Here is a 58,875-nt window from a genome sequence, read left to right as displayed (position 1 = left end):
TCTCAAATGTGGTCAAAGTGTTGAAGACAAAAAGAACAAGTGTCTACAAATTGATTCTCATCAAAAGAAAATATTTAAAAACAAAGAGGAACATGATGACTCAGGGCGGCGCCCCCCTCGCCTGTGACGCTCCCATATTTTTTGCTGTTGATTTTAGCCGTTGCATAAGAAGATAGCTGGAGGTCGACTGTGTGGATTCAGGGCGTGCCGACTGATATTAGTTTAAATACACATGTGATTAGATGGTCCAGCTGCTGCTCTGTGTCTTTGTGTACACAAAGAGGAATCAAATCCCAATCAAATCTATGACAAGTGTATTTAACGGTCAAAGGAATAAAAACAACACTTAGTTTATTTTTCTAACTTGTTTATCTTTTTTTTATATATATATATCTTCTATACATCCCAGAGTGGTAATAACACATACATCCATACATGCTGCTATCATTTACTATAAAACTGTTAGATCTGTACCGTCCTACTTTTTTGGTATCCTTCTGTCAGGGTGCCAAGGTTACCAATCCAAACCTTAAATGCTCCCTTTTGTTTACTCTGTCCCTGTTCTTCTTCTTCGTTTAATTTAAGAAATAACTACACTGAATTAGGTAGCTGTGATGTCACACTTTTTCGTAGCTGACGCGGCTAAGAGAAGGTCTTTGTCTTGGTTGCTCACTCTGGTTGATCAGTTTTACATAGACCTCAAAATTATGACTGGCCAGAAAAATTGAAACACACAGCCAAGTGCGCACACAAACAAATTGTCTTTCCTGTTTAACTGTGCGAACTTCCCAAAAGGAGGAAACGAGCAGGCAACAGTCCAGTCCCTGTCAAGTTTGGAAACAAGCTTTTTGTTGTTGGTGGAGCCGAAAGAACAATACAATAAACTAAAATAGGACAATCAATAAGACTGTTTTATTAAAGCTATTTCACACCTGAGACTGTGATGCCATACTGAATGTCATGGGAACATTGTGAGCTTTCATAAAACAGTCTGAAAATCAGCCTTTACAATCCAACTTGTGCCTGCGCCCAAACCCCAGCTGTGCTGATATCCAGTAGCCTCCAACCGTATTCCCTCTTGTTCTGGTTTGCTTAAACATTTAGAATTTCCTGGAATTCCCTATTGCTCTTAAAAACATTCCTCTGCACAAATTATGAATACGCTCTGATTTTTAAATGGCGTCTCGTGACAGTTGATTGTTTTCACAGGCTCTTCACGCCGGGGTTAAATGTCACAGATGTTGTACTCTTCAACTGGTGTGAGGTGATGTGGTCAGGAAAGACGGGACACGATTCCAATCATTTTTTCCCCCTCTTCACGCTCTGTTAAAATCCTATCAGAGCTGTGTTGTCGATCCCCACTCCTGCCTCCCGAGAGATTTGGAAGCTTTAACAGATTCTTTAGGCTGAGGTCACAGCTCTCTTTGATGGGATGTAGTTCCCAGGACGGGAATTGGAAGTTAGTGATCCCGTAAGGCTCTGGATAGCGGCCACGTTGGACCTGGAAGTCTTCAGGGATGAAGAAAGAATCTGAGTGGTGAGTATGACATGTCACTTGAACTGGCTGTCGGTCAGAAATATGTTGAACTTATTAGTGGAGAGAAAGGAGGTTGAAGCTGAGCATTATTCCTAATTTAATGAATTAGACTGACACTGATATGCAGGTAAAGATCAATATTATTGAAGAGCATTTGATTCAATTTCAGGATCAGTCTCTCATCGGTGAGCTAGAGCTCTCTCAGGACGGATACTTGTTTTTACACATAAATAAATCAAAGGGTTAATACTCTGATTTTATGATTTTGCAGCGGTGTTTTTTACACTTACTCCATCAAGCAGTATACATATTGGATTTGTACTATTTAGGACTGATCAATAGTATATATTTAGCAACCATTTAAAGAGGCCTTGTTCAGAGAAAAAAAAGATTTTACTGATTGAAGTTCACAGTCTGCATTTGAAGTGTGTTATGTTTGAATAGTATCTAAATGCACAATTCTCAAAGTCTACCCTAAAATGTGGACATAAAAGAAAAACAACTATCATGATCTAATTTTTGTTTGTTTGTCTTCAAAACAACAAAAAAGCCACAAAAAAAACAGTTTGCACACAAAACATCAAATTGTACTTGTTCCTTCTTTTTTTTTTAAATCCGATTAGCCATGACCTAAGTAACATCTATGCTTCCTGTTGCCCACTAATACTCACATTTAAGAGGCTGAAACCCCTCATTTATGACATTTCTGTCACACTCCAAACACAAAAAAAATCCGTCAAAATATTTGATGATTATTTTTCAGTTCACCCCCCTAAATATACACCTGCTTATTCTCCTTTCCTTGACAACACACTGCATAGTTTTCGATCCATGCTCAACATCATGCATATACTGTACTTTATATCATGCTGTTAAACTATTAATTACTATTAAATGTGCACTATGTAAATATGGTTGTGACATTTGAAAGTTGGAAAAGTGAAACAAATCTGTTTGTTTTTTAAATGTAAATCCACAAACTTTATTCAAAGGGGGGAAAAAATGGAACTTTGTTTGGAGCTAAAAAGGAACAAGAAGAGTTATGATTTCACTGTTGTGGGCCCCTCACCAGAACTTTTCTCGTAACGTAACAGTTTCCCATGGACCTAAATTTCCTATCAGGGCAGTTTGTGTATAAACTTATGAACGTACCACAGAATCTGTACACTTCTCCAACCTGCACATTTCTCTACCAAAACTCCATCGTGTACATTCAACCGTTTGAATATTGCAAAAATAATGACACAAGGTTCCACATTTATATGGATTTCCACCAACTTTAATTTTCTTAGTTTTCTCATGAATTTGGTACAACAATAATCACAGAAGTGCACAGATGGTTTCATTAATGTAACACCAGTTGTTGCTACAGCAAAGAAAAATACACTGTATTGCATAATGCCATGTCAATCATTATAGCAGAAATCTTCCAGAAGAAAAAAGGAAATCTTTAATAAAAGTTTATACTGTAGCCATAGTTGTAATTCACCTGTTTAACTGCACTATATATTCTGATTACATAGGAGGAATGTAGAATAAGTTGTTGGATTCATACTTAACAAGTAATGGCCGGAAAAGATTACATGAACACTTTCATGTCAACACAATACTCAGAGATATCTCACGCTCATCCTCAAGTCTCTGTATTGTGAAAACCCCAAAGTTTAGCTGCCTCTTATTTTGAAATGCAAGGAATGGCATGGTCCTAGCTTTGATGTCAGAGCTGCTCTGTCAACCAGTATGACCTAATTAGTTACAAATGTTTCTTTGTACCAACAACAAACGAAGAAATAAAAGAGAACACTATAAACATATGCATCTTGTACCAATTGAAAATGGCTCCACACGCTTTGGACTTTCTCACAGAGAAGATATTAGAATAAATTAACATCATGCTTCACATTTTAAGATGAATTCTTTACAGTAGATGTGCGGTTGTCAAAATGCTACAAAAGAAACATTGCGGACAATCTAGCAGTGGCTTTAGAATTCAAAAAGTGCAAGAAAAAAAGGCTCATCTACAACATCATGTTGTTTTGTATTGTTTTTAAAGTTGTGATTGTGAGATATTTTACAGATGTGTTTTTTGTGGTTAGTGATTGTGGAGGAGTAACACATTGAAAACAGTTATGGTGAGCAGTCCAATAGATAACCACAACTTTAAAGGATAAGTTTTCCCTCTTTAGACGCTTGTCCTTTAGTCTCGTGTCTTTGCAGTGTAATCAATAGTTCCTATTTGTCCACAGAAACTGTCCTTACAGTGAAAAATGCTTTGCGAGAAAATGCAAACCGTTAAATGCATTTCTCCAGTGTGTTTGCAGTCTCGTCTGTAAAGGTCACATGCAAAGCTGCGTCCTTGTTGCACACTGGAAGCTCTTTAAGTGTCCTTCCTGGTTTTGTTTCCCCCTTTTCACTCTGCTGCAAAAGCCCCATCTGAGGTTCTTCAACCTTCTGGGTGCCCTGTAATGTCTGTGCGTCTCTTTCGCTCGCTTGAAAGGACCCCAGACCCGCGGAGGTGTTTCCTTCGGACGGGTACAGGAGAGTCTGTGATGTGTTCACTATTTCCTGCATTTCACGTGAAACCAAGGATGGAGAATCCCTGGAGACGATTGAGGAGGTACAGCGGAACTGCCCTCCATTCCTCCGACCCCGTCCTCCCATTTTGCAGAACAGACACTTGATTTTTTCCATCAGCGTGAGGAAAACTGTCTTTCTGAGCAGGATGTAGATCCAAGGGTCCAAGATGGGGTTGACAGAGGCCATGCGGATAGCCAGCAGGTCTTTATTCAACCCGAATGGCTCTTCTTTCTGGTCTCTGTACAACTGATTCACAAAGATCCTCAACTGTAAGATAAAAACAGACACATTTAGGAACAATGATGCCCAGGTAGCTCGGCTGTCACATCGAGGAGCATGGAACAACATTTTCAAATGTAGAGACAATTCCAGAAAGTGTTTTTTTTTTTACAAGCACAAACATGTCTACATTCATTTTACAAGGGAAGGATAATGTTTATTATCCAGTCTTAAAAAGGGGCTTGGCTCTATGTAACTCCTGTGCAACCACAGCCGTGTAGAAATGGCTAAAAGCCAGAAAAAAACAGTCCTGTTTTTCATCGTCATTCATCATAAGAGAGCCTTTGGCCATTGGGCTTCCCCATAGTCTAATCAACAGCCTCTTCACAAAGCCAGTCACAAATAGAGTTTGACATTTGTCATCTAAAGACGTGGTTCAGCAAGAGTTTAACATTTTTAAAATCAGTCTTAAAATAATGCATTTTGTATATGAGCAATTGTCCTCGTGCTGTCCGTTTCTGTGTGGGGATCAATTCTACAGCTCTTGCAAAAATGAAGTCCAAACATTAACTGAAGTTATTGGGAAAGGATTTGCACAAAATAGGCAAAAATATTTGAAACTATGGTAGCTAAAGCCTCATATTGACTTCAGCTGAACTTAATTTTTACGCAGATTGAAGACTCAGGATTTTATTTCCATGCACCCACAGTTAAAGATTTCCATGCAAGAATCATTTGATTCCCTGTCGGCTCATTGCAAGAAAACAGTAGGGTTCACATGGGCAACTCATTTAAGAGTTATCCTTTTTTGGTCACAGAGTTTCACAATATACAGAAAAGTCTGCATGACACATGGGCAAATCTCACGGTCTCTGTTTTCACAGGTTGAACTTAAACTGAGAGAAATATGATCAACTTTCAGGGACATTTAAAAAAAACAGGTGTGTAAACAGATTTATTCTCACAACACATATGCTTACTCTGATTGTATGCAAATTATGTACAGGGAGTGTTCACCATCTAGCATGTGCCCAAGAGAAATGCGTCATCTGACCACAAACCCTAGAAACTGGAACACAAAGTTCAAGTGACATGTTTTTTTTTCTGCCCCCCCTGCACATTTGTTTTTGTAATTAGGAGAATTTTGATTTGTTGTGACATTGATGCACAATCTCACTATGGTTTTATTTGATTCATTTTGTTTACTTAAAAAACGCGCTATTCTTTCGTATTAACAACTTGTACGCGTGAACATTACCGGCTTAAAACTTGACTCAATGTATTTTCCAATACTCACCACTAAAGGTATGGAGCAGATGAGAACCACGGCGGAGGTAGCAATAAGCAGGATGACCATCTGGATCTCTGCAGCAGCTAAACGTCCAAAGCTCCGCCTGCGCCTGAGCTCCGATATGCGCCTTTGGTCTGTGCCCAAAGACGTGCGCCGGAGGAAGCGCTTGTGCATCAGGATCAGAGCCCCGCACACCATTACATTGCATATGACTGTAGCAAGTACAATGACTGAATTCACACCTGCATACATCAGATTAAAAGTCTCCACTGTTGTGTTATTGTTCTTCCAGTCTATGAAGCACCAGGTCCCAGGGTTCTGCGTCTTCACCTGTCCTATCCCCATGCTGGGCATCGCGCAGAACACCATGTTGGATATGTAAATGCCCAAAAGAGTAAGTGCAGCGAGTTTTTGGTTGACGTACTCGTTGTAGAAATACGCATGATTAATCGCCAAAAATCTCTCCACCGACATCGCAAATACAATGTTGAGCTGGACCAAGAAGAAGAAGAGCAGGATGAAACCGGAGTACTGGCACAGCGGATCCCCGCCTGGCCACGCGCCCTTCATGTAGGTGGCGATGGTGACGGGGCTGGCCAGCAGGGTTCCTAGAAGGTCTGTCACCGCCAGGCCACACACAAGCGTGTAAAATGTAGTCTCCTTTTGTTCCTTCCGTGAGATCCGTAGAACAACAATAGCAATTACATTCCCCACCACCCCGAAAATGAACATGATCGCCGGGATGGTGGGTGGCTTACCCCCTGTGGACGCCGTGTTGTTCATATCTGCAGGAAATTCTGTTTATTTTTTATTTTTTTTATTAATTCACACCAAGAATAGGTTCCTCTTTCACTTCCGAAGTTGTGTCAGTTTCCATTAATGTGCGTTCTCTGGACTCTCCAACAACAATCCAATCCATAGTTTCCAAAAATGTCCCTTTTACGCACAGAAATGTATCATCACAATCCGCCTAATTCTTGATTAAGACACAAAAAAATCCACGAAGTGAATAGGTTAAATGTGGTAGTATCAATCTACAAGCGATGCCCCGAGACTGGCAGCCTTGACTTCACCTTGTTGTCATTTTCTCAACTGACAGGGAAGTTACTTCGTGGGGCCACTGAAGGCAACTCCTCCTCTGCGCCTCATTTAAATACTGAGCTGTCTGGCTGACACACAGTGCAGCAAAATATATGCAGCGGGAAAAGAGTTGTTTACAACTCCGGCTACGTAAATCTATAACCACAAGCGTCACCTCTCACTGACATCAGCAAAACGCAAGCCTGTATGTTGGTTGAAACCAGATCAGTGCAGGTCACTTTGACACATGTTGGCGTAAACCTGCAGGTCGCATCTAAGAAGTGTTCGGAAACATGTTGGCTCTGTGCATTAACAAAACAAATAATTACAAAATATTGATGTAAAAACGGATTACTAACATAGAAGATCCAGCCTGTGATTATTGCCTTTGAACCTTAGTTCAGTAACACTGTATTATCTTCAGTCTTACTTTTGCAACTATCGGCTTTGATAACCAAGAAATTCTTTTTTAACTACTCAACTATTTTCCCCACAGGGAAGATGTGCAATAATCAGCTTGTGTTCACCAAAACAGCTGCAGCTGATAAGGTTTGCAAGTTTAACCATTCTAATGTTGGTGGTCTTGTCATTAAATAAAGTGTGAGTTATGCATTCTGTTGTGGTAGTCTGTAAACAAAATGTCTCAAAGAGGGATGTAAGAGTGCGTGTGTAGAGGAAAAAACGTAGCATCCTGTGTGGTTTGACTGAAATTGTGTCAGTACCTCTGCTAGATTACAGAGGTACCACTTCCTGTGACCTCAGTGGGGTTTTTTCTTCTCTAGAACAAGGAGGAAGAAAAAGTCGACCATGTGTCATTACGTGATTCTGTGTGCACTTTTCTCATATATATACATACATATATGTATATGTATATATATATATATATATATATACACACACACATACACTCAACAAAAATATAAACGCAACACTTTTGTTTTTGCTCCCATTTGTCATGAGATGGACTCAAAGATCTAAAATTCATTCCAGATACACAATATTACCATTTCTCTCAAACATTGTTCACAAATCTGTCTAAATGTGTGATAGTGAGCACTTTTGCTTTGCTGAGATAATCCATCCCACCTCACAGGTGTGCCACATCAAGATGCTCATCAGACACCATGATTAGTGCACAGGTGTACCTTATACTGCCCACAATAAAAGGCCACTCTGAAATGTGCAGTTTTGTCTCACAGCAAAATGCCACAGATGGCGCAAGCATTGAGGGAGCGTGCAATTGGCATGCTGACAGCAGGAATGTCAACCAGATCTGTTGCTCGGGCATTGAATGTTCATTTCTCCACCATAAGCCGTCTCCAAAGGCGTTTCAGAGAATATGGCTGTACATCCAACCGGCCTCACAACCGCAGACCACGTGTAACCACACCAGCCCAGGACCTCCACATCCAGCAGGTTCACCTCCAAGATCGTCTGAGACCAGCTACTCAGACAGCTGCTGAAACAATTGGTTTGCATAACCAAAGAATTTCTGCACAAACTGTCAGAAACCGTCTCAGGGAAGCTCAACTGCATGCTCGTCGTCCTCATCGGGGTCTTAACCTGACTCCAGATCGTCGCCGTAACAGACTTGAGTGGGCAAATGCTCACATTCGATGGCGTCTGGCACGTTGGAGAGGTGTTCTCTTCACGGATGAATCTCGGTTTACATTGTTCAGGGCAGATAGCAGACAGCGTGTGTGGCGTCGTGTGGGTGAGCGCTTTGCTGATGTCAATGTTGTGGATCGAGTGGCCCATGGTGGTGGTGGGGTTATGGTATGGGCAGGCATCTGTTATGGACGAAGAACACAGGTGCATTTTATTGATGGCATTTTGAATGCACAGAGATACCGTGATGAGATCCTGAGGCCCATTGTTGTGCCATACATCCATGAACATCACCTCATGTTTCAGCAAGATAATGCACGGCCCCATGTTGCAAGGATCTGTACACAATTCTTGGAAGCTGAAAATGTCCCAGTTCTTGCATGGCCAGCATACTCACCGGACATGTCACCCATTGAGCATGTTTGGGATGTGCTTGACCGGCGTATACGACAGCGCGTACCAGTTCCCACTAATATCCAGCAACTTCGCACAGCCATTGAAGAGGAGTGGACCAACATTCCACAGGCCACAATTGACAATCTGATAAACTCTATGCGAAGAAGATGTGTTGCACTGCATGAGGCAAATGGTGGTCACACCAGATACTGACTGGTTCTGAGTCCCCAGACCCTCAATAAAGCAAAAACTGCACATTTCAGGGTGGCCTTTTATTGTGGACAGTCTAAGGTACACCTATGCACTAATCATGGTGTCTGATGAGCATCTTGATGTGGCACACCTGTGAGGTGGGATGGATTGTCTCAGCAAAGCAAAAGTGCTCACTATCACACATTTAGACAGATTTATGAACAATGTTTGAGAGAAATGGTAATATTGTGTATCTGGAATGAATTTTAGATCTTTGAGTCCATCTCATGACAAATGGGAGCAAAAACAAAAGTGTTGCGTTTATATTTTTGTTGAGTATATATACATATATACGTATATATACATATATACATATATATATATACATATATACATATATGAACATTCTTGAAAATACTTCATATTATTCATATTATAATTTATCATTATAGGAATTTAACAAATATCATTGAAGAAACAAAATGAAATAAACTCTGCACTGTACCTGTTGATGAGTGTAATCTAATCTATTTGTTGTTGCTTTTGTTAGCTCGTTTTGTGTATTCTTTGTCTTTCAATAAAGCTTAATTAGGATAAAGTTAGTTTTTACTCCAACACTTGTTTACAATCTTTTACAATCAGGGACTAATTCAAAATAAATCATGCTCTCATTGTCATTTGCTTTGTTTGCATGTATATTTTATTTTCTAATTTTGAAATCAGAGGAGAAAAGAAAAGACTAAGAAAAAAACATTGATGTTGGTTCTTTGCTTGGCTGGCAAGTTGGAGGGAAAAAGTAAAGTCCATTAAAGACAAATCTAAAGCAACTCTGGGAATAAAAAAAGTTCTGTTCTGTTAACAAGTAAAAAAAGAAATGTTTAACTTTAATGGATTTTAGTGCCAAATCTCCTCAGGCAGCGTTTCCTTGTAGAGTTGCACTGACACAACACGTGGTTATTATTCTAGATACATTTGACCAAATCTGAAACTACACTTCAGGTTTTCAAGCACATTAATTACAAGATGAATTGTCTGTCAAACCTGTTTATTTAAAAGTTCCTCTGCCTTATTCCCATAATATACTTACTTGGACTCATGTCTATACATGGTTATGACTATTTATACAGTGCTTTTATCATGTTTGTCTTTGTACACAGGGCTATTTTTAATAGGGCTCCACTACTGCTTGTTAATAGCAATACTTTAGATTGTACTTTTTTCCCCTCAGGGCAGAAGCTGCCTTACTTCCATAACAAAATGGCTAACCAGTCAGGGCAGTGTTTACACTTGATGTGGCTTTGGCACATTGATAAAGTCCCAGCACACCCAACATTCAACTGTTGAAGCAGGATGGCTGGCAGCAGCAAGAAGAATTGTAAACACCCAAGGGTGCAAACAGAACAATAATCTCAGCTCAGGGTTATGTCTGCTGTGGCTCTTTCACTAATTACTCAAATGTTTTAGGTGAGGTCAAATCTTTTCAAACTAGAGGCAAAGAGTTGAAAGTCACGCTGGAATAAACCTTAAAAAAAACAACCAACCACAACTACAGTACTTGCTGATGTTCAGTCAGTACTCATGGTGTACTAGCATGCAGGCTTTTGACGTGGCCCGCTTCTAAGAAGCTTGTGGATGGATGCGTCAATATACAAATGCACAAGAACTCAAATAAAATACTTTATTTTTATAGCACTTTTTCAAAACAGCGTTTACAGGATAAAACAGCAGAGTCATGAGAGACGAAATCAGTAAAAACAGTAAGCGTAAAACAGTAATAAAAAATAATAAAAATGTTGTGTTACTGTAAAAAATCCTTTTTGTTAGAGCTCCCTGAACTACACAAGAACAAAAATGAGCTGATACATTTGAAGATATGAATACGCTTTTGCTAATCTTCTGGCATAAAAATAAATAAATAAATAACTCAATGTTAATGTAAATCTCTACTCAGTTTAATCTCAGATCATTCTATATCAACAAATGACAGAGACACGTTGAGGTCATATTTTATCAACATAAATGTGAACTGTCATGCCATTTCCCAGTGAGAGAAGTGGTTGCAATGTTGTCTGAAAAACATATATACCACTGACTCTTATGTAACTCATCTTTGTGGTCCATTTCCAAAAATGAGACATCATCATAAAGAGACGTCATCTCACTATAACACTGCTGGTGTATTTCTGTTTCCCTGATGCAAATTAGGTCTTCCAGAAATAATTATAGATCCCCATTTATTGAGATTACAGCTGGTCATATTTTATATTAGGACAGTCCTACTTAAACAGCATCATTGTGATTTTCTTACATATACAAAAACACACATAGGGCCAATTTGAAATGTCTAAAATTGACTTTTCATAAAATCATTTTCAGTTCTAAGAAATATAGTCAAGTTTGATCTCACCATCTGATATTAGAGCCAGTATTCCTTTATATTTCACTTTTACTGATGGAGAAAATGTTGATTTAAAAGTGAAAAATTTGAAAACATAAGATGTTTGTCCCAGCCTGGGAAAACCAGAGAAATATCTCTGTTCCCTAGAGAAGGCTAAGCACCGAACACACACACACACACACACCCCCAGGCAACCTCCCAAATCTCAACTCAGGTCCACTTTGGGGACAGGGTCATGTCTGTGTCAGCACATCTGAACTAATGAAAACACCAGAGAGGCATTTATTGTATGATGATCAGTTTAATAAATTTTGTTTACGAATGTGCCAGTGATCCTGACATTCTCATCCCTCTTCTACAAGTGCAGATCTGTATTTTGTTGTTTATTTTACTGTTGCGGTTTATGACTATGCATGTTTCGCTCTCACAGTGATGTGTGCCAACAGTTTGAAGGCCTTATTAAAGCTTAAAGATCCTCTTTGTTTCGAAAAAAGAAAAAGAGATCACAGAAAGACAAGTCCTGATCTGTCTGTACTCATCTGTCAGCTCTCGAGATTCTTTAATCAAATTCAATAATATTGATGAGTCTAAAAAAAGGAAGCCACTACTACAAGCTACTAAATTTGTGAGTTTTTTTTTTTTTTTTCAAGGAAAGTCCAAATGGTCCCACACAAACTTCCCATGTCATTAGTTAGGAGTAAACCCCCACGGGGAGTCCAGTCACTCCCTGAATTCTGCGAAGCCGCTTAGATTAAAGGTGAATGTTTTTGGATGAGGATGTATTCTGGATTCGACCCCGACAGACATTCTCAAATTTAAATCAGCAGTGGGATACACTGTTGTTAAAGAAACTGTAAGACAAGCTACAAACACTGATGGGAAGCGTATGCTTGTCAGCTGCAGCCAGTTCCTCTCAAAGAGAAAGCTGATAGCAATTCCAAAAAAACTTCAGATTAGCATCAATGATGTTTGAAGAATCCCTACATTGCTTTGCTCAATATATATATATATATATATATATATATATATATATATATATATATATATATACATACACATACACATACATACAACACGATTAATTTCCCAAATATCAAGACATCTCCTTCTGTGGGCAATCATAAGTAAACAAAACATAAGAGTTGTAATAAAGACTTCCTTTTCATGAGAGAAGTTATAATTGTTAGGTGTACTAGAACATTAAACTTTGATATTTTATTTTTAATTTTTCTTCATAACTCATCTGTTTTTAATGATGTTTACACATATATTTGCATAACTAGAAGCCTGATCTGACTGGCAGGTGGGTATATTGTACCCTAACACATCAAGTAGACGGCAAAGAACTATTGGGGACGAAGGCCGACTGTGCACGTCGCCTTTTGTCTTGGCCAAACATTTCTTGACAGTGGGTCCAATTATATTATAATAGTATAAAACTTCCCCTCGTTTACACTAACAGGTATAAATGAAACGAGTTACTCCCACTCCTGAACAGACAACGTTTCTGAGTTATGAGTCATTCCCCAACAGCACTGACTCTGAACATGGAACATACAGCTTGTTCTGGATCAAGACAGATCTTGGCACCACATGCTTCAAACAGGGATCACAGTGTTTTATCTTTGCTGGCTGCAGTATGGAACAGTGTGTGTGTGTGTGTGTGTGTTAAAAAAAAGGACACAGCAGAGTCAAACTGTGATACATCTAACCCCTTCCCCTCTTTTTTGGGACAAATGAACTCCTTCCTCATTTCCTGTATGAAAAGGAAATTGTGACAAGCGTTGAGCTTTCTCTTTTCCTCTCTTTGAACTTTTCTACTTCTGTTTGCTTTTAGACATTGTTTTTAATCCCTACCAGAGTTTCCACTCTCAATCACTACATTCATAAAGAACCTCAGACACTTATGGCTGTAATTATGTTCATCAGCTTCTCACTCAGGTGCGGCTTTAACATAAGCTTTGGAGGAACAAGTCTCAACAGTTACAAACTATTTCTCTCTGGCAGAGAAAACGCCAGTACTTATTGTCCAACATTTTTCACTGTAGCTGCGTTATGTGTAAACTGGGTGAGAGACAGAGACGCTAAGATGCATAGTATAATTATCAAAATTAAGATGATGCATGTCAAAACACATTCATGCATCTTTCATCCCATACACAAACATGACTTTTGCTTATATGCGTCTGTGAAGTACTTCACCTAGGTTAACCCAGAATGCAACATGTTTCAGCAGACACCAACTGTGTGAACAGGTGACCTCATCTGACCTCGCTGTTTACAGTGCAAAAGCTGAGGCATCGTTTTGCATGGAGCGCTAACTGTCAGCAGAAATTAAGAAGATGTGCTATAATCGAATGTAAACGTTAGTTTCATTATGTTCAGTATTTGTTTAGATCACTTTATTATGTATCAAATATTAGGCAGGTTAATTTCCCTCCGTGGTATTTAAATTATAATTTATTTCATTTATTTATTTTTTAAATGGGGCAGCAGTAGCTCAGTCTGTAGGGGCTTGGGTTGGGAAGTCCCAGCACAGACCAAGTCCAGAAATTGGCCTGGGAGCTGTGGAGGTGCCAGTGTACTTTCTGGGCACTGTCAAGGAGCCAAGGAGCCCAGGAGCCCTGGAGCCCAGGAGCCCAGGAGCCCTGCATCTTCACTGGGATTAATTAAACGTTACTCCCTTTCTTTATGAAAACATAAATATTAACCTTTGTGTTTCTGTGTTGTGTGGTCATTCCTCTTGTCGGTCTGAGTAGACAAACCACACAGTTTTAAACTGCAATGCATGATGGTATATACTGCTTGGTAAGTGCCCATTTTTTGTAAACTGCTTTTCACAATACATTTTAGATAGATAGATACTTTATTGATCCCGAGGGAAATTCAAGATGAAATAAGCGAGTGGGATAAAATAAGTGGACTATTTAGGATATGAAAATGCTCACCCAGATTTAGCAAGCCAATACAAATGTTGTTTTCTCTTTAAGATGAACTTTATCGGATGCAGTGTGTGATTCTAACACAGCATAATGTTTTATTGTTTTGGGACAATTTTGCATTTGTACAGTTCTTTATGTTTGGCTGTAATATGATGAGTTTTTACACAAGTGTAAGAAATCTATATTTCATAATTAATCACTGGTTGCATTTTCTACACAGTGTAATTGTTAGGTTGTTTTATATATTGGATATCAAATTTAAAATCAGCTGAACATGCTAACCCTAACCCTATTTTAGGGTGCACTGCACCTTTTAAATAGAGCCACAGGGTTGTTGATGTATTCTTTTTTAAATATCAGAATTTAATGAGACAATCATTAGTCCTCAGCAAAAGCTGCTGGCATCTGTTATGATACCACAATGCCACACCTGTCCTCTTCTGCATTCCTCAACATTAAATGTGCTCTGATGATGGCGGTTGTCCTACAAAACTCTGCTCGGCATGCCAGTTAGGCTGTTCAGCAACGTGCATGTGGGTAAGTGCATTCATGTCTGCACACCTTTGTTTATTTCCAGTTATAAAGTGATTTATCTCGCTGTCCCTGCCTCTCTCTCTTTCACTCACTCAAACACTCAGTAACTACTGTTTTCGCACTGGTGCTTTCCACCATTTAACCCCTCAGGCATCCTGCAGGTTTTCAAAACAAAATGTTGTAACCGCTGCTACCTACAAGGACACAGAAGAACCTTTGTTTAAACAAACTGGCACTCATTCTGAGCTGCATGCCTTGAAAAATAATCACTTTAATTTTAACTTTCTCACTCAGTTGTCTTTTCACACATTCATCAACCATCAAATAAAAAAATCTCTTACTGTCCAACAAGCTGCAAAGAGCAAGAACATCAATCAAAGCCGTTTTATTTGGCTGTCTCTCTGTTTTGTTGGAGGGGTTTTTGTGGTTTCTGTAAATTGAGCTTGGACTGCGGTTGACATCTCCAGTAAGTAGATGTACCAAAGACCAAGTTAATGTTGAATTATCCCCTTAACAAAACAAATACATATTTATATGTAATTTGCAGAGTTTGAGCGGTGAATAAATATAAGCAATAATTTCAAAGACAGGGCCTGGCTTATGTTTGAAATGTTGGAAAATTTGAAGTGATATGATTTTATTTCCGCAATGAAAAACCTTGATATTTTAACTGTGTATTTCAAAACTGGGGCCTGGTGATGTCATCAGAGTAATCAATGCAAAAGCATTCAATGGCACTTACATCTGTTCAAAAATGACTCTGTATTAGCACCAAGTTGGTATGTTTGTTTCTGATCCATCCACTTTTGTATGTGCATACATTCTACTTGTGTATAATGACAATCCAAATAAAAACACTGTAAATAAAAAAACAACATTTGTCTCAACCACAAACAAACTTTTCTCCATTTTTTCGTCAAATCAGCTGGTTGCCATGTACTTTATTATTGGTACAATTAAATTGTGCCATTAGAGATTAGACACTTGCACAGCAACTGTACTGTTACTGTAAATGAATATAAAATAATGAAGTTTTACGTTTAAAAATGAAAACCCCTGAAATTTTTCAATCAAAAAATTACTCAGATAAAAGATGGTATTTATTAAAGCTGAGCATTTTTAGTATCCATAAAAACAAGGGAGATTGGCCACATGGGAATTCAATGTTATTACCTTTTTGAGGAACAGCTTTCACGTCTTCTTTGACACCACCTTCCCCTGGCTGCTCTTCCTTCCCCTCTCTGGATTAATACCAACGAGGGTACGAATGTAATAACAGAGCAAGTCTATAAGATATTAGGTGTGGTAAGTAAATATCAGATATCAGGATGATAGGATCAAAGGATGATAGTGGCAAAAATGATGATATGGTGGATTAGTTTTACTATCATTACTATAACAAGTAAAAACATTTTAAATGAATTTTTTAGTAATTATTTCTCTTCCTTTTGCTTACCCCGATTTTTTCGTGTGACCTCTGCTGAACCTGCCTAACTCCCACACTGACGATGGAGAGCCAGCAGGGAGGTCACCGCGACCTCTGCCTAAACCCTCCTGCCTCGCACAAATACACTGTAAAAAGAGATACACGTTAACTGCTCAATAAAATTGAGTATTTTAGTGTCGCTCTGTCAAACAACAAAAAACGACATATTCATAATCAATCAGAAATAAACAATACTCAAATGCAATGCTTATAATAAACCAATTCTCGTGTAACTTAATGTCGCAAAGTCAGACAATTGAAACACAAGGAGAGAGAAATGAGAGACGGAATACTGACCTGCATGAAGTTCCATTCAGAATCAGGGGGTTTCTTCAGTAGCATGGAGACATGTTGACTGCAGGAAACTTCTTCTGGACGATAACATCTGTCTTCTTGGAAAACCTTTGAATCAAATCAACAAGATATGTTAGTTCAGAAAGAACAGCCAAAGTGGTCTAATGACACTTTGAGAGGACAAGGATGACACTTGTTGAGCGTTTGTAAAACTCCAACAGCAGTCTGGCAGAACATAGTTAAAATTTAAATAAAGTATATTTGTATACATTCTCCTGTGCCACTATTGCGATACTGTTAGTAATGCAGGCATGTTAGAGGGAAATTGTAATTTTTTTAATAAAAAAAAAATATATATCATTTTTTAAGTGTACACAGACAATTTTTTTTCCTGTGACCTCTCCAGACCCCGCGTCACGCCTCCTGGGGGGCGGGCGAGGGTGACTTCCTCTCTTCCTACCCTATACAAATATTCAGTAATTTGTTTTTACTCATTTCTTTTCAAGAGTTCAAGAGTAGATATTAAGTACCTGTTCTTGTGCAAAGCCTCTCTGAATCAGCTCTACTTGACTATCTGTTGAGAAACAAAAGAAAAACAAGATTCAGTTTTCATTACATTTATAACCATATATTTTTATGCTAATTCATATATTGAGGCTTTAATCCTATTAATGTTTATACAGATTGATGACAATTGCTGAAATATATCAGTAACAAAAGGTAATCTCTCTTTAACTGGGAGATTAGCTTAATATTGGACATTTATGTTACAACATCCAAAAGCAGCACAACAGTCTAGCATTTTCCACTTCTTCAAAATAACACATCACACCCCCATTTTAGTTAAATATGATATTTGGTACTATTAAATTGTACCATAATACTATTGTGCAGAGCAACACAGGAGAGAGCAGAAGAGCAGCACAAGATTCAACAACACAAGATAGAGCAGCACAGAGAAGGACACAAGCTACAGTTCTTTGAATGCAAATAAGGAGCCAAAGTGAATTTAAAAAAATGATTTACATGATTTGATTTACAAATGATTACAGATTTAGGAGCTAGGTTGTCCTTAGATGGCATCAAATTAAAACTCACTTAAAATAAATGAAACATTGTCCAAAAATGTCTTTGCTAAAAGCAGCTATTGCACAAAGCGTCAACAACACAGGAGAGAGGAGCACAGGGAAGAATACAAAATACAATTCTTTGAATGCAAATAAGGAGCCAAAGTGAATTTAAAAAATGATTTACAAATGATTACAGATTTATTTAGAGGCTTGGTTGTTCTTCGACTGCATCCAATTAAAACCTGATTAATATAAATAAAACAACCTTTGTCCTAAAATGTCTTTGCTAAAAGCAGCTAGTGTGCAGAGCACAAGCTTCAACAACACAAGATTCAAAAACACACTTTTTTTTTTATCTTAACAACCCAAACATCCCTCCACTTCTACCAAACATGGCACCTTCCACTTGGCACACCCCCATATAAACCTAAAGCTTGGTTCAGCTCTCTTTGACACTTCCTGGTTGAGAAAGAGGTGTGCACTCATGTCTGTGGAGCAACAGGTGACTAAGATATATTTGAAGTGTAACAATGAATAAACATTTTTAATGTAATGTGTTGTTCTATGTTTTGGTTGAAAATACAGTGTTTGAATTATTTTTTTCAATTAGCCAATCTAACAATAACACGTCTCTCAAATTTTCAAAAACTCCAATGAGCTGAAAGACACTTAAAGTATGTGGAAGGCGGAGATCATTATGTAAGGGTTCATTACCACAATCAATGTTTTTGAAATAACAGAAAGCCTCTGATTGGTTGACAGACCAAAACATGATGGTAGTGTTCTGTTTGTTTGTTTTTTGACAATTGAGTGAACAGAAATAACACTGTTTCAGTCAAATTGATGCATAAAAGCCACAGATTAGCTTCATGTTTGGGAGGATTGGATCAGGACAGTCTCTGAACAAACACCAACCTTCTCAGTGAGACAGAAATGCCCCTGGATGTTGCCTAAAACTTATAGAGTTTATCACTGGAAAGTTGCATTTCTAAAGAAGCAAGTGGATTTTACTTTAAGTAGCTACATCCTGTTCTATTTGTAGACCTGATGTTGTAAAGATGACATTTCCATACAGATATACATCAGCGTCGGCCTCTGAGGGTTTATAATCCTGTCAGCCTTTTATTTTGCAAATTATTCAAATGAACTACAAAAGTAATAATTCTACAAAAGCTAACTTTTCAATGTCCACCTGAAAACAAGAACCAAATCCAAGTTGTATTAAATCAAAACATAATGTGAAATCAATTTGTTTCAACACCACCTTCCTTGTCAAAAATTTAACTAAAGGTAACAATTGCAATTGTTAGTGTTTTTATGACAGGATGTGTCTGTATAGTGAGTTTTGCCCTGCCTGGCCACACAAAATATTTTGTTGGAACAAAAAAAAACAAAGTTTGCTGCTTTGAACTTCCACCTGACCTAAAATCCCGATGTTCAGTTATGGTTCATGTCCATGGGTCAAAAAATATGGTCCTCTAGGCGGACATTCATCGATGACAACCCATAAAACTAAAGGAAAAGGATACTGGTTGGGGAAAAAATAAAGAGAACAGTACCAAGCGTTCATGATTTTCCTATTGTATCAGCTGAAATGACCCAATTTATAGAGCCCAGAGGTTAGATATCAAAAGCAGATTAAGCATAACTGATAAGAAATTAAGTTGAATCATCCACTCATGAACCTTTAACTGGATCATTTAGTGATGCTCTTACTAAAATGTATTTTAATTATATCAATATATTCATTGTAATATATATATATATATAAACTGAAAAAAATACTAAAAGCAAAGCAGGTATGCTACTGTCACTGCACAGCCTGTTCAATCTGTAACCATGATATATGAAAATCACTGTTTATTTTTGTCTGAATTTAAAATGTGTTTTGTTTTGACAGCAATCACTGCTCAAGCACATTTAACGTACTGCACAGTGAATGAACTAGATTATACCTTTGTCTTTCGAGAGCTGAAACAGTAACTTATAATGCCAATATAGCTTGTGATTTAAAAAAAAAAAAAAGAAATGTCACAGTACGGGCAGAAAAGGACCCATGTGCAGAAAAAACTAAAGATTTATTTAACAAAATGCTAAACCAAAACTTACTTAAATAATAAATCCAGAAATCCAAAAACCAAGTAAAGAAAAACAAACTAAATCCAGGGAGCAGAGGGAACAAAGGACAGGCGCAGACAAAGACAAAGACAGAGACTAAATAGACATGGGGTAATTGGACACAGGTGAGACTAATCAGGGTAATCAACAAGGCTGGAAACACAAGGAACACAGAACACTGAGGACAAGTACAAAGTAAAACCACACACTGAAAACACAACCTATACAAGATATTACAAAAATAAAACAGGAAACACTAAAGACTAGACTTAAAACATTAAACTAGGACCCTTAAAATACAACACAGGACAGGCAACATAGGGTTTACGCTAAAGACTAAAATAAACACAAGACTAGGGAACATTAAAACACACAATGGAAACAATCAACACTAGGAAACATAAATACAGAACACTAAGGAAAGACTGAAAACTAAAACAAAACAGAACACAAGCCATGACATGAAATTGACTAAGTAGAGTCTTTTTTGTGAACAAACTAAGATAAAAAAATATGTTTGCACACTTTCCTGTTTCAGGCCTTTATGCTCAGATAAAATGTGTCCACATATGTTCCAAAACTACTCCAATATCTGTCATTGATTTAATATGATCACTTTTCTTTCATTTGTAAACTGTGTTCCTCATAAGAGTCACATTCTGAAACATTTCATCATTTCTTTCAGTAGTTGATGTTTCTTTATGTGATGAAAACACAGCTTCACTCTCTGGTTGAATAGTCATCAGAGACATTATATTTCAAAGTTTAAAAGTTTAAGTTTAAGCTTTACCAGGAATGTACACACACAGACACACACACACACACACACACACACACACACACACACACACACACACACACACACACACACACACACACACACACACACACACACACACACACAATAAAATAAGTAAAACAAGGCTTTCATGTCATTTTTATTCTTGGCACTGTGTCACCACAAGAGGGAGCCACAGCCTTACTGAGAGAGAGTCTCTCCTGCCAGATAGAGCAACTTTCCTGGTAAATCAGAGCTAATGTTTTGTAGTGAGTCAATTAAATGAGAATCAGCTCAGGTTTTATTGAAATATTAAACAAATGCTTTTCATAAATATCCTGAACACAAAAGGGTTTTCAATACACAAGCCATAATTCTTTTCAAAGTTAAGCGAACAAAATAGGCTACAAAAGATCCTAAATTAAGAGCCATTTGGGAGTCCAAAGAGCCGGCTCTTCATTGGGAGCTGAGCCAAAAAATTCCTGGTCTCTTCTCCTACATTAAAAACAAATGATGTTGTGAAACATGAATCGATATATTTCTGCTGCATCATCCTACAATTCCACATTAATTTTTTATCATTCTGCACCACCGCTCAGATTTTTCTTCTTATCTCAAACCTCGGGCAGCTGGATATTGCTTTGCTCTTTAAATCAGAGCTGTTTCCTTCTAGGGTTGTTACTAAAATGCTGTTTTACCGCTCCATAACCAATCATACCTTTCCTTCACTCTGTCTCTGCAGGAGATCACTTAGCTAAGTGCACATCTTTTTGAAACTGCAGACGCACCACCATCTAAATCTGAGGTGTGGACAGAAAATGAAAAGAGGTGGGAAGATACCAGGCAAGACAAAAACTGTGTGCAAATATTACAAGAAGGCAGGGAACTACAGAACTAGCACAACCAACATGATGTAGCATTTAATAAACACCACCATGAGAAGCTCCAATCACCGCCCCTTGTAAACAGAAATAAAAACATTAAAAGGCCAAACCACACTGACAAGCAGGTTAGCAGCACCTATAGGAATATTTTTCAGTCGTCATTTGTTTATAGTCTCATTTTGTCAAATAAATCGTGTGAGAATATTATCATGAACCCAGTATCATGAATCATATTGGGACTTGAGTAACTCATTACATGCCTACCAGTGACTTGAGTAACTTATTACATGCCTACCAGAGCCATGATGATATTTTCTCTTGGAACATGGATAAATGAAAGAAACATTTATGAAATCCATCCATAGCCTATTTATTTTTATTTCAGTCTGTAGCATTGCAAATAATCTTCAGTAAGCCTGCTGGTTGGTTTGTCCAAAAACAAGTCAGCAATGTTACATGACCATCAGTCATTTGTAACAGACTCAGTCACATACACCACTACCAAGAAACAGGTCAGACATTATTCATTTTTTACATGGCATGATCAAACCAATTATATGCATGAACACAAGAGATTAAGACTGGCGATTCTAAATAGTGTAAGTTTACTGTAAAGAGTGACGTAACTGAGCATGTAACTCTGAGCTTTGATTGATTGAACTCTGCCTCACTTTCCCTTGTGACGCTCCGTTTCTGTCTCGATCAGTCAATTGCAAGTTCAGTAACACACACACACACACACACACACACACACACACACACACACACACACACACACACACACACACACACACACACACACACACACACACACACACACACACACACACACACACACACACACACAAACTCAGTGAGATGACACATTGGTGTTGTCAGCTCAGCAGGGTGCGGGCTGGCCCAGAGAAACACCACAGAGATGCAGGCAGAACACGGGACTCCTCAGTGAAGAGGACAGTCTGTGCACCTGAGCCCTCTTCCTATTTTGTTCTTGTGTTTGACCTAAATGTAATGATGAATACAGAAAATAGTGCAGAGAAGCAGTATTCTTCATGTCTTGTGATGTGTCTTTCTTATGTTAAAATATCTAAACTCTGGCACTGGTATTTGGTCATTTTTCTTAGGGCTTATACTAGGGCACATACTAATCAATACATATTTGAGTAGAAGTAGTGATGTATCATGTTCTATAGTTGTTTTTATTGATAATAAATCTTTTACTTGGATGTGAACCTTATCTTATATTTATCTGGCAATAGTTGTCATAAATGCTGTAAAGATCCTTCAATTCTTGTCATTTCTATAAATTCATATTTAGGATTAAAATCTTCAATTCAAAACCTACTTTTATAGCGGTAATGCTTTCTAAATAACCATTGCTTGGTTATCTATTTCACGGTGAATTGTTTTAATTATCAAACCCTTGGCAGTGGCATCTGTTTGCTGAGTTGTTGCTCAGTATTGGTATTATGGAAGTGGGCACTCATGTTGTGTTCAAGGACAAATAAATGAATGATGTTCCTTACGGTTGTTTTCCTCTGTTGTCAAAGCTCAATAGTGATGTATAGAAATAAAAAAAATTAAAAAGTGTGCTTGCAATAAATGAAAGCCTAAAGTTGTACTTAAAATAGATGTTCATTTTTTTTCTCATGTGCCATTGTGAACATTATGTGCCAGCCCTGCACTGCACAGGAGGATTCAGTGAGAGACAGCCAGTAAAAAGATGATTTACCCACATACCCACTCCTTTTCCAGCAGCAGCAGCAGCAGCATGATGGCAATACGGCTCTTATTTGTGACCACATGCCAAGTCAGGGCAGATGGCCATTTTCCATGCCAACAAATCCTGACAATAAACCCAGTAATATTAGATGTTATTTTGTTGATTTACAAGTATTTGTTGTTATTACGTTTGATTTGGGGAAATCAATCAATCAATCAATCAATCAATCTTTCTTTATATAGCGTCAATTCATAACATGCGTTATCTCGAGACACTTTACAAAAGCAGGTAAAGGACCTCACTGTTTGTCTGTTAACATTAACGAAAGAGCAGGTAACAAGACCATGCTCATTGTTATGTTGTATGAAATGGTACCTCATGGAGGAAAAATGTGAACAAACGAAGGATAAGAGTTAATTGAATGCAGTATCTGAACAAAAAGATTTTTTTCATTGAAAGTGAGGTTAGAAAATAATGTGCTTTGATTATTAATATGCTTCAAAAATCAGATAATTTCAAAGGTATTTATAACGAAGCATACTAAGTACAAAGAACAACACAACATAATTAAATAATCAGGATCATTTTAAAACTCTAAACAGATGAGGGATACACATATGATTCGCCTAACAGGCACAGATAAAACATTTTGTCATGTTTTTGTCTATTTAAGGAAAAATGAAAAACGACTGAATCAGTCAGTGGCAATGATGACTCAGTAAAAACAGTCAAATATGATCAAACAAAATAATGAAGGTTTGTTGGCAACAGCAATGAATTCATCTAATTTGAGGATTTGTAGAAAATCAGAGACTACCTAAAATGGATCCCTGTGGGAAACCATAAATGAGGGAGGTAAACATGTTAATATGAAATAAATAAAACTAAGAGGACTCGTACAAATCCTCAATCCAAACCACTTTGTAAAATGTCAGCGCTCGTAATCACAAAACTCACATCTAGCTAGATTACATTAGATGAATTTAGCAGCTTTGACAGAAAATGATTTCTCGGCTTACTGCGATGGGCAAGTTTTTCAACGCTGCAAATTTTTTTTTTTACACATTTTACAATTTTGACCTTAATCAGAAAGAAAGGCACTGATATCAACGTTTGTCAGATTACATTGAATGCCTATTAGCAGCCTTTAGCAGCTGTAAGACAATCATCACTTTGAAATGTGATTTTCAAAGCAACATGAGAGTACAGAGGAAGTTCAGACAGAACAGGTGCATGTCCAAAAAGCTCGACAGAGCTAGACAATCATGGCAGCTTTTCCAAACATAGGCATTAGTGTGAAACTCATACAGAGGGTTAAAATGATTGTTTAGTCAAGTGTTTGCAATGATGTTGTCAACAAATGCTGTATTCACATGTCTTTACAGTAAATTACTCTATACATTTTATTGTTTCTGTCTTGATTAAATGTCTTTGGCTTGGAGACTCCCCCACAGTGCATCACACAGTGTGCCTCTCTTCTTTGTTGTTTTTCTAAATGACCTGAGGCTGAGCAGGATTTGATGTTTTGTAAGACCCAGGCGGGTTTAGGGTCTCTGAATTATTAAAATCCTTCCATGTTCGTTTTTGAACAGCCTTTCTACACACAGACACACAAACACACAAACATACTGTATGTGTGCAGGCCAAATCCTATAGTGGTCTAACCCATCAATCCCCCTCCTAAAAACACACACATTGCATCGTGTCTGTTAAGGGAGACTTTTGGTGGCAGCCTGTTGTATTTTTAATGCCTTCCTTCTTTCCCAGCTGTGATGAATGTTTGATTCGACCTCTCATGGCCTTAGGTGAATCAGACCAAGATCAGCCCACCAGGCCGCAGAGGGCCTGAAATATTCACATCCAGGGGCTGCTGAGTGGACTCCTAGTCCTTTTAAAGTCAGTAACACATCTGCACCTAGCCTGTCCATGAGACTGAAGCACATCAATGGGGTTTCCCAGAGGAAGATCCTGCATGAATGTCAGGATCTCCAACTGCATTGTGTCTTTTTGTGCAGCCTTCTGTGACTATCTATTGCTGTGAATTTTGTGACACGTCTTCCTCCAACAGTCCGATCCGAATCTGAAGTTCTCTTTCTCCCACAGAGGCCAAAGTTTCAGCTGCTGCTTCAGATTATCCTCCAGGTGAAAAAAATGGCCTCTGTAATATTCACGGAGAATTTATCATGCGCTGCCAAATGCATTTAACATCTACACGTGTTCACAAATATATCGCTTCCTCTCTGATAAAATATGAGCGACTGGAGAACCTGTGATCTGCATTTCTTTTCATTTGCTGTCTCTAACCTTCCTTTGATTTGAGATTCCTTTCATATGAAAGCTTACTTTTGGGTAGTTGCAAGTCTTCCACATTCAAAGAGTTTTTTCATTCCCAAGTGAATCTCTTGAAACTGCTTATAAGACTGTAAGGGAAGAACCTGAGTAAGATCAAAGATGGATGCAATCAGACGTCTATTGCCTCTATTTCTACATTAAGGAAGAATAGTGGGGGCTTAGAAGCTGATCACTTGATGCATATGGGGGTAAACGAGCAGAAATGACTAGATCAGACATTGGGTCCATTTTTTTATTTTTATTACGTGCTTCATTATTAGTAGGGATTTTTAGAGAAAATGCATTTCTGAAGATCAATCAAAAGTACAGTTTATGTTATGAAATCCCAAACTAATGACCGAGAAATACCAAACATCTGGATATAGTTCATTTAGATTAATTTTTAAACTTTTAAACAATAAAAATGGGAATTTAAATTTAAACTATATTATATACCAATATTTTACCAAATTTATTGAACATGATTTACACTGAATCCTACTTTGAAACATTCCTTAAAAAATAATGCTTTATTTCTTTAATGGCACCATAGAATTATTTTACCTTGCCTTTTGTGACTCAATGGCACAAAACTGCAGCTCTTAATCCAAAAGAAAAAAAATGAAGACAGCTTCACCCAGAAATAGACTAAACCTTGTGTACTATGAACTGTGTTTCAGGCGTTACTAAGGGTCGAAAAACACAATCATCACACCAGAGATTGTGGTTTTATACAAAGAAATGTCCTCTGCTGTAATAATGGAAGCATTGTGCCTCTAAAACATGTCCTCATAAAACTGAGCTTAATCCCTTGTATAATACCAAACACATATGGGGGGAAAATAGAGCACTAAAATAGGAACTGTAACAGCAGATGACAAAACACCATGGCAAAAGTAAAGATTGAAGAGGCACAGAAGCCCCAAATACAAGGCCCACACAAACACAAACAGACTGAACCTACATGTCCCATAATGCAACTCAATAGACACTAATTTATTAGTTTTTCCATGTTTGTCATTACCATTTTTAATAACACTTTGAGGTCCCATAGTGCAACACAAACCACTCTTACTATTTTCAAAATTATTTATGTAATGATTTTTTTCATGGAAGTGAATATTTAGAACATGTGCATGTGAAATGTTGCAGAAAGCAATAGACTAATCAAGGTCTCACAAGCCTCTTGCTATTTGAAAAAAATGTTTGTACAGTTCAAACAAATGATCTCTTTGTTCAAAATTGAAAAAAAAAAAAAAAAAAAAAAAGTCAAACGAAACTGCAGGATCATCTGAAGTTCTTTCTTAGCCAAGATACAGATCCTGGGATATGCCTTAAAACCAGCAAATACAATCTAAGCCTTTATTATAAGCTTGCTTGGTTGTAAGAATAGCCCACAAAAAAGTGGAACAAGTAGGCCAATAAAGATTCTAGGGTGATTAATATGACCAACACAAAGCATGAAATCTCCTTCACTTCCGGAGGCGTTTGATTCGTTGCGGATGACATCAGCTGTGGAGTGAGTGTGCGAAAAAACACCCGGCGCCCTCTTCTCTCCCCGGTTACCGAACATGACACAATGTCTGCTGGTATAAAAAGCTAGGGCCACTCCTATGCACGCTCCACTTGTATGTCTGGAGACCACTTCAGTGCTCTGCAGCAGCGAATAGAGGGAGGAGGCTACTGCTGCTGTTGATAGGATCTGGCGTGCGTACTGGAGATACAAGAGAGAGCAAGAAGAGAGGAGAGGATGGCCACCCTGGTAGAATCCGCAGAAATGGAGACTTTAGGTGGCCAAAGCAACACCGGGGCGTCTCCGAGCTCCTCAAGCCCCTCGCATCACTTTAATGACAGCAAATTTTACCTGCTGGTTGTGATCGGAGAGATGGCAAGTGAGGATCACCTAAAGTGTGCCATTGCGGACATAGAGAAAGGTAAGATGGAGCTTTTTAGAGGTGGGTGTAGGCCACTAACAGCTGGACTTAAAACATTGATAACATCTTCCCAGCCATATATACCTTTAGAGTTCGGGTTATGTATTTAAAAGCAAGGATGCCTTTGTTTGTAACGCCGAATTTTACGCATGGAAATACTCCATGTACAATTAACGCATAGGCATAGGCTATATCATGTCATATCAACGAAACCTCATGAATGTGCTCACTATTTGAACTTAAGCTCATGTTGTTATAATCGAGATATCAAACAGCCCCTCCCTGTGACATCCTCATAGTATTTCGCAAAATCAAGTATTCAAAACATCTTTTCATCCACAGGTGCCTTTTCCACCTGCCTACTGTATTTAAAAGCTATATAGCTCAGTTTTATTGTTTTCTCTGTCATATTAATGTTACCAGGCCCAATTGTTGTCATCCACACACGTGGGCCAGCACCTCGGACGCTTCTGTCTGCAGTGATTCAGCAGTAAATCTGGTCTATGCGTCAGTCTCATGCAGGGTAAAATATCTCTTGGTTCCAGTACAGCTGCGCGCCAAAGCTTTATTCAGGTGCGTCAGGCTTTTGTTACAGGAGGGTCCAACAAGGTAGTTTACAATCGGGAATAGACGGACGGGGTTTCAAAGGACCTTTCAGTGTTTGTATTTTAAGAACGTTTGTACAAGTGTACTCGCTAAAAAGGCGAAATAAATGCGACCTGTGTTTCAAAAATGACTGATTGTCTAAGATAATAGAATAATTGTTCACTTAATCGCGTGAGGACATCTCTCCATCATCACTCCGCATCCAGCTCTCTCATCCCTCACCGGCTTGTGGGCGTGGCTCGGTCCGCACTGCGGTCCCTACGGAAAGCCACAAGGAACGATTTTCAAACGGAGCAGCAGGGCGGTTTAGAAATGCTACAGCTGCTGTAGTGTGGTGGCTAGATTATTCTGTGTGTGAGGGGGAGGAGAGGGGAGGAAGGACGAGAATATGGCGCAGTTTGAGTGTAGGTGTGTAAACAAAGCAGTTTAAAAGAGATGTAAAATATTTAAAGTGTTTCATTTTAAGGTTTCAACTATTAAGATAGCTTTAACTTTCTATAAGTTGATACACAAATATATTTAATCTATTATTTAGTTTGATCTTGTTATTATTGACTAATAGCTTTGGTCCTTTGACTGAAGGTTTACCTTTGACCTATAGAAAGTAATGAAAACAGACTCCCCTCATATGAAACTTTTCTGAAGCTTTTGGTTTTTTCTTAAAGTATTCCTCAGCAGGATTTGTCCAGTCTTTGTAGGATTGTATTTTTTTATTATTATTATTTTTGCTGAACACTTTAAGTTCTTCCATTCATAAAGGAATAGATAAAGTATACCACATGTCATTAGTCTGGCCTAATCTCTTATTCACAAAGCATTTATTTAAACTAAATGTTTGTAAAGGGGATCTATGCATAAGGATAACTTTATCAGTTATTAATGAACAGGAGTTGTTCTGTGTTATGATGCCTCAGAAGCGTAGAGATCAGTGAAAGGAAAAAAATAACTTTTAATTGTTGTCATCAACGGTCTTTACATTATTTGTATTGCCACACCTTTTGTTTTTGGTTGAGGCTCAGGCTTTACAACACTTTTGACAGGAAACATTTAAATGAAGTTAAATGAAATTCTACATGCATCCGTCTTTGCAACTTACAAAATCCCCATTATATACTCTGTTATTTTGTCTTTATTCCCAGTTAGTGTCATCTCCTGAGGCCTTTAATTGACCTTAACTCTCCACATAAAGACAGGATGTTGCCAGGATGTGCTGAATGGAGGTTACCACAGTGTCTGGTCGTTATGACCAAACAGAAACTGGGCGATAGATATTTCCTATTATAGATTTGTTTTCCCTTGCCAAACCGGTAACAAGTGCATACATGTTGGACCTAGAAGTTTGTTAAATGATTAGGAGGCAGAGGATCACTTGAATAGATGTGTTTGGGAGGGGAGACTTGTTGCAAAGAATGTGCATCGATTCTTTCGACAGCCGAGCAAATTATGTTCTTCCTCCCTGGTTTGTTTTACTATTTTTTTTTTTTTAATTTCATTTTAAGTTCATGTTGTGTGTGTTTGTTTTTCTTACAGGTATTCGCTCATGGGACACGAACCTCATAGACTGCAACCTGGACCAGGAACTCAAGCTGTTTGTCTCCAGACACTCAGCCCGCTTCTCTGCAGATGTCAGAGGTAAAGTTGAAGTGTTTATATCCCAATAAAAACACAATAATTCAATCAAGGACATTATGTAGAATATAGTATTGTCTCACTACTATTATCATTGATATAATCAATCAATAATAGTCAAAAATCAATCATTATAAATACATTTTAAAATGATAAATGAATGTTCATATTTTTAAATTAGAAGAATGTTGAAACTTGTTGAGCTACTCTCAATTGTTCATTTGACTTTAGAAAATAAAGCTCAATTTCAGGTTAAAATTGCTTCTTAAAGGGATATTTACCATTGAACACTTTTAAACCTAAAAAAATTGTTTTTTCTTGAACATATATTTTAACAAACCTGTTTCTGCTTTTATCAAAAAACAAATATAATTACCTTTAATCTTCGCTTAAACTCGGCACCTGACATACTTGCACGCCACTTCACCTTGTATTAGTGTTTCGACCCTGTCAGCTATAATTCCTGTATAGCAGACTAAGCAGAGGGGTTTTATTACCTCTCCTTGGATCCACCCTCTCAACGTCTTGCTGCATGGAGCTCTTACAGCTGTATTATTTGCAAGGTAAGGGAGCGGCTCCATAAAGATGTAACAGATCCAGTCTGGCAGGATATGTGGGCCGTCAGTGGGCAGAATGGCCTTGACGGTCAGCAGCAGTCCCTGCTTGGCTTGGTTCCATATTGAACTGACCAACAGGGCTGCATACTGCACAATAGATTGATCCAGCCGACCAAATGCACACTAAATTTGGGGGCTTATTATAATGCATATATTATACCACATAATTGTGCTTACAGAGGGGAATTCTAATTGTTTGAGAGGGATGTAAAACATGGTGATGCAAAGAGACAACCCTCTACACTCTTTTGTCCTCTGCCTTGTTTTTTTCAACCATCAGATCTTCCCTCCCTCCATTCTTCTCTCTTTCTTCCTCCTTGTGCACTGTTGCCTTGCAACCCAGTTCGAGATGCACAGTTGATTTGGGAGTAATTAGCAGGGTTGAATCCCTTGTGGCAAATGTCCATGAAAATAAAGAAGGGCGGAGAAACAGAGGACTTTGGGAACAGAGAGGGTGAGGGGAAAGACAAAGAAAGCAAACAAGGGAGCAAAAGAGGAAGGGGGTTGATGCAGGAGAGACATAAATGAGAACTGGATAGATACGAGGCAGGTGGTTAAAAAAAGTCTGAACCATCAATGAATGACTTGAAGACAGAGAATTGAAGCGGCATGATCAGTTAACTGAATTATATACAGTATATATATATATATATATATATATATTATTTTATTTTATTATTTTTTTAAAGTTAAATGCCTCTGGCTTTTTTCTAAATCTTTTTCTCAAGGGAAGGATTCCATGCCTTTTAGCTTTTACCCTATTAGACTACCTGCTTTATAAAAGAGGTTTCTAGAAAACTACAATATTTAGCTTTACAATTACAGACTTTCATGTCAATTCAATAAAGTTCTTTTGCTTCTAACGTTGTAGTTTACACTCAGATGCATGAGAAAAACAGAAACCTTGTTCAGGAGAAGTTCATTATTTTTGGAAAAATGGCTAATTGCTTGTTTTTGTATAAGATGGGAATGTAAACCATCTTTATGTCTGTGTGTCAAATGTGAATATAAAGGAAGCCACTAAATAGTGAAAATCAGGTCACAAGATAGCCGAGCTCTGTCTAAAGGATGAAGAAAAAACTCTACCCTGCTCTGTCCACTCACTTACTTGCACAATAACTTTTGTCTGTTTATTTTGTTTTCCAGAAAGAAGAACTTCTTATAGTTTAAGAAGATTTATTAAGTCATTGCAACTGAATGGGTTTTTGTTGCCCTCAAATCAGAGTCTAACTAGCTGTTAGTCTCTAGCTCAATTACTTATGCTAAGCTAGGCTTACTGTAGCTGTAGCCCTATATTTATTTATTAATATATATTTTCCTGCTATTTTAAAATTGCACAAAACCTCAATCACATAATGAGATAACGTCAGAATGAAAATTGTTGATAAGAAGGCAGTCTGTTCTACTTTTATGTAAGACACAGCTTAAACTACAGTTATGGTTAAGACAAATCCTGAAATATCTTTATCAGCTTTTTCTGAATGCGTACCGATCAGGCTTTACTGCCTCATGTTATAGCTCAGTGCTCAGAGGAAACACAAACCTGCAGGTGGTTGGACGACAAATACAATTATCTGTCTGGCTGATAGATTTCATGACATCCATCAAACTGCCATTGTGTGCAGGAAGTCTGGAGCCCACAAAGAGGAGAAGAAGGGGCTATTCTAGTTATTATAGAAAAACATTTTTTTTAGGGTGTAAATGTAATAATTATTTTCTTCCGACTGCCAGGTTGTCATTATGTTTGGCATAATCCTGAATATAATGTCTGATAAGGACCTTAAAACGAAATGTTATTTACAGGCACTGAAGCTATAAAACAAGTGATTGACAGTTCTGTGACTCAGCTGGCTTAACAGTCTGATTAGCTCTATGCCCAAAACACTGCGTAGACTAGTTCCTTTTAATCCAGTTGTGTGACATTGAAACTATGCTCAGGGGAGTCCCCATCTTTCCTGCTGAAAGTCACTAAGATCAATTATTCCGTTAATGTGAAAGATGAAAGGACAGCAAGGTGAAATGTGCTGACACATTCAAGAAATCCACCTGACCTGATCAAATTATAATCCTGAGGTGCAGTGGGCTTTTCTTTTCTTTCTTTTTTTTTTTTCAAAGAAAAGGAGACACTGAATTTAGTGATTCCACTGATCTATTTTTGGTGCAGTGCCATCCTCATTGATGTTCCCTTATCTGGCTCTGTCTCGGGCAGGCAGTCTATACCAGTCTTGCACTTTCTATTCAGCCAAAACAAGAATGCTTAATGATGCATGTAACATTACCTCGCCTCCTGCTGAGACTGAGACACGCTGGGAGGTGAGGATTTGTATATCGATCAAGGTAATTGTCAAGGTCGATCAAGCTCCAGTGAACAATCTGTCTTTTTTTGAAGAATTGGCTGAGACACGAGACAATTTGGCCTTGATGGTGGTAGTGATGGTTTTGCTGGCAGTATCAAGCCTAAATGGCCCTTAACTGTGTACCGTATATTATACATAAAGGCCGGTGTAACATGCACTGAGACAAACAAAGAAAAACAAAAGGCTTTTCTATTACATTAGCAGTTCCAGATATGTCTCGTGTACAGTGGCTTTTACAGGATGACAAATAGACTTCCAAGACGGATTGTTCTCTCATTTTACAGACCAGTGAAAACCATCCCCTTTGTCAGACTTAAAAGAGCTCTGTTCATCAGTTTAGGATGCTCTCTCCTCGGAACAGAGCTGAGTGAAGCTAGTTTCTCTATCAGTCAACAGGGATTTTGTGATGATGGTTTGAGACTGACTCAAATGTGCAAACATCTCATAGTTTGGGTGGGGGAGTGCTAGGTTCAGAGAGGTTTAATTATAGACAGGTTTTTTTATCAACAGGGGGTGAGGAATGTTTTAATAACATTTCAGGGGAATTACTTCAATAGATATTAAGATACTTCCCTAATTGGGGGTACAGGTTACCTAGCTGTTAGTGTGCATGCCCCATGAACAAAGGCCAAGCCCTCGAATACAGGGGTCCTGAGTTCTAATCCAAACTGTGGCTCCTTTCAAGGTCAAGGTCATCTTTATTGTCAATTTTGCAACATGTACTAGACTTACAGAAAAATCGAGAAAAAAAACCCAAAAACGTTTCTCTCTGAGTGATTTGTTTTTGTATTTTAAAAGTCCTTTTGTTTTTTTTGACAGTGACTTGTTTCCAGGATGTCACTCCCCATTCTCTCTCTTCCAGATTTCTAAATCTATCCACTGTCCTGTTTCTCTAATAAAAGCATAAAAAGTCCAAAATACATATAAGAAATCCCAATAAAATATCAAATAGGAACATTCAGGGGATCACTTACAACTATAATTCACTATATCTAGCACTGTATCATCTATCTTTTCGTCAGTATTTAGTCTTTCTTTAAACTGTATGGCACATTTATGTTGAGATCTTGAGGGAAATGCCCTTTTACTTCCCTCCAGACATCAGACCGCTTATTCCACCAAATGAATTGAGGACTAAAAGGTTTTTAAATTGCTGGGAAATAACCAAGACAAGAGTACCGTAAATTCCGTACTATTGAGCGCACCTGGATATAAGCCGCACCGGCTAAAAATAAGTAAATAAATGTATTTGTACATATATAAGCCGCACTTGATTATAAGCCGCAGGTGTCCACGCTATAACAAGAGCTATTTACACAGACGTAGGCTACCGGTAACATCCGCAAATACTGTAGCGTCCGTACGGACGTTAAAGGACGACGAGAGCGTTCAAATAATAACTTTTAATAACCCGATCACTGTCGGCCGTGACCACGCCGTTTACAGCAGAGAGCAACACATAACTTGCCGTAACAATCCAACTCTCTCCCCCAGCGTTCTCTCATACAGCCACTCAACACGTTCTCGCTGGTGCATTCACTGACTCTCCACATAATCGGAATTATGAACACATTATCAACTACTGACTTTACAACATGAACCGTTACAATACGAAGCCTAGCCGACGGTGTCTGTAACACGGCTGATGAAAAAGATGACCGTAATATATTTCACAAGATAAAGTCCATCCATTCACTGCCTCAGAATGACTTCATTACTCACTTCCTCAGTCTCTGTTGTCGCTGTCAGTGTCATCTTAACGTGCAGCAGCTCTGTTAGCTTCTTTGACAGCCAGGTGGATCGCCTTTAACTTGAAAGCTGCATCATATGTATTTCTCCGTGTGTTTTCCATGATGAGGGTGCGTGCATGAAGCGCAAAATGACTGATATTAAGATCCGACGTGACGAAGTCAAATGTTTTTGCGGCAGAAGCTCATTGTCCCCCATAAAAAATCCATGCATTAGCCGCACCGGAGTAGAAGCCGCAGTGCTCGAAGTGTGAGAAAAAAGTAGCGGCTTATAGTCCGGAATTTACGGTATGTATAGAAGCCACTTTACTTTTAACAGCAATGACTGAAAGAGTTTTTCCATATGGAGTGACAGCCCTCTGGGAGAAGGAGGCAGGGTTAATGGCTATAGAGATCTTTAATGAGAATCTGCTATATGAAATATGTATGGATTCATTGTCCCAGCAGCTAGATGTGCACTGCAGTATCACATCTCAAAGGGCAAGAAACAGTCTTTCTTCAATAGAAGGGTTCTGAATTCAAAGATTATATTCAAACTATACCTTGCTGCCTTTTAAAACCTACAAGGCACATACTCTACAATTCTAAAATCATTTAATTATTCTACAATTAATTTAACTGATGCTTTTGTCCAAAGCGTGCATCAGAGAGTAAGTATCACACAAGCAAGAATCTAGGATATAACATCTGTCAGTGCAAATAAATAGCTTGAAGTCCGATCAGACTGAGGTGCTGAAAGGCAGTATTTAGTCTTTCTTCAAACCGTAATCCCTGAATTTGGTTTTAACCTTAAATCTGGACTCTTTCGAGAGAAAAGAGATAACAAGGTGATGGAACAAAGACAGAATGAGGGATTGACTGAGTTTAATTATGATGCAGGAGATATCATGTCCATGTGTCATCAGTAGGACAAGAAGGTTACTCCTTTGTACACAAAGACACGCCCACAGTAGGATCAATGTTATTACCCCCATCAATCATCCAAAACTAGGATCATTGATCATGTTCCAGTTACAAGCTGCTATTTATTTTCTATGTAACAGGAAAATACCATTACAGTAGTGTGATAATGATTCAGCTGAAATGATTCATTGAGTAATCAGCATTCAGAAGTGTGGCATGTATTTATTGATGATCATCAGTATTTGATCATTTCCACTGCAAATAATTCCACCCATCAAACTTGTCATGAACATTATCTTGTTATTTTCTTCTGTTATAATAAATTGCATATCTTAAGGTTTTGAACTACTGGCAAGTCAGAACAAACTATACCATAACCCCACCACCACTATCATAACTAAATCCTAATTCTACCAGCCATAACAGTAAACTAACCTTATCTTTTGCTAAAACATGATTACATTTAACAAGTCTAACATGTTTAACTCTAACCTCAAATCCCCCTGTTAACACTTTCCCGTTTTGTGCTCAAACAGATTTTATTTTAAGGATTGAGATTCAGGGTGAGGGGTGTTATACCTCTACTGTATTTCTATAGCTCTCATCCATCTTAAGGATAAATGGTTCTACTCTGTAGAGGCCATTAACATTTACACAGCTTTCCTGGAGCTGCCAGACTGACTGTCTAAGAGGAATTAGATGATAAATTCACTGAGCCCTGTGACTTGTGAATCTTTACTCCAGAGAGGTGAAGATTCACTAGTAGTCTTTTTTTTGTTTCCAATGGAAACAAGAATAAATTACATTATGGTTTTTCTCCAACAAACCATCATCATAAAGGAATTTATTATCCTATGAAATAAGGAAAAGCAAATCACCATTTTTGATAGGCAATTTGTTGCTGTGACAAAATAAGATCTTGAAACTAGTTGTTCATATGCAACTGTTTTCTTTTTTGTCTTTTAAGGGCAGAGGATTCTTCATCATAAGAGCAATGTGCTGGAGACAGTGGTGCTTATCAACCCTTCGGATGAAGCAGTCAGTACCGAGGTAATATCAGCTATAATAGTTGTTGACAGTCTGTTATACTGTTATAACCTCTTTCTTATTGTTTCTCCAACTGGGTATTTCATGTAACTTCCTCCTACAATAAATGAGTATGGCCGAGCATAGCTGGCCAATTATGGTTTGGTTTCTATCTCATACACTGCTAGAAGTTTAGTCGTATTCCTTTAGTAATTTAGAAGAGCTTTTACTGTGCTTAGAAGGGAGGAAAGTCATTGCAGGGTCAGGAACAGAAATGACACAAAATTTCGCCTTGTGTCACTGCTTCTATTCAGGGTTGTCTTTACCCTGCAGCTATGTCTGTTGTCAAACTGTGCTTTAACAATATCTCAAAGCACAACAGGACTGACCTGGCCAGCTGCCTAATACAGCTGATGTTGCTGCAGGAGTAAAAAAAAAAAAAAAAAAAGAACAAAAAAAATTCTAGAATCAAGAGATGGGGGGGGGGGGGGGGGGGGGCTTTGCAGAGCAACAGGAAAGACATCAAGTCATTTAATTAGCTAATGGATGTGAATGACATGAAAATGCTGAAACAGCAAATACATTAAATTATTATGCTGGTTGCTGCATCAAACAGGCTTCCAATATGCCATTTATGTTCCAATTGTTTTCAACCAAAGCCAATGGTAAACTGAAAATAAATTAATATCTATAATTCTTTAATTTCCAGGTTCGATTGATGATCTCAGATACTGCCAGACACAAGCTTCTGGTCCTCTCAGGGCAATGCACTGAAAACACTGGAGAACTGATTCTTCAGTCTGGATCTTTCTCTTTCTTCAACTTCATTGACATATTTACAGACCAAGAGGTGAGCCAAAAATATTTATCTATTTTAGGCACCAACAATTCCAAAATGTAATCATTTTGGTTTATATTTAACATTAATGGAGGCTTTCAAAATGTATGTATTTTGCTCTTAAACTTTTAAATAAATACATGCTATACAAAAAGTAGGGTTATGTACATATACACACATACATATAGAAACACGAACTGTAAAACTGTAAATTCTTGTGTCATGATGGACTCCAAGATGTTAAAAATTTCAAATGCCTTGATTTTTCCCATGCACAGATTGGTGAATTGCTCAGCACAATTCACCCAGCAAACAAAGCCAACCTTACACTCTCTTGCCCAGAACAAGGTGACTGGAAAAACTCCAACTTGGACAAACACAACCTGCAGGACTTCATCAACATGAAATTAAACTCCACTCTCATACTGCCTGAAATGGAGGGGCTTTCAGAGTTTACTGAATATTTATCCGAATCTGTTGAGATCCCATCTCCTTTTGACATGTTGGAACCACCCACCTCAGGTGGTTTCCTCAAACTCTCTAAGCCATGCTGCTACATTTTCCCTGCTGGTCATGGTGACTCTGCTCTCTTTGCTGTCAATGGCTTTAACATGCTCATCAATGGTGGCTCAGACAGGAAGTCTTGCTTCTGGAAATTGGTGAGACACCTAGACCGGGTGGATTCTATCCTCCTGACACACATTGGATACGACAACCTTTCAGGAATTAATAGCATGCTGCAAAGGAAGGTTGCAGAGCTTGAAGAGGAACAGTCACAGGGTTCGACAGCTAACAGTGACTGGGTGAAAAACATGATTTCTCCAGATATTGGTGTCGTCTTTGTAAATCTTCCTGAAAACCTGGATAACCCTGAGCCCAATTACAGAGTGCAGAAGAACCTTGAGGAGGCAGCATTCACTAAGCAGTGTCTCACTAAGCTGAATTTGAGGATAGAACCACTGCAGAGGCCTGTTGGAAATGCTATAGATCCTGTCATACTATTTCAGAAAATGGGTGTTGGAAAACTTGAGATGTATGTACTTAATCCATCAAAGAACAGCAAGGAAATGCAGCATTTCATGAAGCAGTGGACAGGTAGTGAAAAAGACACTGCTTCTATTCTGCTGCCAAATGGAAAAGAATCAGAATTCCCTGTCTCCTATTTGACATCTATCTCTTCACTCATTGTGTGGCATCCTGCAAATCCCTCAGAAAAGGTTGTGCGTGTTCTCTTTCCTGGAAATACCACCCAGCTACAGATCTTTGAAGGTTTAGAAAAACTAAAGCACTTGGACTTCTTAAAGCAGCCAGTTGTCACTCAAAAAGCAATGGCTTCTACTTTGCCGTCGACACCTACACTAAAGCAAGCTAAGATGAAACACAGAACAGAGAGCAAAGAAAGCCTCAAGTCTACCCCTAGGCCATCACCAAGCAAAAGCATACGGAAGGAATCAAGGGAGGAAGTACCAGAAAAAGCAAAAACAGATGCAGAATCATCTTTTGAAAAATTACAGAAGACAGAGAAAAAGGAAAAGCCTGTGCTGAAAAAGGAAAAGACAAAGGCCCCGGAGAAGGAAACAGTCAAAAATGAAACTCCGGAAAAAAAGAAGATAGTTAAAAAGGAGACCAAAGTGATTGTGGAAAAGAAAAAGGACATTAAAAAAGAAGTGGCAAAGAAGGAGGATACACCCAAACAAGACAGTAAGAAAGATGAAAAAGTAAGAAAAGAAGAGGCAAAGAAAGTTGTAAAAAAGGATATCAGAAGAGAATCACCAATGAAGGAAAAGAAGGAGGAGAGGAAAGACATGAAGAAAGATGTCAAAAGACCCATGAGGGACATAAAAAAGACATCTGCAATGGGTGATGAAAAGAGCCTAGCCCCAAAACCAAAGCCCTTAAAAAAAGACACTTCCTCTAAGAAAGATACAGGAACCCCACCAAAGTCAAAAGATAAAGGGAAATCAAAGGTGCCAAAAGAAGACAGTGGTAAACTTGTGGCAAGTGCAACTGCTGTTAAAGAAGATCCAGAGGCAGAAAGATGCCTAATGTCTTCACCAGAGGACCTCACAAAGGACTTTGAGGAGCTTCGAGGTGAAGAGTTTGTGGAAGATGATGCAACTGTGCAACAAATTCAGGAAGAAGAGGTTGTGATGATCCACCATGAAGAAATAATACAAACCAAAGAGTCCCCAGAGACAATAGAGTCAGTGGATGAAGGTATAACAACAACAGAGGCTGAAGGAGACAGTGGAGAGACTCCAGATGAACAAGTTCCTAAGGGAAAGCTTAATGGTAGTGTAAGTGAGAAGTTTGAAGATGAAGGCACTGGAATGGAAGAGACATCTGAGGGAGCAGATTATGAGGAGAAGGGAGAGACAGAAGAAGTTTGTGACCCACAGAGATTGGAGCCAGATAGAGTTGAACCTCCTCCTACTAAAGATACACACCAAGAGAAGCATGATGACATCAAACTGGGGGATCATGAAGATGATGATGATGATGTGACTAATAAAAATGTATGTCTACATGTAACTGGCATAGAAGCAGAGAAGCCTAATCTCTTTGTATCAGCCTCGCCCAAAGTGTCCTCACCAGTTTCTCCAGCGGCATCTATCCATGATGAAATGCTTCCAGTTGGCTTTGAGAGCTCAACAGCCTCAGATGATGAGAACAGAGATGAACCCCACGAGGATTATACTGTCAACTCGGGCCACACACAGTCCACCATTGAAGTCTCCAGTGTACCTACACCCATGGATGAAATGTTGACTCCCAGAGATATCATGAGTGATGAAATCACCCATGATGAGTCTCCATCACAGGATGTTGGCAAGGTTGGAGCATCAGCATCTGGAGAGTTTGATAGAAAGAAGCTGTCTTCACTTCAGGATATGCCAGGTTCAGATCATTCTCAGAGTGGTGCCACAGAAGGCCAGGACTACAACCACTCCGCTTCCACAATATCACCCACTTCATCAATAGAAGAGGACAAATTTTGTAAGGAAGTTCCTATGGTGGAAAAAGATAAAGGGTTTTCCCAAACTCAAGAATCATGTGATAGGTATGAAACAGACTTGGCTAAACTTAGTTCAACCTCCACAACATCCCCTCTTGTACGTTCTCCCTCAGTGGACCGCAAAGACAAGTTTGATTCTCCATCCCTGTTTGCTGCTCCAATTGAACTGTCCACAACACTTTCAGGGTGTAGCAAACCAACAGTTGATTCCTCCATTAGCCCTGATGATAACACATTGGAAGGAGCTAATTCTCCCCAATCATCAGGTCACACACCTTACTATCAGTCACCAGTGGATGAAAAGGTAGGAACCATACCACCTGTGTCAGAAAAGCAAGGGCCAAGAATTGTGGAAGTCACAAGTGATAAAGAGGATTCCTCCAATCGAGTAACCCCAGAGCCTTATGAGCCAGAACATGAAAGTTCCTCCCCTATAGAGAGAGCAACATCTCCACAAAGCCTGCCTTCAGCTGAACCCGATTTCCTTAAAAAGACAGAAAAGTCCCTCTTTGACATAGATCAGAAGAAAACGGGAGAGAATAACCAATCAATAGTGTCTTCAGTACATATCAACAAGCATGAAATGGATACTAATCCCTTGACATCTTTCAAAGAAGAGAGTAAGATGTCAATTTCAGAAGGTACCACATCAGACAAGTCAGGAACTCCCATAGAGGAAGTAATAGCAGAAGATACTTTTTCACATTTAGCCTCAGCATCTACAGCATCTCTGGCCACCAGCTCCTTACCAGAACCAACCACCGACTCTCCTTCGCTTCATGCTGAGGTAGGCTCTCCTCACTCAACAGAAGTAGATGACTCCTTGTCTGTCTCAGTGGTTCAGACCCCAACAACATTCCATGAGGCTGATGGATCTCCATCCAAGGAAGACAGTCCAAGACCCATGTCTATCTCCCCAGACATCTCACCAAAGACAAAAGGCAGAACCCAGATGCAGGACGCCAAATCACCAGAGCATTCTACCATGTCAATTGAGTTTGGCCAGGATTCCCCTGATCACTCTTTAGCCCTAGACTTCAGCAAACAATCCCCAGAGCATCCATCAGTAGGAAGCTCTCGTGCGACAGAAAATGGCCCAACTGAGGTAGACTACAGCCCCTCAGATGGAACAAATGGAAGACCATCTGAAGAGCATAGTTCATATGTTGAGAAATCTTTTCTTTTTGAAGAGAGTGATTCAGTTCTTGCAACTTCGGCAACCCCATCAGATGCCTCCCAGTCCACTCCCTCTGTTACAACCCCATGTCAAATGACAGAGATCCCACATGCCTTGGCTGAGCAGACTGATAAGTCTCCAGTCACCCCAAAAACATCCTCTCTCCCCCACTCTCCCTGTTCCAGTGGGCCATCTCCAGTGCTTGGAAGTCCCCCAGCTAAAGAAAGTAGTTGCCCAATTTCACAGCCTGTGGAGATCATTTCCAACATCTCTGAAACACCTCCAAAATTTGACAAGTCCCCCTCATCTCCTAAAGCTACTTCCCCGTTGACATCTTTAACCTTTTCCAAAGAAGATGCATTTTCCCCAGCAAGGGAGACAAATCCCTTTAAATGTGAGAGTTCTACCCTTGAGGTGAAGTCGCTCATAAGTCCCAAAGTTTCCTCCCCATCACATCTACCACTTTCCTCTGATTCGTGTGACTACAGTTTTGCCTGTGGCTCCAGGGAGCCAGCTTTCACTAAGAAGAGCCCCACAGCTCCTTCAAAGACAGATGTCGACCTCTGCCTAGTAACTTCATGTGAGTACCGTCACCCCAAGACAGAACTATCCCCATCTTTCATCAATCCTAATCCTATAGAATACTTTATCAATGAGCAGAATGCCTTAGACGAGGAAAAGCCTCTGACAAAGTCTGGAGGAGGGCCCCCACCTCCAGGAGCTAAGCTCTCTGCCAAGCAATGCGAGGAGACCCCACCCACATCTATCAGTGAATCAGCCCCTTCACAGACAGATTCAGATGTCCCACCAGGGACAGAAGAGTGCCCCTCGATTACAGCAGATGCTAACATTGACTCCGAGGACGACTCTGAGACTCTACCAACTGACAGAACCCTTACCTACAGGCATGCCGATCCTCCTCCAGTGGCACTGAGGGACTCTGCTCCATCTTCAGGCCCCCGTGATGTCTGTATGGTAGACCCAGAGGCCCTCAAGGCAGAAGAAAACATCCACAATGCCAATACAGAGGGAGGGGAAAAGCCCAAGAAGAAAAAGCTTGTCAAAAAGTCCTCCTCACCAGCCCGTAAGACTCCCCTATCAAAAGTGAAGGATTCAAAAACTTCCTCTCCTAAAAAGAGTGTTGGAGAAGGGAAAGATGCCAAAAATGCAACCAATACCTCTGCATCAAGAGGTGTAAAAAGTTTAACATCAAGTGAGTAGCTTTTTCCTCAGTTAAATATGGAAGATACTTTACATAATCACTTAATGTTTTTCAGAACTTGTAAATCAGAGAGGTACTTTTTTTGTCTTTCAGGTACTGGCAGTGGAAAGGTATCAGGTGGTGCATTGCCCAATTGTCCTCCGATGTACATGGATTTGGTTTACATCCCCAATCATTGCAATGCCAAGAATGTGGATGCTGAGTTCTTTAAACGAGTTCGCTCCTCTTACTATGTTGTCAGTGGCAATGATCAGACAGCGCAAGAGCCCAGTCGGGCTGTCCTTGACGCTTTGCTTGAAGGGAAAGCCCAGTGGGGAAACAACTTGCAGGTATGGTTAAATTCTTAGTCTGTCATTTATATGAGAAAATATCTTGTGTATTAAAATATGTTTTTGTAAAAGTAACCAGAGCACCACATGCAACTGGTACCTTAAATATGAGTTATTGTTTGTCTGTTTTGTGTCATTTGACATGAAGACAGTAAAGCTACAAGTTTGTGTTGAATTAAAATATTCTAAACTCCTCATTGATAATATTTTTTATTAACTTCTTATGAGTTTTGGTTGGCTTATTGGGTGTCTTTCTGTGATGTAGGTATTTGTATTAAAATGTATCATACAGCAGACCAATTATAAGCTGGAGTAAACAAGCCTTACATCATTTTTATGCCATCAACGGAAAAGACTGGCATACATAACTCTCCATATTTCTTTATGTTTTCTATAAGTAAAAATAAATGTTTTTTATTTGTCTGGGACTTCTAATATATGAATGCTTAAGCTAAGAGACTTCCCTTTTTTCTGGTGTTAGGTAACACTGATCCCGACGCATGACACTGATGTGATGAGGGAGTGGTACCAGGAGACCCACGACAAGCAGCAAGAGCTCAACATCATGGTCCTGGCCAGCAGCAGCACTGTTGTGATGCAGGATGAATCCTTTCCTGCTTGTAAAATAGAGATGTAGGCCTGTTCATAAAGATCAGGTTTCTTAGTGACTGAGTAAATGACAAATCATTAGATGAAGCAGAAAACACATCCATGTAGCATTAAACCCAAGCAGACATTTAAACACTTATAAGATAAAATTATGCTTCTTGTGTACTATTTCCAAAAAATTGATATCTGTAATGAGAAATAACACTAATACACTTAGCTTTGAGGGATGCCATGCAAAACATAATGTTTTTCATAAAACATCCTTGACTTCCTCCAGGTGTTATCTTAAAGTATACATGGATTGTAACTAAAGGAAATTCGAGATCATAGTCCAAAACTTTGATCATGCAGATAGAGTAATTATGTTGTTGTTGCGGTATTGAGTTTCTTCTGCACCCTAGAACAAAATATCTGAGTGCTTTTTAATCAATTTAATGGCTGTGTGGAAACAGAATATCTCTTCCTATGGTATATTCATTAATAATGGCTGTTATCTTCACCAAAGGACAAAAAACAAGTTTTCTCTTATTGCCTTAGGGAGTCTAAATGAATGTATAAAAACTAGCAGAAGAGTGGGCAGGTAACTGTACATTCCAGAAGTCAACCCCAGTAATAGTTCCATAGTTCAATGATGGTAAAAAATAATGAATAACCTAACAGAATACTCAACAATGTTAATGATGTCTGAATTTATTGATGGGCAAAATAAAGTGCCCATGCCATTTTAAAAATGTTTTTTTGTCTTTAAGTTGCCTGGGTTTTATTTGATTCAAAATGGATGAATGTTTGTGGGGGGCTTTTCCTTTGGTTTATGTTGCTGCTGGTTTATGAAATGTATTCATTACATTTCTTTTAATTCATTGTACTTGATGGTCCAGACTGCCTTTAACACAACAAAAGTTGCTTCAGAATGCCATCCCTCGCATTTATTACATCCGTAAAGTCTTCTTCGCAATGCTTTTTGAGGGTTGCCTTCTATTTCACATTGTGTTTTTCATTTACAGATTTCAAGTGTTTTCACAAAGAGAAAATCATTTCTTACTTCTTGTATCTATATTTACAGTATGCCGAGTGTCACCGAGCTGTGGTGAAGTTAGCTTTTTCCAATTGCGAAGCTAGGGAGGCAGGATTTCATAAACCTTAAAATGTCTTGTTTTTCTAAAGCACTGTATTTAAATTAAAAATATCTTTGTGGGCAAATGAGTGATCGGAAGACATGCATGAGTTATGAAACATTTGTACTTTTTTTTTTTGCCTAGACTTGCATTAAGAACAATAGGGCTATATAGGATTATTTTACGATATTGGCAAGTTGCATCATCTCATGGTACACTTCTGCAACTCTGCCTTTTTTTAATGGCACTGTATCGATATTAATCTTGACTTTGATGGAGCACAGAGTAGATTTTCAAATTGATGTGAACCATTTGGGAGGCTGAACATTTCCTGTAACAAGAGAGATCTTCCTCTTTAGCCAGGATTAAAGGGAACAGCAGAGGGCCAGCACACAGAGATGAGAGAGCGAGTGACTTGTGTGTCTTAGATGTGAGTATGTTAAACTTAACACTTGACACTTTAAACACAAGCAGGACATACACCAAAATACAGTATAGACGACACAGATCAACACTGACAGGCCAGCTTCCAGTTAAACAAATCACAACTTCATTACAACAAGCTTTGAACTCTTTATACAATTTACCAAGCTCACCAGGTATCTCTAAAGCCATACCAGGTGTTTCTGACTTCACTGTAAACCAGTTTCCCTGCAGAGGAACCTCAAACCAACACCCTGACCAACAACAAAACTACAAACTTTGAAATGACATTTCTCTTGAACGGACTTTCTGTGTCTTTTTTCTCTACACTTCTTCTACTTCTCTTTCAGGCTACTGTCTCTGCCTTTTTCTCCTTATATTTCTCTTGGGAGAACTTTAGTCATGTTTGTCTGCAGCTGTGTGGTATATTCGTCTTGTGATCTTGCATCCTCTCTGCCTCTTTTCCCAAACTCATATGTAACCTATAGCGGATAGTTTCAAGTGGAAGTATTCCTTAGTGCTTTCTGATGTTTGTGTGCAATATTTCCTCTACCAATACAGTTCGGATGTAAGAGGAAACACTACTTCAGAACAAACATTCAAAAAGAACCACAATAAAATCTGTTGTGAAAAAACCCCAACTGTGTTTTTGTCTTTTTTTTTGTTGCATTTGTGTTATATCCATTCAGACTATAATAAGATGTATCACTCTGATTCTTTGCACAATATCATGCATTTTTAAGGAACTTTAATATCGCTGATTCTTAAACATTCCCTGTCATAGTAACCCTTTGAGAGGAAACATTTGAGGGGAGACATGAAATAAAAGTTGTTCCATTCGTTTTAGTGTTAGGGGTTAGGCTAAGGGGCTCAAATTGTGATGCTCATCGTAAAACTAAACAACTCACAGACTAAGATATTTGACGGATTTTCTTTGTACCTTTTTTTAGAGGATGTGAATTATTCATTCCTGTCAGGACCTAAAGACAATTGCAACCAAAATCTTAAAAGGTGCATCTGGAGAAAACTATCAACCCTGCCTTTAAGTGGTTATCAGGTTTTAGTGTAATTAAAATCAGGATAGGATGAACACAATTACTTTTTTTCATCTTTTTCAGGGGCAGCCTATGTTAAACTATGTAGTAGAAGTTAAAGCCTGTCTTGCATATTCTTCATTGTGTGTACTGGGAGAAAACATGCAATTAGGAAGCAAAGTGCTGTAATCAGCACAAACGTGAACCCCACATGGGCATGAATACGATAAAAATGCTGAGCTACAAGTATTGCTTCAAATGCAAAGGAAACCTGGTAAACACAGTAAACTAATTAACCTTTTAACAAATGATGACATGCCATTTTATACAAGGTTATCAGGAATCAGAAATGCTCGCGAAAAATAGCATCAATGTAGTTCCTGCAGTTTGTGTTGAACCGTGTGAAGTAACAGTACAGTAGATCACACTCTCCAGGAGAAAGACTGAGACAGCAGAGACAGAACAGAGCAGAGCAGGGTAAGCGGACGTGTCTTAAAAAATCAACATCCCTTTGGTGTGCAGTGAGGGGGAACCATGAGTCCACATGTCTGATGTCTCTGTGAAAATGAACAGAGCGCCTGTGAATCCGCCTTTTCAGCAAATATACTGTGCATTAGCAAGTGGAAAGCCTTTTATTGTGCTTGCATATAGTGTATCATTATACACAAGATATGCAGATGAGAGAGCGTCCCTACTATTATCCAAACCCTTCCCACAGCTGTGAGTGCTTGTGATTTAGTAAAAAATCAGTCAGTGTCTGAACATTCATGCATAGAAATGTAAAGTATTCACCTTACTATTGATGAAAACAAACCTATTTAAAGTGTTTCAACTCAAGGACAGATACTTTTGAGTTGTGACCTACTGTGACACAGTAATCAGGAGCAGCTGTTATATTTCTGTGCCAAAACACTTTCAGTGGGGACATTTATTAATGATAATGGGACACCCCAGGCATTTTCCAGAACCAAAAGGGACGGGCACACAGGGATAAATCAAAGACGATGTAAGCGTAATCCGTCGGAAAAGAACAGTCTGAGTGCTAAAATTGACCCTTGAAAAACAGTACTTTTCCCCAGGTTGACTGTTGCATCATTTTGAGCACCGATATACAAAAACATCAACCTATAGCAAAAGATAAGCTATATGCTAGAAGATCTGTTTTTAAATACATGCAACACATACATGTGCATGCAAAGAGAAAGAAACCAACAGATACACACACACCTTGCAGGATACTATAAATTATCCACAGCTCTGTGTCTGATTGGCTGAATAAGCAATCTCAGCAGTGTGGGGCTTAGATGTTGTTGCCACGGGAACAGTGGGGAACCTCCCTGCCCTAGCCCTATGTTTCTCAGTGCAAAGATAGTCTTTCTTAGGAGTTAATTTAGGAAGCCATCAGTGTGATGTTTTTTAGCAGGTCGGATTCTACTCACGTCTTCAAATATTCTGTTGGTTTAGCAATGAGTGTCCACAGTCGTCTTTCTTAGAATTAAACCCTATATGGAGAAAAAAGAAAAAGAATATTTAATTATATTATGAACGTGAAAAATACTCAGTGCAGCATAGTATACATTTATGCATGATTTAAAAAAGGTTTATGTCTTATTAAAGTCCATTTCAGTTCTTACAATAAATGTCATTTTAAACAAAATCGGCATTGCCAAAGAAACAACCCCTTTTTTTTTTTTTAAATACAAAGCTAAATTTAGAATTTATGATCACAACCTCATTTCTACACAGCCTATGCAGCAGAACTCCTTCATAAGGATGTACAGTAAGTCCTTAGTTAGTTATGTAATACTGTAGGTCAATGGGTACACCAGGATGGCAGGTTTGCCTCTCTTATGTAAAGGGGAGGTAACAACTAGGCTTCTAATATTCCTTTACATACAAACTTTGGTAATTGAATATGAAATACTATCAAAAGTGATTATCTTAGCGTTTGTTTCCAAATTATTTATGAAGCAATAGTTTTTTTATGTATTGCACTCAAAACTTATCAGACTGGTTTAAAGTTGTGGTTGGTACAACAGTACCATCTGTAGGATGAAAGGTGTCAATGCACTGATGCTTAGAAATAAAAGGATTTTCTTTTTTCAGTCAAATAAAATAAAACGAACGGTTTAAAAAAAATACAAAAATAAATAAAGAGAAATTATTGTCACCGAGCAATGACAAAGTGACAATGTTGTTGGCAGAAGAAATGGTCAATAACAACATAAAGTAGCCTAAATTCCTGCGCTGGTTGACAGGACAGGACGCTGCCATTTTGGACGATTCCAACTGATTCATACATATTTCAAAATACAAACAAATAGCCACACGCACATATCTATCCCACTCTAATTTAATAACTATGCATTAAATTCACTTTAAGCTTAGGTCTAATATATACTCAATAGCTATTAAGGGGTTCTAAACCCAATCCCGACAACATCGATGGCATACCCTTTGTTTCCATGTTCATGGTACAGTCAGTGGGCACAATGGCGCTGGCCAGGATAACTGCGCGTTGTCGGTCTTTAGTTCTTGAGCCCTCTAAAGGACTGCTTTATGGTATTTTACAGACCGGCTTCATTGGAGGCTGCATAGTAGGTAATATACTTCAAAACACCTCCTAATCCTCCTGTCTGAGACCACAGTAGACCAAAAAGCAGCTGCTGTTTTTAAAAGCTACATTAACTTAGCATCTTGTAAATAAGTCACATGTGTCATAAATAAATTGTGAAGTAGTTGATTGAAGAGTACATAAAATCATACATAAATAAGGTTAACGTTGATTTTCTTGCAGGTTTTATATCTAATCCTTTATTTTGATGTGAGGGGTTGTCAAGCTTTCTTGTAATTTGGGCTATATTGTTTTATTGTGGTGACTCTACTGCCATTAGCTTTAACCACTTAAACATAACGTATGTAAACTTTCGGCACCTAAAGAACCTTTCTTCTGCAGCTAAGAGGCATCTGTTATCAGAGGATATTATCAAACTACAAGACTTCCAGCAAAGGAAGCAGGCAGTGGCCCACCTTGGCTATGGATCAAAAGGTGAAGTAGTTCTTGTATCATGTCTTATCAACCTTGATCAAAGCTCATCCATCTACTTCACTTTGCAGGAAACTATTTTGAGCTCTTCAACCAGAAGATGCAAAGGAATGAGTTGATATTAAGAGATGAGCTGAAGCTTCTTCTTCACCTGATCCATTCTGCAGATGACATGCTGATAGCCAAAGATGCCATACACAGGTACAGTGTTAACTCTAATGACAGTTATGTAAACATGGAATTTGGCTTTGCCCAATTTCTTAACCTGCAAATTAGGCAAGGCTGCTATTTCAAAACCCCTTTAGTAAAATAATTTGAGTCCCCATAAATCAGAACTTTGAGAGTATCTCACTGCCGTGTCGTATTTCCAATTGAACTAACCTATCACAACTAATCACAAGGTAGTTGTTGGATTATTAGCGTCGTGAAGCTATTTAATAGGTAAAATAAAAAATCATGTTACTGGGAACCTGCTACTAAAGAAGGTAGATCATAAAACATACCCACAAAGCGGACAATTCTCTCCTACATCTTGTATAAAGATAATGTTATAAGATGTCATCGCCACCTGATCTTATTTGTGTTTTTAATTTGTTTTGCATTGCAATAATAATTTATGGGACAAATTCCATAAATTATTTCCATCCTTATATGCAATGTGTGCATGATAGTGTTCTTACAGTTTATACAGACTTACATATTGAAGTTACGGGCTATTGTTTTGATGCATTGCATTTTTATCTAATTGAATTTTTCCCTGTGTGAAAAAGAATTATCTTCTCTTATCTTAAAAACTTTTTTTTAAATAATCCGGTTTGGTTTGTATTTTGGGAGTACACTATTTTCTTAGCAAATAATAATGCTTCTAGTTCTCACCAGTTAATATGTCATCTGAACTGTGTGAGTATGATCCCTTTATTTTTTTAATACAAGGTATCATCAGGAGAACAAGAACCTGCTTCCTGGAGATTTTAAGTTTGGTCCTCTCTTCATGAGACAATGCTATGAGCTGGGAATGGACGACTTGGCTGCTGCTACACTAACAGATAAGGTAACGCACAATTAAGTTCACCTAAACTGTGACCACATAAGCACCATAAATGAGATAAAAGAGGAGAGGTTGATACTTGTTTTAGGGGAAAACTTGGACTGGTTGACATTTCCTCTCACCCTGTCTGAACAGAACCTGAGAGGATTTTTCCGCGATGCGACCTCCTTTAACATCGCCATAGACATGTTGTTTACGAAAGGCTCTTATGAAGGTAAGAAACAGAGTATCCTTCAAGTCTTTCTATCAGAATTTTTTCATTTTCTATTTTGGTGCTGTTATCTAAAACTTTTGTGCCAATGAACCATTTCATTGTCTGTCTTTTGCAGATGCCCTAATGGTACTAAAAGCCATGAGAAGCCAAGGGATAACATTCAACAAGGACACGTTGATACTGGCTTCAGGCACCCTCTACAAACTGGTAAAATATATGTTGATAAATACATGACAGTCCTAAGAGCTAGATGTGTGGGAACACTCTGTCACAAATGCAAAAAACCTTTACAGTAAGTAATTTTTTTTTGTATACGTGTTGGTCAGAACACAGCAGAGTCTTATAGGATCTGCACCACTTTGATAGAGGAGGAACAGACCAAGGGGAACTTCATCCCCAGACACGCTTACTGCTTTGCAGTAGCATTAGCACTAAGACAGGTGGGTTACATTATCTTTTTCTGTTCCCTTCATGAATCTGAAATATCCTGCAAAATAAAAAAATAATCACCTGCTCTGTCTCGTCCTACTTCCCAGAACGACATTAAAAAGGCCCAGATATTGTATTCTCAGATAATGAACACAGACAGCAGGATATGCCAGAACTTAAAGGTAAGGTAATGTAAGACTGTGACGAGTATGTTTCTATATGTGGACTGTTATTAATCCTTTTCTTAAATAATTCATCTTTTCTTTTTATTGTGATGTAGATTGTACTTGTGGTACTGTCAGGGGCAATGATGGAGGCTGTCTCCATCCTGTCTGCAGCCATGTTTTCTAAAAGTCCGTATTTTGTGAAGAGGCCTGAATTCTCTCAGGAGGTGGTGAGTCAGACATCTGACTGTTTGCTCAGAAACTTAGACGTTATTAATCTTTGGGGTGGGGGAAACAAATAAACACAATTGATAACCTAGTGAGAGGGGAAGATAATTAAGTTTGTTCATTTAATTAATTTTTTTGCTGGGAAGGATGTTTATGAATTGATGACGGTTTAATGTAAGTAATACAGCAAACCTATTCTAAAAATAAAAAAGGTTTAAGATATCTTTAAATGGGGTTGTTTGATTTGAGTGACTGTGTGGAGCTATAACTCTGAATAATTAAAACAGTCACTTAAGAAGGACGCAGCTCAGCAGCCTCTTGTCTCCCTTTTCAGATAGATATTATGCGCATTCGGAGTGAGGACAGCCCACTTATGTTAAAAGTGGAGCAGATAGTGACTCAGCTGGAGCGAGCCAATCAGGTGACCCAGCAGACCCTGGACGACATGCTCTGCCACACACCGTCAGGGAAGAGGAGATCAGCGATAATGGTGGAGAGAAGAAAAAGCAGGAGGACTCTGAAGCCACTGAATTCTACTCTGCTGTTAGAGTGATAGGAGCTGTGTGCCAACCAAACATCCGATTTAGTAAAAAGTAAAAAGCCCTGAAACAAATTGGTTACAAAAAACAAGAACACAGACTTTGGCTGGAATTCATTTTTATAAATTCCTTATCTACCTCTTTAAAACACCTACAGACTTCCCTGCCATAAGTTTGACTTTTGTCCTGTCTCTGTCCGAAATGTTTTCTAACAACACCAGTCATGCTTGTACTTCAATAGAAAGGCTGCTGTGAGAAAAAAAAAAATCAAAGGACACCATATGAACCAGAAAGGATGTTGTTTCAATAAGTGCTTTGAGAAGAACATGTTGTATATAGAAGTGTAAATGGGTAAATAAAGATAAATTGAATATTGATAAAACTGTTCTTTGTGTTGCTTTGTTTATCAGGGTTGTAGGTCAAATTTGAATGTTTTATCTACCTCAAAGCGTTGTTTTACAACTCTCAGTCCTCCTGTTCACGTGGACCATTAAGAGAATAGATTACTCCTTGCAGAACATTTAACTAATGATGTGGGACATAACACTCAGTGCTTGTGTGGGTTTTAATATTTCCATTTATTTTCATAATATTGTTTGTAAACTTATTTTTCACTAGTACACAAATGCTTAACGACATAACCACAGTTGGAAAAAAAAGGTTTTATGGAAGTTTTCAGATCTCCCAATGACTTTTCCATTTGTTGGGAAAAAAGTATCTGTGCTGAAGAATGATTGCAAAAGATGTGTAATCAGTTTGCCAGGATGCAATTTTCAAATTCCTTACAAAAACAATTTGATTGGCAACTAGCTTAACTTGACAAATGAGACACGGTTTTGGAAATAGGCTTACAATGCTGTTTTTAATGGAGTTGCACTTGACTACTTGAAGATTCCCCAATAAGGGAAAGAAAAAGTAATTCTCCAAGGGAGTTCATACTAAAAATTACTATTATTATTATTATTATTATTATAACTGATAATAACTCCCTGCATGTAAACAAACTATGACGTATATGAAAGCCCTCCCACAATGCAACGCTGTCATCGTACCAGCAGTCAAAGGAGGAGAACAACAGAACAGCTGCGTAAATGTAAACAAAGCGGGTGAATAGTGTACAGTTATTACAATTAGAGACTTTAGGATTATTTTGTTCATTTATAAAATACTTGGTAGTATTGTACTCGTACTTTCGGCAGCTGGTGGCGGTGCTATCTAGCGTCAGCTATTCGGGTTAGCAGGCTCTGACTGACGGGAGGAAAGCTGTGAGAAAAGTCGTTCCAGACTAGACAAAGGGGGAACAAGAAGATCCTTAAAGTTAACAACCGGACTTTAGTTACTGAAATGACCTGCTGCTGTCGAGGAGTATAGAATACGATAAGCCAGCAGCTTCTTTGTTGAGAATAGCTAACTTAGTTTAGCTATTGTCGGGTCGCCTCAGGCTAACATCTGTATATACAGATATTTGGGTAGCATCAGCTAACAGCTAGCACAAACAATGAGCTCTGAAGAGACTGCAGCGTCCACTAAACCCACGACCGACGACGATGGGATGACATGGTGGTACCGATGGCTCTGCAAAATAGCCGGGGTTTTAGGAGGAGTCTGTAAGTAGTTTTTTTTTTTTTAAATTGTTGATATGTGTTATTATTTAATGAATGAAAAATGATAAACCCCCACTGCTAAATCCTGCCTGCTAAACTTTGCATTTAAAAGGATTATTCTGCATACTTTGGTTTGTTTCTTGTGTCTTCAGCTGTGATCATGTGAGGGTCAGAGGTGAAATAGCACAGAGAGAGATTCAGCTTTTATTAGAAGACGTAAACATGTTTAAACTCGTTTATTATGATGTTATTAAAAATGCAACTACAGCAGCCACTGTTTTACATGATCTTAATCTGTTTTCATGGTTTGCTAGTTCCATAACATCTTTATTTATTTTTTATGATGGGATCACACTTAGTTCACAGAAAGTGCCTCTTTCCCTCAGGGGCGTGATAGAGACGTGGTTGTGACTTGCTGGCTGCTGGCTTTGCAGTTTTCCATCAGCATTGCAGCCTCTCTCTCCTTCACAGTGACACCAGAGTCCCTCTGCCTGTATCACATTCACCACCTGGGGACACTGCATATTCAATGTGCCTCTGTATTATTAAGGAGGCTGGCTTGTCTAAAGGAGCAGGATATAATAGCTGGTTCTTCCACTGTTTGTGTGGCATGAGTCAGTTCACAGAGACACGAGGCATGTTTGCTCTCTCGTCTCACGCAGAAGCTCCGCCGCTCTGTTGACTCTCAGATACAAAGCATCGCCTTATTCGGGTTAGAATATCGACTATAACTGTCAGAAGTTTTACATCATCCCTTAGGTTTGACTTTTAGATGAGATTGTATACCAGTGTGTCCCTTGTAAATACAGAAGCTGCTCTTCAATTAAAACTTGGTTAAGTAGATTTGTTTAACACCATTATTTCCGTATCTATACTCAAAGGTTCAAACTTAAATTTTAGATCTTTGCCTCCATATCAGTGAGGTTTTTTTGACTTGTATATTAAACATTATGGATTGAATTTCAAGGTTTGTCCAAATTAACAATAAAAGGATGTCGACTTGAGCTCTTTGAACATGAAACCATGAAATTGCTAACCGAAATCAAATCAAGAAATAATCTGTCGTTGCGTCCCTTCTCTGTTCGACTTGTGTTTCAGTAAGACCACAAAAGGTAACCATATGGCTGACTGGAGCGCTTGTGGTGTCACATAATGAATCTTGTTTGATACCTCTGTATTTGACAGGTCAACTAACATCTGGCTGCTGATTCTGATTGCAATTTCAGAGGATAATCAGTTTTTTGTACTTCATTGTCTTTCATTGCAGCTTCAGTGTTAATTACTTTAGATCACAATCTTACAGGGTGTGATGTTGTCATTCCACTTTAGTTTAGGCCCCACTCTAAATGTGCATATTCAGCACCTTTTTTGAGCTTGTGAACACACCCGTCAGTGATCCTGTTACCACGTTTTACCCTCAAGCAGCTCATCATGTCATATTGCAGTGAGTGTAACCATTTTGGACCACAGCACCCGATGGCCCTGTGTGTGAGGAATATTGTTTAAAGAAATGCATCAATTACAACCTCAGCAAAAGCTTGCATAAATGTTGATCTCCGACTTTCTTCAAAGAAATCACGTGAGACAAATTATGTTGGAAATGAGCCTGCTGTAATTGAGCAGCATTAAAGGGGACATATTATGAAAAATCCTGAGTGTCTGTTGACCCACAAAATATGAAATAAATCCATCCAGTCCTTTGTTTGTGGTCTCAAGTCTCACAACATAGAGAAAAATGCTCCGTTTAAAATTTTCTCCGTTTGTGACATCACAAGTTGGATTCTGGTGGGGGAAAAAAAAAATCCATCTCCACACATGGACTCCACCTCCAGCCTCGAGCAAAACGTTTGCACAAGTCAGCCATTTTTATTGTCTCTACAGAGGAGCGATGTCGACCAGGAAACTTGGGGGGGGGGGGCTCATTACATTTAAAGAGACACACACCAAAACGGAGCGTTCTGAGAGAGCTGGTTTCTACAGGGTCACAAACCTCCTCTGCTGCTTGATTTGTGTTATATTTGGACCAAAGCACAGCACAGATGTTTCATTTAGAGCACAGGGGACTGTTTGAAAAGGTGAATAAAGGGTATAATGTGTCCCCTTTAAAGAAAACTACTTATGGTGTCATGACTTTTGAAATACATAGCCATATATGCACAGCATATAGACATCCCCCCTCTTTTTTTGTTTTACATACATACATAAACAGATCTCTCAAAAGCAGGGCCAACCTTTTTTTTTGTACAATGGCGTGACTGTCAGATAAATTTATTGTAACCTGCTTTATTCTGTCCAAATTGTCCAGCTTGTGCCGTCTCAGGAGTGTGGAACTGTGTCACCGTGAACCCTTTAAATATCGCTGCAGGAGTGTGGATGGTGTAAGTCCTTTTTTTAAATTAACCTTACTTTAACGTAGCATGCATGAATGAACTTTGTCACATTCTGTGAGCCTGGACATTTCTACATGATGTCAGTGTACACCAGGGGTGGCCAACCCTGGTCCTCAAGAGCCACAATCCTGCATGTTTTAGATGTCTCCCTCTTCCAACACACCTGATTCAAATGATCAGGATCGTTATCAGGCTTCTGCAGAGCTTGATGACGAGATAATCATTTGAATCAGGTGTGTTGAAGAGGGAGACATCTAAAACATGCAGGATTGTGGCTCTTGAGGACCAGGGTTGGCCACCCCTGGTGTACAGGATCAGAAGCTACCACATGACATCGTGCTCTGTTCCTAAGCTATGAGCTATCAGAGCAGATACGCACAACAGAAAGTTAGATGATCGTTTTGGACACACCACTGTCGGGAATAAAGACATGAATACTGACACACACGTGGTCTTCACACACTTGATCTGTTTTTGTGATATTTGCATCCTGTGAGAACACACTTGTGGAGCGTTTCATGTGGCCACGCCTACTGTACAACTCAAATGACTGAGGTGGAGGAGAAATTCTTCTTATATGTTGAGCAAAGAACTGCTTCGATTTGCTCCGAATTTCATTTCATTCTTTTTGATCATGCTACAAAAACTTCCTGGATCTTTTTTTCTCACAGCCTTCCATCCTTTGATTCAGAGCTGTACAGTGTTTGAGACAGACGTTGTCTTTGTTTGTTTCATCTCGTCTCAAGGTTGAACGCCTTCGTGCTTTTTCTCTGTGAAGTCCCATTCTGCTGCCAGTTCATCGAGTTCGCTAATGCAGTCGCAGCCCGTGCGGACAAATTCAAACCCTGGCAGAAAGCCTTCTTCTACTGCGGGTGAGTACAACTATGCATTGTACTTAGAATAATGTCAGTAGGGACTCTACTTGACTGTATAAAAAATTAAGTTTTTGGAATGTGAATTTCAGATAGTTATTAACATTGCATAAGCTGTAGGACATGTGCTTGGGGGTCAAACTTTATATGACTTAGTGACTTCTCCTTTGTCTTGTGTCGTCCGTCCTCTCGGCTGCTTCGTCTTCAGGATGGCTCTGTTTCCCGTTTTCTTGAGTTTCTCCTTTACAACCTTGTTTGGAAATGCCATCGCCTTTGCAACAGGAGTTCTGTACGGCCTCGCGTCTTTGGGCAAAAAGTAAGAAGTCCTTTTTAAAACGATCAAAATACTGAGATTTTACTCCAATGTGTCATCAAGAATCAGAGAAATGATTTTTCTCCCGATTGAAAAACTTTTATTTTTTTTTAAATGTGTTGCTCTTATGTTTATGTCTCCCTCAGGTATTATAACAGGCTCTCTTATTAAAACCAGTATCCCACATTATAACCAGTTAACAAGAATTTTATTTATGCTTGACAAATCTAACAGCCTTTAAAGGACCTCTTATTTTACACAAATTAACTTCTCACAAGGCTCTTCACTTTGTCATCCTCTTTTGTCAAACACGCTCTTCTTCTCTTTTTATCCACCTCTCCCTCGTCATAACTTCTATTACTCTCCCTCCCTTGCATCCTGTCTTTTTTTTTCCCTTCCTTTGTCTGTCAGGGGAGACGCAGTGACCTACGCCAGACTGCAACACCAGAAACAGGGCGACGAAGAGAGGATGACGGGAACGACAAACGGGGCTCCAGAATGAGGCACCTGCCTTCTACGCCCTCCTCTTTGTCTCTCTCTCTCTTCTCCCTCCATTCTACCTCTCCCCCCCTCCCCCTCCGTCACTACAGTACAGTGGTTCTGTACTTACACTGCTGCACTCTTGTTGTGCTGACTTGATGGTAACCAAACAGGTTGATGTTGGATTCAGTCCCTGATTTAAAACCTGGCATGTAAAGCATATTGTCAACACTTACCATTGATTGTCCGTGTTTTGTTTTGTTTTTTAATATCTTTTAAATCATTTTTCTCGTATTTATTATTTGCCCATTAGTTGCTGCCGGCAAAAAATGTGAGGTACTTCTTTTTATGCCCAAGAGCCTTTGAGGAATTCTGAACAGAAATTAATGTGATTGTAAAATGTAAATAATGGACTTCAGGTAATTCGAAGATGCAGCGTGTAGCATTGAGTCTTTTGAGGTTTATTTAATAATTATCACTGCAAAATGTCTTCAAGGACCTTTTCAACAGCTAGGAATGTATACATATTTCAAAGGCAATGAAAAAAGACATCAATGTCTGCAGTCAAAGTAAACAAAAGTAGCAGTTAAAATGAGTGCTGCAAAAAAAAAAAAAAAGGATATCAGATGAAATTGGAGGCCTTATTGAGCTTTATTAGACAGTTAGATCAAGCATGATATTTAAGGACAAAAAGGCCAGTTTGTAAGTACTGTATTTGTTTTTATTGTAATAATTGTTCTGAAGAGGACTAGATGAATTTTTATTGGGGAAAAATGCCTGACTTTAAAAAAAAAGTATTCAAATTGACGGTTATAGCACAAATGTGTAAATAACTCAAAGTGGGTTTTTTCCCCCTCTTACTAGAGTCTTAGACGTTACCTTCATTGGACAGCTTCTGAGTATCTGCATGCTAGCAGGCTTTTTGAGTTCAATATGATTGTTTTTGTGGTGGTCGTTTTGTACAAGGGTGAGCTTAGGGGGAGAACATGATGTTTAAGATCTTCCGTTAGACATCGGAGAAGTGTCGTCGTTTGATTTCATGACACAAAAGAAAAGGGGGAAAAAAGGATTTTAGTGCTGAGGTCTTAAACCTGTTGTGTGCACAGTTATCATAATTTAAGCCTGAAATGATTCAAAATAGACACCAAGGATGAACTTTGGGGGGTGAATCCTCAAAACCCAAAGATAAAGACAGTTTGACTTTGCTTTGGTTCAATGCTTTCATTCGTTTGTATTTTCCAGTTTGTTGAAGCTCAGGCGTGTCTGCGCTAAACTCTTAGTAGCATCATGTTGAGGGGAATATTTTTTGAAAGATTTCAGCACATGACACAACTTGTTTTTTCACGCGTTTCTCTCAGATCAAATAGCCAGTAGCCAAGTTCCGAGTTTGTGTTACCTAATGCAACATTTCTTCTCCTTTTTTTTTTCCTGTTTGAGAGTCTGCTACTGAAAATCTGCTTTAGTTAGTACTCTCTACCAAAACGCGTTTAAATGTAAAGAGGAGGAA

The 58,875-nt window shown here is 38.6% G+C and overlaps 4 protein-coding genes across 5 annotated transcripts; 3 read left to right on the top strand and 1 right to left on the bottom strand.

The window, feature by feature from the left end:
• Positions 1 to 2,787: 2,787 nt before the first annotated feature.
• ptger4b (prostaglandin E receptor 4 (subtype EP4) b) lies at positions 2,788 to 6,900 on the bottom strand. Its single transcript, XM_079364360.1, has 2 exons — positions 5,631 to 6,900; positions 2,788 to 4,381 (listed from the first exon to the last, which is right to left on the bottom strand). Exons 1-2 carry the CDS (start codon positions 6,405 to 6,407, stop codon positions 3,830 to 3,832), a joined length of 1,329 nt encoding a protein of 442 aa, XP_079220486.1. The 5' UTR covers positions 6,408 to 6,900; the 3' UTR covers positions 2,788 to 3,829.
• A 20,072-nt stretch (positions 6,901 to 26,972) lies between these two features.
• map1b (microtubule-associated protein 1B) lies at positions 26,973 to 44,916 on the top strand. The gene is made up of 7 exons (XM_079365302.1): positions 26,973 to 27,392; positions 29,529 to 29,630; positions 36,220 to 36,302; positions 36,988 to 37,128; positions 37,395 to 42,522; positions 42,625 to 42,860; positions 43,342 to 44,916. The coding sequence occupies exons 1-7, from the start codon at positions 27,209 to 27,211 to the stop codon at positions 43,495 to 43,497; spliced, it is 6,030 nt and encodes a 2,009-aa protein (XP_079221428.1). The 5' UTR covers positions 26,973 to 27,208; the 3' UTR covers positions 43,498 to 44,916.
• A 3,428-nt stretch (positions 44,917 to 48,344) lies between these two features.
• On the top strand, positions 48,345 to 52,091 carry ptcd2 (pentatricopeptide repeat domain 2). The gene is made up of 10 exons (XM_079363627.1): positions 48,345 to 48,642; positions 48,998 to 49,090; positions 49,159 to 49,288; positions 50,021 to 50,138; positions 50,271 to 50,349; positions 50,465 to 50,556; positions 50,676 to 50,789; positions 50,886 to 50,960; positions 51,059 to 51,172; positions 51,505 to 52,091. The coding sequence occupies exons 1-10, from the start codon at positions 48,507 to 48,509 to the stop codon at positions 51,721 to 51,723; spliced, it is 1,170 nt and encodes a 389-aa protein (XP_079219753.1). The 5' UTR covers positions 48,345 to 48,506; the 3' UTR covers positions 51,724 to 52,091.
• Positions 52,092 to 52,721: 630 nt separating this feature from the next.
• On the top strand, positions 52,722 to 58,579 carry cacfd1 (calcium channel flower domain containing 1). 2 transcript variants are annotated; one of them, XM_079363633.1, is made up of 5 exons: positions 52,722 to 53,316; positions 55,619 to 55,691; positions 56,450 to 56,575; positions 56,784 to 56,891; positions 57,035 to 57,288. In XM_079363633.1, the coding sequence occupies exons 1-5, from the start codon at positions 53,208 to 53,210 to the stop codon at positions 57,057 to 57,059; spliced, it is 441 nt and encodes a 146-aa protein (XP_079219759.1). In that variant the 5' UTR covers positions 52,722 to 53,207; the 3' UTR covers positions 57,060 to 57,288. The 2 variants fall into 2 exon arrangements, with proteins under 2 accessions (XP_079219759.1, XP_079219758.1); XM_079363632.1 differs by lacking the exon at positions 57,035 to 57,288 and adding an exon at positions 57,300 to 58,579 and having other exon boundaries at positions 52,724 to 53,316.
• The last annotated feature ends 296 nt before the right edge of the window (positions 58,580 to 58,875 follow it).

This window comes from Symphodus melops (assembly GCF_947650265.1).
Source record: "Symphodus melops genome assembly, chromosome: 16".
NCBI lineage: Eukaryota > Metazoa > Chordata > Actinopteri > Labriformes > Labridae > Symphodus > Symphodus melops.
This window is presented reverse-complemented; position numbering and strand designations above follow the sequence as displayed.

Bases quoted from the DNA above. Each gene is read 5' to 3' on its own strand.
- map1b (XM_079365302.1), top strand. From the start codon at position 27,209: ATGGCCACCCTGGTAGAATCCGCAGAAATGGAGACTTTAGGTGGCCAA. The intron at 27,393-29,528 runs GTAAGATGGAGC...TTTTTCTTACAG, and splicing joins CATTGCGGACATAGAGAAAG to GTATTCGCTCATGGGACACG. The intron at 36,303-36,987 runs GTAATATCAGCT...TTTAATTTCCAG, and splicing joins ATGAAGCAGTCAGTACCGAG to GTTCGATTGATGATCTCAGA.
- ptger4b (XM_079364360.1), bottom strand. From the start codon at position 6,407: ATGAACAACACGGCGTCCACAGGGGGTAAGCCACCCACCATCCCGGCG. The intron at 4,382-5,630 runs GTGAGTATTGGA...TTTATCTTACAG, and splicing joins TCTGCTCCATACCTTTAGTG to TTGAGGATCTTTGTGAATCA.
- ptcd2 (XM_079363627.1), top strand. From the start codon at position 48,507: ATGTTCATGGTACAGTCAGTGGGCACAATGGCGCTGGCCAGGATAACT. The intron at 49,289-50,020 runs GTACAGTGTTAA...TTTTAATACAAG, and splicing joins GCCAAAGATGCCATACACAG to GTATCATCAGGAGAACAAGA. The intron at 50,350-50,464 runs GTAAGAAACAGA...TGTCTTTTGCAG, and splicing joins TACGAAAGGCTCTTATGAAG to ATGCCCTAATGGTACTAAAA.
- cacfd1 (XM_079363632.1), top strand. From the start codon at position 53,208: ATGAGCTCTGAAGAGACTGCAGCGTCCACTAAACCCACGACCGACGAC. The intron at 53,317-55,618 runs GTAAGTAGTTTT...CAAATTGTCCAG, and splicing joins CGGGGTTTTAGGAGGAGTCT to CTTGTGCCGTCTCAGGAGTG. The intron at 56,576-56,783 runs GTGAGTACAACT...CTTCGTCTTCAG, and splicing joins AAAGCCTTCTTCTACTGCGG to GATGGCTCTGTTTCCCGTTT.